Source organism: Aegilops tauschii, chromosome 5 (genome assembly GCF_002575655.3).
Source record: "Aegilops tauschii subsp. strangulata cultivar AL8/78 chromosome 5, Aet v6.0, whole genome shotgun sequence".
NCBI lineage: Eukaryota > Viridiplantae > Streptophyta > Magnoliopsida > Poales > Poaceae > Aegilops > Aegilops tauschii.
The window spans coordinates 49,296,013-49,367,549 of NC_053039.3; the positions used below are offsets into that span (position 1 = coordinate 49,296,013).

The window sequence follows — 71,537 nt, forward strand, 5'->3', positions numbered from 1 at the left end:
TGCTTGTAGTCAGTGTAGTTCTTTTTCCGCGGTTTGCTAGTGGCTGCAATAACCTATTTTTTAAAACTAGGCCACAATAACCATGGGCTAATATTTACTGTAGTGACACTGGGCCTCCTACGGGCCGTAGAAACAGTGGGCCTTCTACGGGCCATAGAAACAGTAGGCCTTCTACGGGCCGTAGAAACAATGGGCCTTCTACGGGCCGTAGAAACAATGGGCCTTCTACGGGTCGTATCATCAATGGGCCTTATACGGGCCGTATGATCGATTGGCCAAACATGGGCCAATAACAGGCCGCATTATGGCCGTAAACGGGCTAGAGTTGGAATCGTCCATTCATGGGCTGACCATAACGGGCCATCGTTAATAGGCCGTATTTCATGACGCTATGAAAACGGCCCAACGTATTAACGGACCACAAACGGGCCGACTATAACCACGGGCTGAATTTGGCCCACAAGAAGAAAATGACAGTAACGGGCCGTAAGTAAACGAATGCTGGAAATGAGCCCAAGAATAAATGGGCTCTGAGAAGGCCGAAAGATAACATGGGCTGGAAACGGCCCAACGGAATAACGGGCCGTTAATGGGTATAAAGTGATACACTGTTCATTACGGGCCAGTTTCACCACGGGCCGTTAATGGGTGTAAAGTGATACACTGTTCATTACGGGCCAGTTTCACCACGGGCCGTTAATGGGTGTAAAGTGATACACTGTTCATTACGGGCCAGTTTCACCACGGGCCGTTAATAGGCCAAGAGTTACATAGGGCCTCATATGGGCCGAAAGACGTCATGGGCCATACATGGGCCAGAAGTGAAAACGGGCTGGAATCATATTGGATGGCCCAGGTGACGCTACTGGGCCTAATTCGGATAGGGCGTAACGGGCCTGGGGTTAGCGGGCTGTAAATGGGCTATATGCGAACAGGTCGTTAACAGGCTTTTCATGGGCTGGCCCGCCACCTTTTGACCAAGTCAAACGGGCTGGCCTTTTCACAGGAATGGGCCTCTATTGGGCCGTGCCACGTGTCGACGTATCATAGGCGCCTTCTGTCCAATGAGTGGATGCCATCTGTCCCAACGATGAGCCGACACGTGTTTCCTCCAGCCAATGATGATTTTACACGTGGAAAATCCCCATTGGTCGGGGCTGTTAACGGGTTATCGGATCCAAAACCCTGACCCGATAGCTTAACGGCGTTCCGTTACGGTGGATGCCACGTGTCGGTCACCCTTGACGAAAGCACTTCTGTGACGCGCGATTTATCGTCATGGAAGTGGACACTTCTGTGATGATAATTTTGGTAATGTCATGGAACACTTCTACGACAGCACAGGTATGACTATCTTGATTCTGTCATAAATTTGTCATGGATGTACATGCATCACAAAAAAACGCGACCTACTGTGACAAACACGTATCATCACGGAAGTGTATTTTTTTGTAGTGTTAAAACTCCGTAACCACAAGTATTGTGTGAGTGTTAGCAATTGTGAAAGACTAAATGATAGTTGAGTATGTGGACTTGCTGAAAAGCTCTTACATAGACTCTTTCTGTTGTTATGATAAATTGCAATTGCCTCAATGACTGAGATTATAGTTTGTTAGTTCTCAATGAAGTTTCTGATTCATACTTGACATTGTGAATAGATTATTACTTGAGCATAAGAAATCATATGACAATATCCATATATGTTGCTGTTATAAGAATGATCATGATGCCCTCATGTCCGTATTTTATTTTATCGACACCTCTATCTCTAAACATGTGGACATATTTATCGTTATCGGCTTCCGCTTGAGGACAAGCGAGGTCTAAGCTTGGGGGAGTTGATACGTCCATTTTGCATCATGCTTTTATATTGATATTTATTGCATTATGGGCTGTTATTACACATTAGGTCACAATACTTATGCATATTCTCTCTTATTTTACAAGGTTTACATGAAGAGGGAGAATGCCGGCAGCTGGAATTCTGGGCTGGAAAAGGAGCAAATATTAGAGACCTATTCTGCACAACTCCAAAAGTCCTGAAACTCCACGGAAGTTACTTTTGGAAATAATAAAAAAATACTGAGCGAAGAAAATACCAGAGGGTCATCCTATGCAAAACCGAACCGAAAACCAAAAACCGAACCAAAAAATCGGTTTTTTCAGGTTTCAGTTTCCAAACCTGGAAACCATTTAACAATCGGTTTTTTCGGTTAAACCGAAATAAACCGAAACTAGCTTCGTTTCTTCTGTGTTGAACAACCGACAACTTGAGCTCAACCCTCCCGTCACCCCCTCCTTTTATAGTGATCCAGCCATCTCCTTGCTGCTGGCTCCGGGAGGTGGTACTAAATTTTGCGACACAGCTGGTGCACGCTGGCGCCTGGCGCTTGGGCCTGGGCCTTGGGCTGCCTAGCGCAAGAGCCAGAGGCTGGCGCTGCGCTTGGGCCAGGACCTAGGAGCATGGACGCTAATCCTCAAAAGAAAAAAAGGAGCCTGGAGGCTACAAACTAGCGTTCTGGTGTTTCATGCCATATTTTTTCCATGTAAAAAACCTGGAGGCTAGTGCATGCGGTGCTCTTTCCTTGTCTTGTCCTTAGATTTTGCTAATACGTAGATACATCTTTGTGAATGCTTCAGCGGTCATATATTGCCTCGATCTGGTGCACGTCGTATGTACATAATACACCAAATCATGCCTGCCATCTAATGATTTAATCTACGTACACAGTTCTCAAAAGAAAAAACTAACCTGCATACACAGATTGAATCATGTGATAAAAAAAGTATGCATTATTCAAAAATTCGCGTTAACTTTGGTTATTTTGGTTATTACCGAAACCAAACCGAAATTAAATGGTTATTACCGAAACCGAACCGTATCTATGTATAAAACCGTATAAACCGAACCGAATCAAACCAAAAAAACCGAATGCACACCCTGACCAGAGGGGGCCCACACCCTGGCCACGAGGGTGGGGGCGTGCCCTACCCCCCTGGGCGCGCACCCCTGCCTCATGGGCCCCCTGGTGGCCCTCCGGTGCCCATCTTCTGCTATATGAAGTCTTTCGTCCAAGAAAAAATCATAAGCAAGCTTTCGGGACGAAACACTGCCGCCACGAGGCGGAACCTTGGCATCTAGGGCTTCGGCGGAGCTGTTCTGCCGGGGAAACATCCCTCCGGGAGGGGGAAATCATCGCCATCGTCATCACCAACGATCCTCTCATCGGGAGGGGGTCAATCTCCATCAACATCTTCACCAACACCATCTCATCTCAAACCCTAGTTCATCTCTTGTATCCAATCTTTGTCCCAAAACCTCAGATTGGTACCTGTGGGTTGCTAGTAGTGTTGATTACTCATTGTAGTTGATGCTAGTTGGTTTATTTGGTGGAAGATCATATTTTAGATCCTTTATGCATATTAATACTCCTCTGATTATGAACATGAATATGATTTGTGAGTAGTTACGTTTGTTCCTGAGGACATGGGGTAAGTCTTGCTATAAGTAGTCATGTGAATTTGGTATTCGTTCGATATTTTGATGAGATGTATGTTGTCTCTCCTCTAGTGGTGTTATGTGAACGTCGACTACATGACACTTCACCTGAAGGAATTTCAAAGTAAACATTTTCAGTAGGTTGAGGAGAGACAACATACATCTCATCAAAATATCGAACGAATACCAAATTCACATGACTACTTATAGCAAGACTTACCCCATGTCCTCAGGAACAAACGTAACTACTCACAAATCATATTCATGTTCATAATCAGAGGAGTATTAATATGCATAAAGGATCTAAAATATGATCTTCCACCAAATAAACCAACTAGCATCAACTACAATGAGTAATCAACACTACTAGCAACCCACAGGTACCAATCTGAGGTTTTGGGACAAAGATTGGATACAAGAGATGAACTAGGGTTTGAGATGAGATGGTGTTGGTGAAGATGTTGATGGAGATTGACCCCCTCCCGATGAGAGGATCGTTGGTGATGACGATGGCGATGATTTCCCCCTCCCGGAGGGATGTTTCCCCGGCAGAACAGCTCCGCCGAAGCCCTAGATTGGTTCCGCCAAGGTTCCGCCTCGTGGCGGCAGTGTTTCGTCCCGAAAGCTTGCTTGTGATTTTTTTCTCAGGGTAAAAGACTTCATATAGCAGAAGATGGGCACCGGAGGGCCACCAGGGCGCCCATGAGGCAGGGGCGCGCGCCCAGTGGGTAGGGCGCGCCCCCCACCCTCGTGGCCAGGGTGTGGGCCCCCTTTGATATTTTCTTCGCTCAGTATTTTTTATTATTTCTAAAAGTAACTTCCGTGGAGTTTCAGGACTTTTGGAGTTGTGCAAAATAGGTCTCTAATATTTGCTCCTTTTCCAGCACAGAATTCCAGCTGTCAGCATTCTCCCTCTTCATGTAAACCTTATAAGATAAGAGAGAAAAGGCATAAGTATTGTGACATAACGTGTAAAATAGGTCTCTAATATTTGCTCCTTTTCCAGCACAGAATTCCAGCTGTCAGCATTCTCCCTCTTCATGTAAACCTTATAAGATAAGAGAGAAAAGGCATAAGTATTGTGACATAACGTGTAATAACAGCTCATAATGCAATAAATATTGATATAAAAGCATAATGCAAAATGGACGTATCAGCCACATACATTTCAAACTCTTTTTCAACAAACCGGATGAAGTTCGTGCAAATAAGGCCGGATTTCATATAAACATGACGGATTTCATACAAACACGGCGGATTTTCATTACATTTTAAACAAGAAAAACAACTCGGCCCTAAACCTATCCTACGGCGGCGGCGCCCGATGTCCAAGCCCATGTCGTCCTCTATCCGCCATCTCCATGAGCACCGGCGATAAGACCGATGAAGTAAAAGTGCGGTCTCCGACGAGAAAAAATAGAACATGGGACATAAGGCACCGCCACCTCCAGAAGTGCATTGGGATTCATGGTGGAACAACTCGCTATGTAGAAGTCGTACCTCCAGAAGAAGCACTCTTTGCCCCTGGAGTCGGACCGATGCCAGTGAGGATAACCCTCGCCTCCTACCTCATCATCAGGTCGTGGAGGCAGGCTGGCAGTGCCCTAAGTTCAACATACCGACGGTCCCTGACTCCGCGCACATGAATCATCCATGCTTACCAATGATTAATGTTGTTGTTTGCACAGTGAGATTTGTTACAACAGATAGAATAGACAGCAAAACATAATTGGCAGTGACATACTAGTAGACTTTGGTTACTTGAACAATAATGCATGAAGAAATGAAGAAACATGGATTAGTAAGTAGAGTAGAAACCAAAACCTCATGACCAATACGCTCTCCGATCATGGTACCAAGTTCAGACTTCACCCTTCTGATCCACCAGCTATCAAATACAGATGCTTCAGCGTATCCTAGAAAAAAAAAATACAGATGCTTCATGTACAAGATGTGTTATCCTCCATTAATGTCAATATATAGGTGTTGTAAATATAAAGGAGGACTTTCAATTCTAACATAACTTGAAAGAATAAAAACAAATCAGTGATAAGAAAAAACTCTGAATCATCTTCAGTACCATATAGTTGTGTTATTTACCAAGCCACAAAAAAGAATCTCAAGTCCATTTGATCCATTTTGTATTATTGACTTCACTACTAAATATTCTCAGAAATGAAGACAAAGAAGCAGTGGGGCCTGGAGACACGGCTACAGAGGTGGTTCTGCACATTAGCCCATAAATAGATAATCAAATTCTTATTTTTCACATATGTTCTCTTAATGCAGACATGTGTTGCTACTACCATCATTAAGGCATCATTATTATAATAACTAAGCTATCAATCTTTAGCAACTATTCTTTACAAGATATTTGTTGTTGTCTGTAGAAAAAAAGAAGCTATATTTATATTTGGAGTCTATTGCTACAATCTTCCTGTGCCGATTGCTACAGAACATTATTTGAAGTGTCTGAAGCTAGAAAAAAAAATTATGTACAACTTGTCAAGCATCCAGTGCAGCTAGCAAGAACATTATTCATCACAGTTTGTCAAACATCCAGTTCAACCATCGAGCTCAGGACAGTTTACAACTCAAAAACTACTGTAGATATTAAATATCTCCGATGCACTGGTGCTATCTCAGAACAACCGGGTGCCAATTAGGAATTTCAAGAAACCGACCCACACGCGGCACGCCATGCAGAACCGATATGGCACCATGGATTTGCCTGCACCTCCATGGTCGTCCAAAGGTTCATCGAGTATAGCATGCCTGCAACGGAAACGTCAATCGAACAAAGGACACCGCACACACACATCACCAGGCAGGGCGAGTCCTCTGGTATTATCATGGACAACGATCCCAGACCGAGCCTCAACACCATCAGTGAGGACCTCCGACATCGCCTTAACTGCCGCTCGTTGCGACAGTCATCGACGCTCTGCCGGCCGTTGCCCAGGAGCGTCTGCTCTAGCCGTACGGAGGGAAGGAGGCTGAGTCAGGTGGTCCCATCCTAGCCCTGAGGCAGACACTCAAGGGGAGGATTGGACAGTGATGCTCAGGGTGAGGGCTGTGGGAAACGAGCACGGAGACGGCAATCGACGGAGGTGCGCAGAGGCAACGTGGGTTTGGGAGGAAACTGAGCACGAAGGGCAGGCAGACGAAACACAGGTGGAGCGAAACAGGGAACACTATGTCTTCAACAGCTATGAGTATCACAAGAAATAGTAACTGTGCAGCAACTTCTTGGTCAAAGGTGGAGGTCTGGCTCAGCTCAGCGAGTATCTTACTGAGCTTCCTTTGTTGTATCTTAGTGTCAACGTCTCTTTCCCATCTGCTTCTCGGCGTGATTGAAAATGTAACGACATATGTATGGTGTGTATCACTGTTTGCTTAACCGGTAGCTTTTGGTGCGGCAGTCTTAACGCTTCTGGCGCTTCTGAGGGCATTTCTTGGCTTTGTGGCCTTCTTCATTGCATAAGGAGCATATAAACACACGTGTTGGACAGCTCCTGGCCCTGTGCCCTTCCTGACCACAGCTAGCACATCGAAGAACCCACTTCATATCTGATGAATGTTTAGCAGTACCAGGGTCATGTTCTTCCAATACTTTGGACATGTTGGAGGATGTAGCTATAGTGCTGCTCTCTTCTAATTCTTTTGACGTGTTGCCAGATATAGCTCCGAACTTCTGCGGACACATACGGGCATAGTGACCTTCTTCACGGCATGTAGAGCACATCCTTTTCTCCCCTTCTGTTTTTGTTTTACATGTTCTAACCATTGGACTAGACTTGTTGGAGGTCAGTACTTTTGCTTTTGAGGGGCAACACTGATCGTACAATATCGGCTTCGTTTCTGATGATTGTTTGGCAGTACCAGGGTCCTGGCCTTCTAATTCTTTGGACAGGTTGGTGGCTGTAGCTATAGTGCTGCTCTCTTCAAATTCTTCGGACATGCTGGGGCTGTTCTGAGGACACTGAAAGGCAAAGTGACCTTCTTCACGGCACGTAAAGCAAATTGGACTAGACCCATCGGCTCTAAGTACTTTTCCTTCTGATTTTGCGGAACACTTGGCAGGTGCAGATGATGTGCTGCCTCGTTTTGATAGTGCAAGCCGCAGAGCACCTTGGAAATTCAAGGGGCACTGAGCAAGATAATGATCCTGACATTCACAAACAAAGCATTTAACTTCGCTCAGTCGGCACTCTCCATCCAGATGATATTCGTCACAGCTTGAGCAACCGAGACCATGTGTACTAGCAGTATGCCCTATCTCTCCACAGCGGGTGCAAGCGCGACTCTCCGACTTGTTCTGCTGGCAACACCACATGCTACAGTGGCCATTTTTGCTACAGAATGTGCAAATGACTTTGTGCTCCTGATCCTTGAAAGGGCAGTCACAACTGTAATGTCCTTCCTTGCCACAAACCAAACAAGTGATTATCCCATTCATTTTGTCCTGATACTCTGTTTTGCCGCCTTCCCATGGACTTTCACGTTGACTACTGCAAAAGTGGAAATCTTTTTGCCTCCCTAGTGAGGTAGTGAGCGAACCATAATTCCGTGGAGGCCACTCTTGCGAATAGTGGCCTTGGTACCCAGAGGAATGGCATGCGATGTGCTCTGTTTGGCCGCCTTCCGAAGGACTTTCATGTTGGTTACTGAAAAAGCGGAAATCATTTTGCCACCCTAGCAAGGTAGTGAGCAAACCATAATTCCATAGAAGCCACTCTTGCGAATATTGGCCTTGGTACCCAGAGGAATGGCATGCGATGTGCTCTGTTGTGCTGCCTTCCCATGGACTCTTATGTTGGTTACTGCTTTGCCTCCCTAGCGGGGTAGTGAGTGAACCATCATGCCGTGGAGGCAACTCTTCTACTACTTTTGACAGGTTGGCAGACATAGCTCTTAACTTTTGAGGACACTGACGGTCATAGTGACCTTCTTCACGGCATGTAAAGCATATCCTTCTCTTCCCTGAGTTTTTTGTTTTACATGCTCTGAATATTGGACTAGACTTGTCGGGGTCCAGTACTTCTCCTAGCGTGGTAGCGAGCGAACCATCATTCCATGGAGGCCACTCTCGCTAAGAGTGGCCTTGGTACCCAGAGGAATGGCATGCGATGTGCTTCGCTGTACCGCCTTCCCATGGACTTTCATGTTGGTTACTGCAAAAGCGGCGGCTGAGGTCTGCGGCTGTCTCCCACTTTCTTTTTGACTCGATTTCCTGAGTCTTGAGAGATAACCCATTGGTTTCCATTTGAACTGTTTCTGACCAGGGATAACAGATAAAGAGGGGAAAATATGAGACAAGGAAGAATCTAGTTTGAGGAGTAGGATAAAAATGATATTGTAGAAGTCACTGTGTAGATGCAACATAATATAGCCCAGAACAGCTAAACAATATCCACTGATGTACATGCATACAGGGGCTCAACTATACAGGTGCAAGCAATGCCTCAACTATATACGCAGTTCTGTTTGAGCACAGGTGTCGATATCCTCCTACCGCCGATCTGAAAATCTAACATGTGAAGAGAGGGGCTAAACATTCATGAATGGCTAACGATTCCTTAAAAGTTAATCATACAAGAGTCAGACAAATCTCACACCTCACATCATTGTTATAAGAGCATGCAGAAAGGTTCAAGGAGTCTGAAACCTATACAATGCATAACCCACGCATATGCCTTCAGGACAGAGAACAATTATTTTTAATACACGACATGCGCTCGGATATTGGAATTTTACCTTCGCTGTCACTGATGCATATCGGATCGCCTTCCCTCGACCCTTTCATGATGCGGTTGCTGCCAGTGCTCTAGGAAGAGCTATATTAATAATAGTTCTGAAAAACACTTGGTGTTTGAAAAAAGCAAAGTTTACATCACATAAAAGACCCGGTTAACTAATATGGTGTCAGAATCGAAAATTGTGTATACTGCTATATATATAAGCATCTTCGTAAGACCGAGGTAAAGCAAAAATCTGATTTTCATTATTTATTTATTCATGAATACCATACTATAATGTTTGCTGGGGAATCGTCAACCATTCATGCAACAAATACATTAGTTGCGAAATCTAATATGTGTGTGTTGGACATACTACTGTATATTGATATGATATGCATAAAAAGAAGGAAGGAAAAAGTGGCTGATGAAACACATGGTATGGTTAGGATTGAAGGCCGGCCTAATCACGAGGCAGAAGAAAGATGGTTCAGTGGGGCTGCTCTGCTATGTAGGCTCGGAATTCACTCTCTGTTTCCGCCTAACGCACGCACCAAATCAGGTACCTATACCTAAGAAGATCTAAACGGAAGGGGAACTGGATCAACAGAAGACGAGTGAGTGAGATCCGCGGTGAGATACCTGATGGGGCGTCAGCAGCTGTGAGCAGGAGAAGGGAGACCCGGCGGCGGCGACGGCGGCGGCGGGGGCGGGGTCAACAACCGGAGTGCCGCCTTGCGTTTCGGTTCGGAACTTTTGTTGGGAAATAGAAGCAGCAACGAGTGGGGATGAGGAGATAATTACACCATAGTACCACACTTTTGGAAATTTTTACGTGGTCTAACCATTGCAAATCGAGCTAATCTTCGTATTTCTACGTATTAACGCTGGAACTGACCGCCCAGGCCCGCGCGTCAGCTGCCACGCTGGCGAATCGGCACCCGCCCGCTCGCTCGATACGTGCGGTCCGGCTCGAACCGGACCGGCCCGTGCTCTGTCTCTCCCTCTCCTTTCTTCTCTTCCTCTGTTCGTCGACGAACCCTAGCTCCCTCGCACGTGTCTCTACAGCGATGGCGGCAGCGACCCCGGGCGGTGGTGGCGGCAGCGGCGATGGCGGCAACGGCGATGGTGGCGGCGCAAACATTCCCCTCTTCGGCAGCGGCGCGGCAGGAGGAATCGAGGGGAGATCTCCAATCGAGGGCGGCGACTGCTACTCGAGCTCTGAGTATTCCAGCGACGACGACGAGTTCATGGAGCCCGCACTGTCCATGGAGCAGCGGGTACGGCTGGCACAACAATGGATGGCGAACCCTAGCAATAGCCACGAGCTGACCCACGGGCTCGGCGGCGTCCTGTAAGTTTCTGTTTCTGTCTTTTTTTTCTTCTCATTTATTTGCTAATTAGGGTTATAGTGTACTGATTAGGCAAATTGCATGTGAATTGTAGTTTATATGGAGACATATGGAATTTTAGGATCCATTTTGACAATAATGATCTATTAGAGAGGAAGTTAAGTTGTTCAGATGTGACATATCTGAATATGGTTGCATTGATGGAAACATAAGGCTTTAGTATTGATAATTCACTGCTGTTTTACATGGAGACCCCCAGGAGAGCAGGGTTTGGAATTGGTTGATAGTAATGTTAAACTACAGTTGATCAAGAGGCAGGATGAGGAGAGTTTGGTGCTTAATTTTCTATTTAGGGCTTGTCCACCAGCTGTCAGTTTAGCACAAAAGGGTTTTGTAGAGAAGCAAAAATTAGATGCAATTGTTTATTCTGAGCTTGTGGTTTATGATCTGGCTGATCCTTCTGTGTATGCTGTTGATCAGCAAGGTGTAGCTTATGAAGGTCAGAGTAGCTGCTCTATTGCAGCTGTAGGCCCTGTTGTTTTAACACAAGAGAGCAGGAGTGTTCTAAATCCAAAGTTAAAAGAAGTTGTGAAAGAAGAACAAGATGGCTATGATGGCAGTTATGCATCTTCATCTGAAGGGCAATATGACAGTGACACTAACCCTTATTATATTGGGGATTTAAGGCCTAACTATAATGAGGAAATGAATGATGCTGAAGACATGGAGATGGAACAGGGAAACAGACAGATAGAGGAAGAAGTAGAAGAACAACATGAAGAAGAAACAAAGGATGAAGAATCAGAAGAAGAAACAGAGGAGGAAGAACAAGTGCATTATGAGGGTGACACAGAGGTAGAGGAATTATTTGATTTGGAGGATGATGACCCTATTGTTCCAGAAGAGGAAGAAAAAATATATGTGCCAGCAAAGAAGAAGCAGAACCTGCAAGTAAGGAGGGGACCAACAACAAGGTCACATTCCAGTGTTTTAGAAGAAGTGCAACCTGATTGGAAACCATCATCAAATGAAGAAGATAATAGTTTACTGAAGGACAGTGAAGATGATGGGTTTCAGCCACTAGCATTTGTGCTACCTAAAGGAAGGAAGAGCAGGGCAAAGAAGAGGCCACCTAGAGTATGGTACAATGAGGATTTGGAGCAACCACACCAACAACTACAACTGCAAATGTGTTTCATAGATCAACATCAATTCAGAGATGCTTTGTTGAGCTTGCACATCACTCAGTGCAGAGACTTCAAGTATCACAGGAACTCAGATAAGAGGATCATTGTGCATTGCAAGAATTCACAATGCAAGTTCTGCATTGTGGCAGCTGTTATAAAAGGGGAAAACACTTTTGCAATTAAGAAGATGAGATTACAACACACTTGCCCTAGTTCAACTGAAACAACCAGGGTAAGTGCCAAGTGGCTTGCAAAGCAATATGAGCCACTATTCAGATCTGATGTCACTACTAGCATACATACACTTATTGATGCATGCATGGAAAAGTATGGTGTGGATGTGCCCAAGGCTATGGCATATAGGGCAAAAAACCTAGTTGTTGAGGCTGTGTTGGGAGATCATAAGAAGCAATACCCAAGGCTGAGAGACTATGCTCAGACTGTCATGGATACAAACCCTGGGAGTAGAGTTGTAGTCAGCACTGTAACTCCAAGAGCCACTGAAAAAATCCCACATCCAGGACCCAGATTCCATGCCATGTTTTACTGCATCAATGGAGCAAGGGAGGGATTTCTACAGGGGTGTAGACCATTCATTGGTTAGTTTATTTTAGCTTGTACACTACTTTGATGTTGTTAGTTTCAATAGCTTGCACATATAAATGCATTTAACATGTTATGTTTACTTCCTGTTTTAGGTATTGATGGATGTTTTATCAAGCTAACCACTGGTGCACAAATCCTTGCTGCCACTGGTAGAGATGGCAATAACAACATATACCCACTGGCATTTGGCATTGTTGGACAAGAGGACAAAGCAAACTGGTGCTGGTTTCTACACCAACTGAAAATTTGTCTTGGAGGAGAAGTTGGACAGTATGGTCCATATACTATAATGTCTGACAGACAGAAGGTATGTCTATCCACCTTGCATTGCCTGCTAAATATGTGTTTACATGTGTATTAGACAGTAGCTTAGCTGTTTAAATTGTGTGCACCAGGGGCTACTGTTTGCAGTTGATAGAGTTTTTCCTAACAATAATCAAAGATTCTGCTTAAGACACATATATGCAAACTTCCAAAATGCTGGCTTTAGGGGGGGAGACCTTAAGAAGTGCATGGATAATGCCAGTTATGCATATAATGAACACAAATTTAATATAGCAATGGATGATCTCAAAGCTGAGAGTGAGGAAGCTTGGCAGTGGCTTAGTGCAATACCCAAGAAAACCTGGGCTAGGCATGCATTTGACACAAATTGCAAGACTGACTTGGTTGTCAACAATTTGTCTGAGGTGTTTAACAAGTACATCCTAGATCATAGGAAAAAAAACCAATAAGAACTATGTGTGATGGCATAAAGGATAAGCAGATGGTTAGGTGGCATAGGAATAGAGAGAGTGGAAAGGAAGCTAGATGGGAGATCACACCACATTACAGTGAGAAGTTGGAGATTGAGAAGGAAAGGGCCAGGTACTGCAAACCCATTCAAGCAGGTGTTAACTTGTGGCAAGTAACTAGTGGGGAGCAAACACATGCTGTCAATTTGGAACTTGAAACCTGTGGTTGCAGAAAGTGGGACCTCAGTGGAGTCCCATGTAACCATGCCATCTCAGCAATTAACAAGGCAAAAAGGTTTCCAGAGGACTATGTAAGCAAATTTTTCAAGAAACCATATTACTTGGCAGCATATGAACCAATGATATATCATGTCCCTGGTGAGCATGACTGGACAAAGACCCCAGGTCCAGACATAGAACCTCCAGCATTTAAAGTCAAGAAAGGAAGAAAGAAAGAGAAGAGGATAAAGGGAAAATTTGAAGTTCCAAAGCCAAAGTCCACCTCAAGAATGGGGACAATAACTTGTAGCAATTGTGGATTACAAGGGCATAAATACACAAGCTGCCTTAAACAGTTGAAACCTGAGTTGGCCTTAAGAAAGAACAAACATGTGGTAAGCCCTTTGAACTAGTTTTTCACTTTGATGTTTCTGTAAATTACCTTTGTCCCTTGTACATTTCTTACTTGTAGTATTATTAAGTGTGTTTCCTTTGAATTGTTTTCCAAGCCTGCTGCAAGGAATTCACAAGGAAGAGGTGTTGCTCCTACAGCTCCTGCAGCAACACCTAGAGCTGCTTCAGCAACACCTAGAACTGCTTCAGCAACACCTAGAGCTTCTGCTAGTGCTGGCAGAGGTGGTGGAAGTGGTGCTAGCAGAGGTGCTGGAAGAAGGGCTGGTGGTGGAAGAGCATCTTCTAGTGCTCAATCTACCGCTCGGAGAGGTGCTCATTCTTCAAGGCCTTTCTCTGCCCCAAGGCAGTATGGTGCCTCAACTTCTAGTGCTCCTCCTCCACCAACTGATGGCACACACACACTAGATGGATGACCTGGTTCAATGCTGTAGAGGTGGCAGAAGGTGATGCAAACTTCTGCTGATGCTACAATGTGCACCTACTACAATGTGGAATGTTATCTTTTGGTTTGATGTCACTCCAGTAACTACTGCTGATGCTTTATTTTGGTTTGATGCCACTACAACAACTTGTGCTGATGATACATTGTGCTTTATTTTGCTTTGATGATACATCAGCAACTTGTATTCATGGTACAATGTGTATTATTTAGAGTTTGATGCCACTACAATGTGTTTTCTTTTGTGTTTGATGCCACTAAAGCAACTTGTGCTGATGCCAATGGATATCTTGATGGTTCTGTTGGGGATAACTTGATGGTTCATGGATTGATGCCACTTGGGTGGATAACTTGATGGTTTATGTTCATACTTTAACGGCATTGTTTTGCTATTTGGTCATATGGATGAACCAACCTAAACCTAAGCATTAGTGTTTATGGTGGCTATGGTCATATGGATGAACCAACCTAAACCTAACCTTTAGGGTTTACAGTGTCTCGGGGTCGACGGAGCCACCCAAACCTAACCTTTAGGGTTTACGGTGCCTAGGGGTCGACGGAGCCACCTAAACCTAACCATTAGGGTTTACGGTGCCTAGGGGTCGACGGAGCCACCTAAACCTAACCTTTAGGGTTTACGGTGCCTAGGGGTCGACGGAGCCACCTAAACCTAACCATTAGGGTTTACGGTGCCGAGGGGTCGACGGAGCCACCTAAACCGAACCTTTAGGGTTTACGGTGCCTCGGAGTCGACGGAGCCACCTAAACCTAACCATTAGGGTTTATGGTGCCTAGGGGTCGACGGAGCCACCTAAACCTAACCTTTAGGGTTACAGTGTCTCGGGGTCGACGGCGCCACCCAAACCTAACCTTTAGGGTTTACGGTGCCTGGGTCGACGGAGCCACCTAAACCTAACCATTAGGGTTTACGGTGCCTAGGGGTCGACGGAGCCACCTAAACCTAACCTTTAGGGTTTACGGTGCCTCGGAGTCGACGGAGCCACCTAAACCTAACCATTAGGATTTACGGTGCTAACATAACCATCAAATAGTCTTCCAATGCTAACATAATCATCTAATATAAAACCTAGTGCATGAGAAATCATAATCTGAAGTCTAGCAAGCATAACACAGAATATCTGATCCATCTTCCAATGCATGATATAACATCATTTCAAGTCTAGCAAACATAACACACAATAGTTACTGGAGTTCAACATATTATAGGGTACACAACCATTGTTCACAATACATAGTGGAGTTTAGATGCATAGTTCATCCTTTTCTCACAAAAAGATGAAAAGCATATTTACTACATACATACACAGCCATAGTTCATCTTAGAGAAGTTCACATTTAGTAGAGCCATACACTACACAACCATCATGCCCAAAAGGTCAGCATTGCCCACTAGCTCATATTCATTTTCTTCACTTCTCTAAGATGGCCTGGATCCCCTTGATCTTCTCCTTCAGCTTCTCCTCTGCCTTCATCAGCTCAGCAAACTGAAGCTCTAGCTGCACCATCTCTTCACCATGCTTTTCCTTTCCCTTAAGCAAATCTGAAACCTAAAACTTCAACTCTAGCTTATCTTGGGTGAGCTTCTCCTCAGACTTTGTGAGCTCTGCATTCTTCAACTCCAAGTTCATCTTAGCTTCACTAAGCAATTGCTTGTCTGTAATATGCTTCAACTTCAGGTTCTGGATGACTGTAGCTTGAGCTCTTGTCAGGTTCAGTAGCACTTCATAATTCTACTTAAGCTTCTCAGACTCTGCATCTCTCTTTGCCATATGTGCCTTCATATCAGCCACTAGTTCACTTCTGCATTCATGCTGATATGTAATGGCAGATTGCAGATGTCTGAAATCCACCACCCTCTCCTCCTGGAAGCTCATAAGCTCATGCACATCTTGGACTAGTTTGTCATAGTTGACCTCCAACTTGTTCTTCTCTTCTGTCAGATGGTGGATAGTGAAAGAACTTTCAAGATTATCATTCACCCTAGCACTCTTGCTATCTTCAACCATTGCCCACAGCTTCAACAATGCATTTTGCATTGTTGGGGGCCATTGATGATCAACCCATTCAACAAACCCACAATTCTGCCCTTCCTGCAAAAAGAGCAAAAAGATAAATAATAAACAAGTTAGTTCATACCACAGGTAAATAACTAGTGCACTAAGCTACATTAGTTCCTACCACTATTTTTCCTTTCTAAATTGGTAAAAATAGCAGCACTAAGCTACACTGGTAATTGAGATGTACCTACCCACTAAATAACAGCATGACAAATTACAACACCACTCAGCTACAGATTTGAACAGATTTGCACTCAATATTTAGTTCCAAACAGGAGTAAAGTGTAACAGCAACATAATTAACAGTGCACTGTATAAAAATGCCACAACAGCAACATAAAACTTGTAGAAGTCCTAAACTGAATATTTCACATGATACCAAGAACAATGCCACTGCTAAATAACAGTACCATTGTCATGAAACTACTGCCACTGCTGTTGCAAAAGTGAATATGCCCTAATAATCAGGCCTTGTAGTCATGTTCAATATGCCACTGTCAAACCAACAATAAAATGACACTATCAACCAAAATATAATATCCAACTATCACCCTACAATTCATACCGGCTCTGCACATGCTAAGAACCTTCTCCCTGTGTCTGTTCCTTCAAATGCGACAAGCCTCTCAGATGCCTTCCCGTGCTTCTCACATGGCGACATCGTTTCCAGCTCAAGCCCCTGGTAATCTGGATCTTCAACGCTGAAAGGGACCTGCCGAACCTCATACAAACAAAATGCCCAAATCAAAACCCAGCAAAATCAACCAAATCAAAAAGCCCCAAATCTGAAACCCTAACCCTAAACCTAGCTCAAGGGAAATCACCTGGTTAAGCCCGTCCGTGGATGAGGTCGAGTGCATGTACGGCAGGCTGGACGTCTCCTCACTGCTTTCGTCTTCGAAAACCATGGCGGGCAGCGGCGGTCCGGTCCGGCAACGCTGCGGGCGGCGACGAGGGCGGCGAGAGAGGAGCGAGGAGGAAGGCACGAGCGAGGAGGGAGAGACAGAGCACGGGCCGGTCCGGTTCGAGCCGGACCGCACGTATCGAGCGGGCGGGCGGGTGCCGATTCGCCAGCGTGGCAGCTGACGCGCGGGCCCGGGCGGTCAGTTCCAGCGTCAATACGTAGAAATACAAAGATTAGCTCGATTTGCAACGGTTAGACCCAAACGTGGTACTGACACGTAAAATTTTTCAAAAATGGTACCAATTCGCCACCACCGCCCCAAATGTGGTACTATCGTGTAATTATCTCGAGATGAGGGAACGAGGAGCAGTAAGGTAAACTGTTTTTTTTTTGAGAAATACTAGTAAGGTAAACTGGGTTGGTTCGGATTATGAGCCTGAATATAGATATAGAGTAGACTGGGTCACTGGGCTTTTTTTAGCGGGGAAGAGTAAATTGGGCTTCAATACGGATATTCAATTCGGTGCCCAGGCTTATCTGCACCAGGCGAACAGTAAATAAACTCAAAAAAAATACTAAACAAATTTATAAAATTCTGAAATTTCTTAGATGGAAGATGTTTCAATACGTGATGTTCATGTCAAATTTCAATTTGTTTGGACATATGAGGAGCTCAGGCAAAAAAAAATCAATCAAAACAGTACGTGAATGGTACACTTTCTTACAGCTCCAAAATTTATTTTTTTTGCTGAGAGCTACTGAAATTTCCAAACTCCATGAAATTCGGCATGGACTTCACGCACGTGAGCATCTAGCATCACAAAAGAATAAAAAATAAAAACTTTTTTACTATTTTAAATGAATTTACTGTAAAGACAATTATAATGCAAAGACAATTGGATGTAGAATGACTACTAAAAAATTAAAATAAAATCATACTAGTCTTCTACTTTCTTTAATTGTATGCAGCCTGTCGGAGTAAAAATTGCATTTGAATTTGTACCAACGGTAAATAAAAGGGTCACCTTTAAACACTTTGTCGTACCAGGCTTTAAAAATCACACTAGTCACTCACCTCTTGAAGCAAGATCTATAAAATCACTGAATAAATATTGGCTGAAACATCATCCCACATAGCACAAGCTTGCAATCAAAGATATTTGATGGGCTAAGATTCGACATGAGAACCGTCTTCCTTCCCCTTCTCTTTGTTTGCTCTCACGACAGGCGAAAGGGAGGCGACTCATGTGCCATCGCTCTCTGTCAGCCACTCCGGCAGCGGGATGATGGGGGAACCTTCTCATCTTATTCATGGTGTGTGGATAGGTTAGGGCTAGGTTTTTTGTGGTCTGTTGTTTTGGTTTCGACGGTTATGGCGGCGGCGCTGAATAAAGGTGCTCCGGATCTCTTCCCTGTGGCTTGGGTGCGGAAGTCGTCGGTGGATCTGGAAACAGGTTTTCCAATCGAGGCAGGCATGGCAGCGACTGCTGCCTTCTGGTTCGTTTTCTACTCTAGCTTCGCTGCCGCGGTGAGGCGTGCTCCGGCGTCCTTGTGGAGCCTTGGAGCTTTTACAGGAGCATTGCGCCGGCGGTGCTGCGACTGCAGATATTCGTCGATGGTCAGGTCCACGCCAGATTTTCCTCTCTCTCTCTCTCTCTCTCTCTCTCTCTCTCTCTCTCTCTCTCTCGATCGCCGGCAAGAGAGGTGATGTTTCCAAACCGGTGGTGCCCTGATACAATGCTTCTTCGGCGTGTTGGTTCGTGTGGACTGAAGCTGTCAACTTCCCGCTCGCGAAGATTGTCTTTTGCTTTGGATTCCTTTGGTGAATCTGCCGGCATTCCTTCATACGAACTCAATTTTTGACGTTCTTGGGCTTATTAGATTTGTATGAACGATGCCGATGCACCGGTAGTGTTGGATATTCAAATTGAGCACTTTGCAAAATGTCATACTTGACACTCCAAAATGTGCAAGCCTGGTAACTGAAGGTCCTCCTTTTTTTTATCTCAATCTTGACCATTTCATCGTGCTTCGTCCATGATTTCTCACCTATAGACACAATAAACAAAGAAAACTATAAAACCACAAATTATGTAATGCTCACAATGAAAAGTGTATAAACGGAGAAGCATGCATAATGGACATGTAATTGGCTCAGTAGGACATGATATACGGAGACAATATGCAACAAATGAGCTCCCAAAATGCGTACAAAATAGAGCCATCAACATGGAAATATAATAATGACTATATTATTGCCTCTAGGTCATATTTCCAACAATAATACCATCATAATATTGCAGAGGTAGCGCCTTAAAATCATACTGGAATTCATGATCATTTGAGCGCAGTCCATTTACAGCGAGGAATAACTTGAGTGGAAGTAGATGCCCACCACCAGCTATACGGACCTTTTGCATCTTAGGTAGTGGCTCTTGTCCTACTAGTTGTGTTGCCAAGCGAGCACTGACCAAGGAATGAGAACTGCCAGAGTCCACTGTATGCTCAGCTATCTGACAATCTACGCGAATGGCACCATTTGTTGTTTGCGCCTCTGCTGACAAAACCTAAGTTCAATATTGCTGCCCTCACAATCAGCATTGTCAACTGAATAGAATTCAAGTATTTCTTGGACAATATGCAACTCAACAGTAGTATTGCACTTCGCCACAGATGAAGCAAATCCCTTTGCTCTTCGGTAAGCCTTCAATGTTGCCAGCTTGTCATCTCCAACAGGGCTGCTCTTGAAATTGTCATTTCTCTTTGGCTATCCAGGAATTCGAGTGCTGGCTTGCTTGCTCTGACAGTAAGACTTAGAAGTAACACTGGACCGACGATTGGGCGAATAAAAGTCAGCATCAAACTCCCCCATCTCTTCGTGCACAACAGCAATAGGATATGCAGCATCTGAATCGGCGGGCCTTTGAACAACAACAATCGTACGAACATTGTATCCTAAACAAATCTAGTCATATAATGAGGCATATCAGGATCAGGCTCATAGGCTGTCAACTGGTCCATAAGTTCAGAAAATTGTCCGATATAATCTTCGACAGAAAATTGTTCAAAGATATAGCCAAGGCACGCCAAGGATCCTCATAGCAGTCCCCATCGATCTGCCGACGCCTAACCTGCATGTACTACGTGCTTCCTCCATCTCGAAATAAGTGTCGCTAATTTAGTACTGTCAGTCTATCACCTTATTTTGGGACGGATGGAGTACAAAGCAGACAAAAATTTGGATCTGGCAAAAGCCTCGCAAAGTAGTAAGGAAATTGGAGAGGAGCCATTGAATCATCCATGGTGGGCATCCCAACGGCCAGGTCCAGTCATACCTCAAACCCAATGACGCCATGCCTTGAACTGGATGATAAAAACAACAAGGACAAAACATCATTAGAGATAACTGCACTTGGCACAAGTATACAGCAACATGGAACCAATCGCGATAGTTCATCATTGCTGCAATGCATGTAAGATCCGTATAAATATTTATGGCATGGTTTGCTGTTGCTGTTCCTAAAGGGGTCCTGTAGATTCCTTGCATATTTTTTTCCTGGGAAGGTTTGCGTTGGATTGCATCCTGTCAAGAGAACACGGATGAGAATGTACTAGTATGAAACCAAGTTGTTCCAAATGAACATTGCAAATGGAGGTGCAAAACCAAGTTGTTCCAAATGAACATTGTAAATAGAGGTGCGACTGACCAGCGAACCGGAGAACTAGACTCGAAATGTCCTTGCAATGCTGCAAACTAGGCAGAGAACAGCAGTTGAAAGTAACATGGACCAGTTGGTGAGCTACTGAACAACAGGTGCATGCACAACTATAATTTCTTCATATCAAACTGCAGTGCGGTCTCGTTATGTTCTTCAGAAAAGGATGGTGCTCTGGTTGAGCCTTTGTGAAGCTGTGGTTTACCATTCAGCAATGCATCTTTTTTTTTTTGGTAGCGTAGCTGCACTGAGTTAGCATATCTATTGTTTTTTCTTGAAAAATAATGTCAGTTTGTTCACTTGGTAGACGATTAGTGGTTCAGGGGTGAATTTGCCCTGTGCCTAAATTGAGTTACAAGGTAACAGTATTGAGCAAGAAAGAGTAACTTTTTCTCTTCAGCAACTAATTATTACGAATGCGCTATGCATTGAGAAGGTAAGCCATACCAAGCAAAGCAGTCAATCCCCCAGGCAATGTGTTCAAATGTTGGTTCAGCTTGTTCAAACACACTCCATCCTCCGGAAACATTCTATACCTAAATTACATTACAAGGTAACAGCCACAATTTACAAGCTGTCAAAATCTGGCGGTTTATAATCAAAAGCTGCTAACTAACAGGCTGTACTCTACTTCTACATTTCTCAGACCAATATTCAAACTTCTTTGACTAAAACAGGCAATGAAACTATGGATAACTCATATATACAAGCACAATGTAGGATTTCCATGTTTTCAGTTAGATTGGAGTTCTATGATTATATCATTATGTAGTCACTTCAGATCAAGGGCTGTAAAGTGCAGCTCGACAAATTAACCGCAATATAACTAGGGGTCAACATTATATATGTTTCAGCAATCGAGCATCCATGTACTGAGCAACAATGAGTAACTTTTTCTCTTAGCCAAGTCTCTATTCGAAATGCACGGTTATGTAAAGGTTAAATGGAGAGCTTCTTTTGGATCTTTCAGAAGACAACAGCAGTATGTATTTTAATATCAATAACACTTATGCAGAGTATTCGTTTGAAAGAATGTAATTCCAGAAAATGAAGGTCATTAGTTAATGCAGAACTAGTAAACATTTAGTCTGCCAGCACTGGTGTTAAGACTTCATCTGCCTAAGTTTGTTATGTGTGCTCCTGCCAAAAAACGTAACTAGGTCCTCTACCGGAAGAGCCCCAGGGTTACAACTATTTCGAAATCATCAACACGTCTTTAAAAAAAAAACAGGTAAATCTTGGCATTCCCAAGTATCAATGCAACTCCTTCTGCAGACATATCTTGTACTACGAAGTAAGAAGGCAACTTGCCATCATTCAGACTTCACACATGATGAACTCATCATTTAAATGGTTCCAAAACTTCTCCAGTACCAACTCATGGTGTTTACGGAACTTTCCAGTACTAACTAAGATGTCCTATGCATTCTTCAGATATTACAGAATATTGCCGCAACTTACCCAGATGTATTCCTTACACTTCTTCATCAAGTTCATTTAGTATGGATAAGCATTTATTAAACCAAGGAACATGCCAGTAACTTGCACAGTCCGGCAGTTGTGAACGCAGTCTTGGGAATGTCTCTTCATCAGATCTTCAATTGGCACCACCAACTTCATAGAAAAGGACATTCTAAAACACATATCATAAATAGACCGATCCTTGAAAACTTTCAACAGCTAGAATATCACAAGAAAAAGCTCTTCACCAGCTGCTTCTCGGCGTGAGTAACTCTGCAACAACTTCTTGGTCAAAGGTGGAGGTCTGGCTCAGCTCAGTGAGTAACTTTGCGAGCTTCCTTGGTTGTATCTCAGTGTCAAAATCTCTTCACCAGCTGCTTCTCGGCGTGATTGAATATGTAACGACATGTATAGTGTGTGGCACTGTTTGCTTTACCGACAGCTCTCGGTGTGGCAGTCTTAACGCTTCTGAGGGCAATTCTTGGCTATGTGGCCTTCTTCATTGCATTTGAAGCATGTAAACACTCGTGTTGGACAGCTCTTGGCCATGTGCCCTTCCTGACCACAACTAACACAGTGGACATTCGATTTAGGCTTCATTGCTGATGATTGGTTCTGAGGGCAATTCTGGGATGTGTGGCCTTCTTCATTGCATTTATAGCATGTAAACACCCATGTTGGACAGCTCTTGACCCTGTGCCCTTCCTCACCACACCTTACACAGTGGACATTCGATTTAGGCTTCATTTCTGATGATTGGTTCTGAGGGCACTTCCTGGATATGTGGCCTTCTTCATTGCATTTGTAGCATATAAACACCCGTGTTGGACAGCTCTTGGCCCTGTGCCCATCCTCACCACACCTTACACAGTGGACATTCGATTTAGGCTTCATTTCTGATGATTGGTTCTGAGGGCAATTCCTGGATGTGTGGCCTTCTTCATTGCATTTGTAGCATGTAAACACCCGTGTTGGACAGCTCTTGGCCGAGTGCCCTTCCTGACCACACCTTACACAATGGACAACCGATGCCAGCTTCATTTCTGATGACTGTTTAGCAATACCAGGGTCCTGTTCTTCTAATACTTTGGACATGTTGGAGGATGTAACTATAGTGCTGCTCTCTTCTACTTCTTTTGACGTGTTGCCAGATATAGCTCCGAACTTCTGCGGACACATATGGGCATTGTGACCTTCTTCACGGCTTGTAAAGCAAATTGTACTAGAGTTGTTGGCGGTCAGTACTTTTCCTTCTGATTTTGCGGAACACTTGGCAGGTGTAGATGATGGGTTGCGTTGTTTTGATAGTGCAAGCCGCAGAGCAGCTTGGAAGTTCTCTCTCTGACCCTGAAATGCCTCAGTCAATACTGAATTCAAGGGGCACTGAGCAAGATAATGATCCTGACATTCACAGATAAAGCATTTAACTTCGCCCAATCGGCACTCTCCATCGTCATGATGCTCGTCGCAGCTTGAGCAACTGAGACCATGTGTACTGGTACTATGCCCTATCTCTCCACAGCGGGTGCAAGCGCAATTCTCCGACTTGTTCTGCTGGCAACACCACATGCTACAGTGGCCATTTTTGCCACAGACTGTGCAAATGATTCTGTGCTCTTGATCCTTGAAACGGCACTTACTACTGTAATGTCCTTCCTTGCCACAGACCAAACAAGTGATTACCCCGTTCTTTTTGTCCTGAAGGTACCTACTTTCTACATCTTGTTCGTATGGGTTGAATGTCAGAAAGAATTGACCTCCTGAAACATGGAAATCATTCCTCTCTGGTGAGGGGGTGAGTGAACCACCATTCCGTGTAGGCCACTCTTGTGAAGAGTGGCCTTGGTACCAAGAGGGATGGCATGCGATGTGCTCTGTTGTGCCGCCTTCCCATGGACTTGTATGTTGGTTACTGCAAAAGCGGAAATCATTTTGCCTCCCTAGCGAGGGGGTGAGTGAACCACCATTCCGTGTAGGCCACTCTTGTGAAGAGTGGCCTTGGTACCAAGAGGAATGCCATGCGATGTGCTCTGTTGTGCCGCCTTCCCATGGACTTTTATGTTGGTTACTGCAAAAGCGGAAATCTTTTTGCCTCCCTGGCGAGGTAGTGAGCGAACCATAATTCCATGGAGGACACTCTTGCGAAGACTGGCCTTGGTACTCAGAGGAATGGCATGTGATGTGCTTCGCTGTACCGCCTTCCCATGGACTTTCATGTTGGCTAGTGCAAAAGCGGCGGCTGAGGTCTGCGTTAGTCTCCCACTTTCTTTTTGACCCGATTTCCTGACTCTTGATAGATAACCCATTGGTTTCCATTTGAATTGTCTCTGACCAGGGATAACAGATAAGAGGGGAAAACATGAGACAAGGAAAAATCTAGTTTGAGTAGTAGGATAAAAATGACATTGTAGAAGTCACTGTGTAGATGCAACAGAATATAGCCCAAACAGCTAAACAGCATCCACTGATGTACATGCATACAAGGCCTCAACAATACAGGTGCAAACAATGCCTCAACTGTCGATGTGAAAATCTAACATATGAAGAGAGGGGCTAATCATCAGGTTGCGTGTGTTGGATATTACTGCTAAGAGAGAGATTGTAAGAAGATAACTTTGTGATGTACAAAGCTCCCTCCTTCCAAAAGAAAGAAAAGCTAAACAGGGCAATGCTTGAGCTGCAGCCAATTGCTTAATGAGCAGTGCGATATATGCTCCCTCCGTTCCTAAATATAAGACCTTTTAGAGATTCCAAATATGGACTACGTATGGAGCAACATGAGTCAATCTACACTCTAAAATATGTCTATATACATCCGTATGTAGTCCGTATTGAAATCTCTAAAAGGGCTTATATTTAGAAATGGAGGCAGTATTTGATAAGATATGGATAAGAAGAAGAAAAAAAAAGTGGCTGATGAAACACATGGTAGGATTGAAGGCCTGCCTAATCACGAGGCAGAAGAAAGAGGGTTCAGTGGGACTGCTCTGCTATGAACTCTTGGAATTCACTCTCTGTTTCCACCCAACGCGCGCACCAAATCAGCTGCCTATTCTGAGGATCTAAACGGAAGGGGATTGGATCAACGGAAGATAAGTGAGATCCACGGTGAGATACCTGAGGGGCGTGAGCAGCGGTGAGCAGGACAAGGGAGACCCGGCGGCGGCGGCGGCGGCGGCGGCGATGGTTGCGCAGCAGCAAGCTCGGGCGGCGGGGTCAACAACCGGAGTGCCGTCTTGCGTTTCGATTCTGAACCTTTGTTGGGGATGGGAAATAGAAGCAGCAACGAGTAGGGATGAGGGATTGAGGAAAGGGTAAACAAGAACACTGTTGGAGCATCGACTTTGCAAATCCGGCCAAACGTCCTCTTTCGAGTTTCTCATATTTTAACCCTTAAGATCCATCAGAGATAGCCCCGCGGTGATCCGGACTTGCGCGTAGCCTCCGGCAGTAGAAATGGCTCGCTCTTCACCCGGCAGCATAGGGGCATGGCTACTAGGCGGAAGGGGGTGGAAAGTGGCAGCGGCGGTGGACAGGCGGAGAAAAATATGGATGGTAGGGTTTCAGCGTCGCCGGTCGACTTAAATAGCCGGACTAGGCACTACTCGGCCGCCGAAGCGGTGACATCGGTCCGACGGAGGAGACAAGCTTTGGACCACTGGGTTTCCGGGCGTTTCCGCATGGGACTCTGCTGTCAGTCCGATGTGGTGGGCGCCCCCGGGTGCTCCCATATCTGCCTCATATTTGGGCTAAATATGAGGGGTGCCGGAGCTAGTGTAAGAGGTTCGGATTCGACCTCTCGATGATAAAGTATATTTGATTCGTCTCGAAGCGTATCTATAATTTTTTTATTGTTTTATGCTATTATAATATCAATTTTAAATACTTTTTATAGCATTTTTTTCTGGGCTAACCTATTCATTCAGTGCTCAGAGCGAGTTGTTGTTTTCTACATGTTTTTGACTTCGGAGGTCAAAATATACCAAGGATTTAATATGATTTTTCCAAGTTACGAAGATTCTAGAAAATGCCGAGAGAGGCCAGGGTGCCATACTAGGCCCCCACGCGGCCAAGCCACGCGACCAGGGGCCCACCCACATGGAGAGGCCGTGTGGGGTCAATGGGCCCCTCGGTCCGTACATTTGCTGGCGTTTTGAGGGTCCGCATTGGAGATGCCCTTAGCAGGGTCTCGAAAAATTGAACATTAAAAAAAGGGAGAGGCCAAAGATATTTACACATGAATTTGGTTTTTGTTGTTGTTGTGGAGCTCAACTCTTCAAGTATTCATCATGAAACTTTAAACACATGTAGAATACATCCTTGTGTACTTCTGTATACTTTCAGATATTTTGTAAACTTTAAAAATATGATTTGCAATTAAAAAAAATAACAGAAAGGGGCTCCAAAACACCTCACTCCCAAAGATGAGCCCTCAAGAGCGCACAGTTTCAGCCCTTATACAGACAAGCCATGAAACCTAGTGAGCAAAATACGAACGCCGGATAATTCGAATTACACATGGCAAGTTTCCACTTTCCATCCTCTGTCCTGTCTACTGATGCCCTGTTACAGACACATAGATAATAATCATAAGTAGAACTCCGAAATATTCAAGCAAATGAAGCTAGCCCCTTCTTTCTGAAGATAACAGAAGTGACACGATAACTATACGTTCATCTTCAATGATAACTTGAAAGTAAGCCTTAGTAAGCAAAGCAGTGAATCGCCCAGGCGATGGACTAGTGCTCAAATGTTGGTTCTATACCTAATTTTACGCTACTGTACAAGGTAATCTGCTAAGTGCTAATCTGGCGCTTTATAAGCAAAAGCTGGTAAATGCAAACTAACAGACAGTACCCTACATTAGCATTTTTCAGTTCAAAGCAACGAAACTTGGGGCATACTCATGTACAAGCACAATGTAGGGTTTCCACATTATATCAACATTATATATGTTCCAGCAATCGACCCCCCCCCCCCTGTATTGAGCAAGGATGAGTAACCTTTTTCTCTTCGGCAAATTGTTATTCTGAATGCATGTTATGGAATGGTTAAGTGGAGAGCTTATTTTGGATCTTGAGAAGACAGCAGTAGTACGTATTTCGATACAAATAAAACTTATACAGAGGATTCGTTTGAAAGAAAGTAATTGCAGTACTTTGAAGGTTATTAGTTAGTGCAGGACTAGTAAACATTCGGTCTGCCAACACTGGTCTTTTTAAGCCTTCATCTGCCTAAGTTTGTTATGTGTGCTCCTGCCAAAAAACTTCACTAGGCCCTCTACCAGAAACAAAACAAAAAGGTCCTTACCCAGATGTATCCCGTACACTTGTTCATCAAGTGCATGAAGTATGGAGAAGCATTTACTACCAAGGAATATGCCAGTAAACTTGCACAATGCAAGTGGTTGTGAATCCCATCTTGGGAATGTCTTCTCATCAGATCATCAATTGGCACCAATATCATCTCAGAGAAAGACATTCCAAAAACACATGATATAAAATGCCCTTCCTTGAAAACTTTTCAACCGCTAGAGTATCTAAAGAAAAAGACGGTAACTGTGCAGTAACTTTTTAGTCAAGGGAGGAGGTCTGGCTCAGCTCAGTGAGTATCTTTTCCCTTGGTTGTATCTTTAGTGCCAAGATCTCTTCCCAAGCTGCTTCTCGGCGTGATTGAAAATGTAATGCCATGGATAGTCATTATGAGTACTACTGTTTGCTTTACCGATAGCTCTTGGTGGAACAGTCTTAACGCTTCTGGTGCTTCTGAGGGCATCGATTGGCGCAGTGGCCTTCTTCCTTGCAACGGAAGCATGTAACCACTCGTGTTGATGTGTTGTCTACTGTAACCAAAGGACTAGACTTGTGGACGGTCTATGATTGATGTTTCAACGGACACTTCTTGCGCCTGTGCCCTTCCTCACCACACCTTACACATCGGACATTCGATTTACGCTTCATTTCTGATGATTTCTGGCCCTTCTGAGGGCATTTCTTGGCTTTGTGGCCTTCTTCATTGCATAAGGAGCATATAAACACTCGTGTTGGACAGCCCTTGGCCCTGTGCCCTTCCTGACCACAGCTAACACATCGAAGAACCCACTTCATTTCTGATGAATGTTTAGCAGTACCAGGGTCCTGTTCTTCCAATACTTTGGACATGTTGGAGGATGTAGCTATAGTGCTTCTCTCTTCTAATTTTTTTGACGCGTTGCCAGATATAGCTCCGAACTTCTGCGGACACATACGGGCATCGTGACCTTCTTCACGGTATGTAAAGCACATCCTTTTCTTCCCTTCTGTTTTTGTTTTACATGTTCTAACCATTGGACTAGACTTGTTGGGGGTCAGTACTTTTGTTTTTGAGGGGCAACACTGATCGTACAATATCGGCTTCCTTTCTGATGATTGTTTAGCAGTACCTGTATCAGGGTCCCGTTCTTCTAATTCTTTGGACAGGTTGGCCGATGTAGCTATAGTGTTGCTCTCTTCAAATTCTTCGGACTGGCAGGGGCTGTTCTGAGGACACTGAAAGGCAAAGTGACCTTCTTCACGGCATGTAAAGCAAATTGGACTAGACTTGTTGGCGGTCAGTACTCTTCCTTCTGATTTTGCGTAACACTTGGCAGGTGTAGATGATGGGTTGCGTTGTTTTGATAGTGCAAGCCGCAGAGCCGCTTGGAAGTTGTCTCTCTGGCCCTGAAATGCCTCAGTCAATACTAAATTCAAGGTGCACTGAGCAAGATAATGATCCTGACATTCACAGATAAAGCATTTAACTTGGCTTAAACGGCACTCTCCATCGTCATGATACTCGTCACAGCTTGAGCAACCGAGACCATGTGTATTGGTAGTATGCCCTATCTCTCCACAGCGGGTGCAAGCTCGATTCTCCGACTTGTTCTGCTGGCAACACCACATGCTACAGTGGCCATTTTTGCTACAGACCGCGCAAATGATTTTGTGCTCTTGGTCCTTGAAATGGCACTCAGAACTGTAATGTCCTTCATTGCCACAGACCAAACAAGTGATTACACCGTTCTTTTTGTCCTGAATGTACCTACTTTCCAGATCTTGTTGGTATGGGCTGGACGTCAGAAAGAATCGATCTCCTGAAACATGGAAATTATTTTGCCTCCCTGGCGAGGGGGTGAGTGAAGCACCATTCCATGGAGGCCTCTGTTGCGGATAGTGGCCTTGGTACCCAAAGGAATGCCATGCGATGTGCTTCGCTGTATGTTGGTGTTGGTTCTCCCACTTTCTTTTTGACCCGATTTCCTGACTCTTGGCAGATGATCCCATCTGGTTAATTGTTTCTGACCAGGGATAACAGACAAGAGGAGAAAACATGAGACAAGGAAGAATGTAGTTTGAGGTGTACGATGAAACAATTGATATTCTAGACGCTGCTGTGTAGATGCAACAGAATATAGCCCATACAGCTAAAGAGCATCCGCTGATGTGCATGCAAACAAACAAATTGTCTTTTTTGAATCTCCAAATGTACATCGAGTTTTTAGCTGAATTTTTTCGGAGTTGTAGACATACCCCACATGAATGTTACTATCAAACAATTTCAGATTTTTTTGAAATGACTAGATGGTGTTGATCTCCCTCACGATCTCACCTAAATGTGAGATCTCATACAAGTCTCCCCCACTATATAGTATAGGTGCAAAACAAATGCCTTAACCATATATTTGTGTTTGAGCAAAGGTGTTGATATCCTCCTACTGCCGATGCGAAAAATCTAACATGTGAAGAGAGAGGCTGTAACAGCATAATTCTGTGATGTACAAAGCTCTGTCCTTTGTAAAGAAAGAAACGACTAACAGGGCAATTGCTTCAGTAGCAGTCAATTTTGCTTGTTTTGTGCTGCCAGAAGCAACAGCAAATTGCTTAATGAGCAGCGTGATATACTAAGATATGAAAGAGGGGGGATGAACAAATCGGATTCAGGACCTAATCATGGGGAAGAATTCATTCACCGTTTCAACCTACCGCATGCACCGAATCACCTGTCGAATTAGTGGATGCAGGCGGGATAATAATCGATCTAAAATCTAAAATCTAAATGGAAGGGGAATGGATCAAGAAAAGACGGGGGAGACACACGAGGAGATGGGAAGCGTAAGGCCTACTACCTGAGGGCAGGGGAGCAGGAGAAGGGAGCCCCGGCGGCGGCGGCGACGACGACGGTGGTGAACTGGTGGCGGCGGGGTCGACAGCCGGCGGCGGCTGCTCTGCTGTTTTGGTTGGGAATTGAAGCAAGCAGGCCGTGGTGGGGATGACGAACAGGGTAAACAAGGCTTTCTTCTTCTTTTTCTTTTTTTTTTGTGGAGACAAAGTTCCTTCTTTTTGTGGTGCTCGCTACGTTTTTTTTCGTTTTTGGTTCCTTCTATTCTTTCTTCGATTTGTTTTGTTTTTCACTGGTTTTCTTCGGGTTTTTTTTTATTTTTTTCTTCGCTTTACTTTGGTTTCTTTGTTTTCTCATTGATTTTATTTTGGTTTATTCTTTCTTTCGCTATGCTTTGGTTTCTTTGTTTTCTCAATACAATAGGTTTTCTTTTTCTTTTTAGTCGGGTTTTATCTGGGTTTTTTTTTCAACGCATGTCTACTTTTTCCCAGTACACAGTGTACATTTTATAGCACACATGATACAATTTTATGATACACGCTACACATTTTCCAAATGGGTGACAAATAACTTTTTAAACTCATGTTTTGAACAGTTTTTAAATCCATGGATTTTTTTTCAAATACACAAAAATATTTCTTTTAAACTAATCCCTCCGATCCATATTAATTGTCGCTGATTTAGTATAAATTTGCACTAGATCGGCGATGATTAATATGAATTGGACGGCATAAACATTGCTTTTACATTGTATAATTTTTTTAAAAAATCATAGAATTTTTTTGGAAACATGCGGATATTTATTGAAAGTCATGATACGATTTTTCGTGGAAATGTTTTAACCAACATGAATTTTTCTTACATATTTTATATATCATTTTTTAAATGCGTGAACATTTTCATGATATGCGGGAATGTTTCCATCAAATTTGATATACATTTTGAGTGGCATGAAACAATTTTTTTTGCATTATCAAAAATAAAATAAAATTTTGTACGCACTTTTTAATAATTTCGCATGCATTTGTTTTTTAAACACGGGAAGTTTTTTATTGCCACAAATATTTTTTTGAATGTTGTCAACTTTTACATTTTTTAGGGATATCAACATTTGAATACACTATCCCTCTCGCCAGGGTTTGTTCCTTCTCTCGCTGACTTCGCTGGTGTAGAGCTTTCTCTCCTCCTATTCATCCATCCTCACTGATGAGGACATCCCAACCATGGACACCACACCACCAATCATCAACGGGTCAATTACAAGAAGTCGCGCAATGCAAATATATGATCAAGTGAACACTAACTTAAGTTTACCATTTGACCTTGAAAACATGGTTGTGCCTTCACCTCCTTTGTTGTTGGTTGAACTCAGGTGCAATGTCGAAGAAGGCCAAACACATTTCAATTCGTGCAAAACAATGTTTTATGGTGAAGAAACAAAGTTAGGAGTTCATGAAGAAATGAGTTGTCTGCTGAAGAAACATTGTTCCGACTCTGGCGAAACAATGTTTTGCACGAGTTTGGATATCCCAACTTGTGAAAGGTTTTCAGAACTCGAGTTTGTTGCTGAAGGAAACATTGTTCGACCCCAGTGAACAATGTTTGGTCGGGAACTGCCAACCACCTCCGATGAGAGATTTCCAGAAGATACCTCATCAAGTCTCGAAACCATTTAGTCCTACCAAAGTTGGTTCTCTTTCACATCTAAGCTGGTTCCCAAAGCTAGTTTTGTTTTCACACCTATCAAGGGGGGTTGTCCCGATTATAAATAGGCTAGCTCTTCCCTTGTTGGGGACTTTTGCCATTTCTATCAAAGACCCAAGACATAGACTCCTCCTGAGATTGGAGAGCTCTTGTTATCCTTATTCTCGTGATTCCTTGAGAAATTGCTCCTAATTCGTGCTCCACGACTAGATCGTATTGTGTGGGTTAGAGTTCGTGATTTCCCTTGCGGATTGCACCTATCCCGTGCTCCATGACTTGAGCGTGGTTGTGTGAGGTAGTATTGCGGGTTGTGGATCAGCGAATGTTCGGATTGCAGGATTCGGTGAGCATCCTCCTCGTCGCGTCATAATCTCTTATTTTCTGTTTTTCGGCTGCTTGCAACTTGTTATCCGCATCCATTTATCGATCCTACGCCGTGAAGATCGGACCTCCCCTTGTACACCCTCTTGTCCGAACACGGTGTCGCATCACTCACCATGACTTTCGCTCGGGTTGATCCAGGCGGTCTCTGCAATGATGCCCGACCTTGGTGATACGTGGCAACGACGGGGTTCAAGGAGTTTCTCCGAGTAGATTGATTAGTGTTTTGTGATTAGCAATCCGTCAGATTTTTCATCACAGAAGAGGGGAATGGATGATCTTGAGGGTATAATGGAAAGATTGGGTCTCTTGAGGAAGACATCAAAAATGTTGTGTTCGAGAGGGAGGACCACCATCGAAAAATACTTCACGGCGGGTTGATTTAGCCAAGATCCAAAAAATAAGGAATACTTCCAGTTTTGCTTTTTCAAAAATACGCCTTCAGTCAGGGAGCTAGTGTAGGAGGTTCGGATTCGACATCTCGAACATAATATATACTAGTAGAGTGCCCGTGCGTTGCCACGGGCTCTTGAAAAAGTTTGCAGGAGTTACATGTTAAATTCCACACGTACAAACAATATAACAGAAACATAATTATTTAATAACTGAAGTCCGTTTTTGCAATGTAAATTGATAATATAAGAAAAATTAACGACATGTCCATGTAACAAACTGAGCGATGTTCCAACTAAACATCTATTACAAAACTATTAATATCTAGATGATGCGCTTAAGAAATTCTTTCACAATATCCGGTAAGTTTCCTTTAGCTTCATTCCCACGATGTTTTAGCAAGTATAACAAAAACTGATTCCTCAATTCATACCCATCCTGCATAAACGCATACATGTAGTTAGTATGAAAATTTCACGCTGAAGGTCTTAAAACATGTAACGGATAATACTCACCGCGCAAATCGGCTTGACCAAATCTTCACCGTTCCACCAAAGCATAAAATGAAAAACAAAATAGCCAGACAAATTCCTGTAAAACTTTAAATTAACAATGTAAAGAATATAGTAATAACAAAAGTAAATATTTTTGTTATGAATTCATTACCCATCTATACTCGTTGGAACACCGGACGGAAATAAACGTTGCCATTTAGATAGATCATAATTCCAACCAGGCAGCTTTATTTCGAGTGCTTCTTTGAAATCCCTTGCAAAAGTGCATGCCTCAATTTTTTCTCCTCTAACGATTGTGATGTTTGAATATGATCCATAATATATAGACGACGTGCCTCTTTGTCGATGACGTACAAGATGTATCGACCGATGGATGCATAGGGAAGATAAATCTACAAGTGGAGGTATTAGAAACAACAATAAACCATGATAACAATGGACAAAATACTTTACTTAACTTGTTGCACGATGAGATGTCGTTGTCCATCTCAGGCCAGCTATCAAATAATGTTGCCAACCTCTGGATAGTTTCCTTCTCGCAAAACTTCTGACCTCGTGTTGACTCTAGCATCATGAACTAAATAAAAAAACAAATATTTTTTCAACATGTTGATAGTAATGACACATAGAATTAAGAGTTAAGATGATTTACACAAAATCGTAGATCCATGTAGTGCACAGGAGGGTCTGTGAATAATACTCCCTCGTCACATGCCAGCATACGCACGGCTGTGTTGAAGCAGTCATTGTCCATGGTCTGCTCCATGTTAAGTATGCACTGAAGTTTCTTAAGACTTAAGCCCATTGGATCGGGTGTCGAGGTCCGGACCCATACCTTCCTATAAATTGGATGATAAGAAGAATACTATTATAAATCCGCACATTAAATATTGATACATGATACTTACTCCAAACACCCGGCATCATCGATAGACATGATGTAGTTGCAGAGGCCGGCAAGTAATTCATGTTGGTCCGTGGGTATTGTAGTGATTGGGGCAGGACGTTTGTCTTTGACTACGTCAGATGGATTCTCCAGGATCTCGATATCAGAATTAGCTAAAGTTTCTTCATCGTCAGGTTGATGGTATATGGGATCTCCTTTTAGCTTATTCAGCTCTGAATCGAGCAAAATGACAGCTAATTTTTTTCGAAAATGTTTCATATCCTCCTACAAAATATATTCATCGATTAGCTGCTAGATAATAGCATGTGACATTTTTAGTCGAAGTGAGTGGCATCGTGCCTTCTATTAGAGCGGGTCACATCCAATTTCGATATGGCTCACCTTTGAATCACTTGTTGGTAATTATTCCATAGAAATGACTTATTAGGATACGTGATATTATTCACTATATAAAAAATGTGTGACATTTCTTTCAAAGCAAACAGTGGCTTTTCCCATAAAAAAGCAATCAACAACTCATTTTCTTCTTATCTAAAAAAGGCGATTCACTCTCTCAGCCCACAACACATTGCTCACACTCATATCTCATTCCCCCAACCTACTCACCCCGCGCCGTCGCCATCTCTCCCCACCATGGAAAATCATATCCAAATAAATGCCAGCTCTATCAAAAAAATGAAAAAAAAATCTAAAGATACTTTAACATTGTTATCTACCTTGGTACTGCTGCTCATCTGACTTGAAAAGAATATTTACAAATGATAATACTTTTGCTCATATCTCTTCTAAGCAACCTGATGAACATTGTAGTCAATGATACATCCTTGGTGCTCAAATGGTGAAGCTTCTACTTCACTCCTTGCTTTCTTTAAGAATTGGCACATATTACAATCAAGGACTCCTAATCTCTTGGGCATATATCACATCAAACGATAGGGCATTCTACACAATTGTTTCCCTCCCACTGAACCTGAAGTTATTAGCCCTACACAAAGGAGTTATTCATGTTGATTTTAACCATGATGGTATACCTGGTGGATCTACCATTGAATATATCAGACTGCATATGAGGATATATGTGCCTGAATGTGATAGGGACCTGCATCCTTGATCCCAGGCTTATTAATCTCGGTGGACTCGATGAGGTCAATGTTGGCAATACTGCCATCACGAATCCACATTTTATAATGGAAGCAACATGGTGAGACTCAAATATTGTATTAGGATTTGCGAGCAGCATGTTGAACCCCAAACTGGAGTCATTCTTGTCCTTGAGGCTGAGGTACAGCTTGGTAGCAATCTCTTCAAAGCAGAAGTGGCGGAACTTGATCTTGTCTTCGCCGGTCTTTTATTGGATCAGCTGTTGGAAATATGCCCTAGAGGCAATAATAAATGGTTATTATTATATCTCTTTGTTCATGGTAATTGTCTATTATTCATGCTATAATTGTATTGTCCGGAAATCGTAATACATGTGTGAATACATAGACCACAAAGTGTCCCTAGTAAGCCTCTAGTTGACTAGCTCGTTGATCAACAGATAGTCATGGTTTCCTGGCTATGGACATTGGATGTCATTGATAACGGGATCACATCATTAGGAGAATGATGTGATGGACAAGACCCAATCCTAAGCATAGCATAAAAGATCGTGTAGTTTCGTTTGCTAGAGCTTTTCCAATGTCAAGTATCTTTTCCTTAGACCATGAGATCGTGCAACTCCCGGATACCGTAGGAGTGCTTTGGGTGTGCCAAACGTCACAACGTAACTGGGTGACTATAAAGGTGCACTACGAGTATCTCTGAAAGTGTCTGTTGGGTTGGCACGGATCGAGACTGGGATTTGTCACTCCGTGTGACGGAGAGGTATCTCTGGGCCCACTCGGTAATGCATCATCATAATGAGCTCAATGTGACTAAGGCGTTAGTCACGGGATCATGCATTGCGGTACGAGTAAAGAGACTTGCCGGTAACGAGATTGAACAAGGTATTGGGATACCGACGATCGAATCTCGGGCAAGTAACATACCGATTGACAAAGGGGATTGCATACGGATTGATTGAATCCTCGACACCGTGGTTCATCCGATGAGATCATCGTGGAACATGTGGGAGCCCACATGGGTATCCAGATCCCGCTGTTGGTTATTGACCGGAGAGGCGTCTCGGTCATGTCTGCATGTCTCCCGAACCCGTAGGGTCTACACACTTAAGGTCCGGTGACGCTAGGGTTGTAGAGATATATGTATGCGGAAACCCGAAAGTTGTTCGGAGTCCCGGATGAGATCCCGGACGTCACGAGAGGTTCCAGAATGGTCTGGTGAAGAATTATATATAGGAAGTCAAGTTTCGGCCACCGGGAAAGTTTCGGGGGTTACCGGTATTGTACCGGGACCACCGGAAGGGTCCCGGGGGTCCACCGGGTGGGGCCACCTATCCCGGAGGGCCCCATGGGCTGAAAGTGGAAGGGAACCAGCCCCTAGTGGGCTGGGCGCCCCCCCATGGGCCTCCCCCCATGCGCCTAGGGTTGGGAACCCTAGGGTGGGGGGACTTTCCCCTTGGCTTGGGGGGCAAGGCAACCCCTTCCACCCCTTGGCCGCCGCCCCCCCAACCCTAGATGGGTTTTGGCCGCCCCCCCTCCCAAGGAGGCCTATATAAAGGGGGGAGGGAGGGCAGCAACCTACAGCCTTGGGCGCCTCCCTCCTCCCATGTTGCACCTCTCCGTCTCTCGCAGAAGCTCGGCGAAGCCCTGCCGGAGACCCGCTACATCCACCACCACGCCGTCGTGCTGCTGGATCTCCATCAACCTCTCCTTCCCCCTTGCTGGATCAAGAAGGAGGAGACGTCGCTGCACCGTACGTGTGTTGAACGCGGAGGTGCCGTCCGTTCGGCACTCGGTCATCGGTGATTTGGATCACGGCGAGTACGACTCCGTCATCCACGTTCATTGGAACGCTTCCGCTCGCGATCTACAAGGGTATGTAGATGCACTCCTTTCCCCTCGTTGCTAGTAGACTCCATAGATGCATCTTGGTGAGCGTAGGAAAATTTTAAATTATGCTACGATTCCCAACATCAGCATGCTACCACACTTGTCAGAACGACCCTCTATGAAAAAATATATTTTAAGAGACATTGGAACAATGCTTTGATAGTACAGGGTTTGTTAGCATGCACTAATCCACTAATCTTTAAAATGAATAAATGTTAGTAATTATATCAAAACCAGAAGATGAACAACACTACTGCTCTCTCCACGACATAAACCGACGAATTCTAGACTCTAACACTACTGCCAGCAAAAAGTTCATTATACTCGGTCACTCGTCTGTTGCGTGCCATGATTTTTCCGTCTTTATTGACCATCATTACTTTGATCCGTCTAACTTGTTTAGCATGTAGCATGTATTCCCATATTGTATGGCTCAATCATTCAAACCTCTATATCGATCATTTACTTGCTTGTGTGGTCTGGGATGCCTTGTGTCCTGTCTATTTGTAATATGATTTTGCTGGCAGGATTTGCTTGTCTTTCTGGAAGGACTGGTTTATCGAGCGATTCTGATCAAGGTGGCCCTTGTCAGCTATTCACGTCCATAGCGATGAATGACTCAATCACTTGGCGCTCCTGTCTAGAAAAAAAATCATTATAAAGTTGGCCCTAGGCGTTTCTAGTGATTTTACAAGAAGAATCAATATAAAGTCTTATAGTCTTCCTGTAGTTGTCATTCTCACGTTTGAAATTTTCAATCTTCTTCCGGACTTAGTCTGGTCCACTTAACCATGTACGCGAGGTTGTACTTCAGGGATGGACATTCCTTATGTGAAATCCAATATGGGATACATAGTAACATCAACATGTCAGGCAAAGAGTCACATCGAAGAAAAAACACAAGAAAACTATGAACAGGTTTGTTTCTGTTGAAGACAATCAACAATAGATCATCATTTTTCTGTTTATCTGTTTTTATTTCATTTTAACAACAGGTCATCATTTTTCCATAGGCTATTCACTTAATTGGTCTCAATGAAATCATTTTGACAACACCCTAAAGGTAAAACAGAACTTGCCATGGTTTTCCATTGAGCTGAAGAATAAAATAAACCACATGCCTAGGAAGTAGATTGATACTGTTGAGTCCAAGAAGATCCATTAGAAACAGCTGATTTAGTGGCCCAAGCTTCTATAGTATATGGTGCAGTATTGCCGATGAATGTAGCAGAAATGCTTTCCTCCAATTTAGCCATTTTTAAATCAAAATCAACAATATTTTCACTGCATTTCACCACATTCAGTTATATTAAAATTTCAGGAATACAAAGTAATAATTTGACAATGGTGCTAAATAAATAAATTATTTCACTCGTAGAGTGCTAGTTCTGGTATCCTAGCAAAGTAAGCTAAATCAAAGTGTCATAGCTAAGAAAGCATACTCAAAACCTCTCTCGATTTTTTTACACCATTACCATACGTGTTTCCAGACTTGATTTTGCTGTTAGGAGCCAGCAACAGCAGCCAGAAGCATTGGCATTATTGATGATATAACTGAACCTTTATGTAGCAAGTGTTTCAGAGATTTATATTCGACACAACAACTTGCTGAATACTACTTTGAACTTAAAAGGTGAGGGAGAAATCAAAACTTGAGTCACACAGTCACATCAATGATACGATGAGAATGAAAAAATCAATGGAAAAGTACCGCTTAATATTTCACAGTTTCATCATGGTCATCAACACCGTTAAGTTGGAATTCGAGAGTTTTAGGAAATGTGACTGTGATTCAGTAGATTTCCCTTCTGCCATAAATAATGATGTATGGATAGCTGCAACTTTTCTTCATACTATCCCAACGCATGGACACATGTAGGACAAAAAAATGACAGCAATCATGGGAAAACATACCATTACCAAAATCAAAGGTATAACATAATATATTGTCAACATGATAAAAATGAGATCATGTTAATTTCCCTATAAAACTGAGATCAAAGGTATATATTTCACAGGAATTTGACAACCACGATCATAAGTTCTGAATGGCTCTTCAAGGATTAAAAAAACATATTGCCCTACAAAAATAAATAAATATTCAAGGAAGACAACTGATGGTTGAATCCTGAAAGTCTAAAATCACTAGATCACATATCTAGCATCTGATACTTACATCCCTAGTAAAATATAATTTTAAAATTTCCTAGAATACGAAAAGAGCCCTATATAGCTACAAGAGATATGTATGAGGTGACAAGCTCTTACACATGTATATATGTATGAGGTGGTCAGGAGTGAATCCCTTTTCTGATCTCTTTCTTTCATCCATTGTTCTCTGTCTCGCTTGATCCAGTCATGTTCCAGCACTCCTCACAAAAGTATCACTTCCAGACTCCTAGTATGGGCCGAAAGGAGGAGTTTTATTTTTTCTGATTATACATGCAACAGGGAATAGTTAAAAAACAATAACAAATTAAATGATCATGTGGTGAACCGGCTTCTTCTCCACTGCATTTGCTGATGACATAGGAAGTCACTGCAATATGGTATTATGAAATTATTTTTCATGAAAAAATGATGATACACTTTCATCTAACCAACTTGAATACTCACTTTCCTCAAGAAAACAATCTGAATAGTCTTGTGCATGGCATGATCCAAATTCAGACGACACACTTCCTTATATGCCTTATATGCTAGGCACTGGGGGGACGGCATGAACAGCAGCATCGGCGGGAACAGCCTGACGAAGCATTTTAAAAGCATTCATACAGAATATAATCTTCTAGATGATAACAATAAAAAATACAAGTGCAATAATCCACCAAATGTAGGAAAGCATTGTTACAGAATATATATTCTAATCCGTGATAAATAGAGATCTGAAACCATTGATCACATGCAAGAAAACAGGAGGAGGAGGTGCACAACTACATGTAGGGCGTGCAGACGCCGCTGAATTCATGAGTCGTTGGCTCCTGTTGCTTCCGTCGATCTCGTCATCCCCAAAGTCAAGTATAGTGCATAACATCAATCATATATGTGTTGGCATTTTACTGTACCTGTTATGACAGGGATGGCCTTGCTTTAAATAGAGCATGTTCAAAGTGTGAGAGTTCAATCAAACTCGACGAACTCATTGATGGTGTCCAATTTACCAGGAATTGGGTTCTCTCATCCAAAGCGGCCACAACTACTTAGTTTTACCTAAACAAGGAAGGCATGGTCAAACAATTTAATTCCACGCGTTGCACATTCATAAATCACATGACAGATGTACCACGCATTCATAATTGTACAAAGTAACTACCAAGTGTTCCCGAAAGAATAAATCCACACACGCAATCAGCTAAACATAAAAATTTACCTCAAAAAAATAGGATGTATGGTGAGTTAGTGCTTGCACGGGTTCATATTTTCCTTACTTCTGATTCGCTCTCCCCAATATACTTGTTCAATTGATCAGGCCCCTAAAGTTCCAGAAAAGGAAACATTGTACAGTTTATACAGAACACAAATTAGGTAGAAAGAATATGGCAATCTCAAAATAAATTGTCATTAGTGTTTTCCCACAACCTGGAGATCCAAGCAGAAAAAGACCAGCTCGCATGACTGGCACCAAAAAGGGAAGATGAAACCATAATTAGGTATTTAAAGCAGTAACATGAAACACTAAAACTTATAAAATGCAAATAAAAACCGCAGATCTTGGTGAACTACCTTCGATATGAATTCAGAGGTGGCTAACGGTTTTAATCTACCAATCACTATGATGACCAGATGACACATAGTTAACTGCAATACCACACGCCCTGCCCTGTTCATCGCTTAGGGTAGCAATGTGGTCACTGGATAAAGATTAAAAAAATTCAGGCGCCTGGTTTGAACAATAACACACGCCCTCCCCTGTTCCCAAAAAATACCATCAACATGGCCACTGGCTAAAGTTTCAGGAGTACCCATTCTTGGAGTCGCCCACTCGAGTCCTAAATGTTTTAGCAAAGTATAAAGTACAAAGATTAATCATGTGTCGCTGCATGTTTCAGCAATTATATGGTAAGGAATCAAGCTATGAACTCAGGCATACCTTGGTATCTTGGCCTTCTAGTTCATCAAAGATCAGGTTCAGCCTTTCAGGTACCTAATAAGAAATAAGAACAGATTTGTCAGGTGGCAACTTAGATACCAACGATGACCGTGTATGCCTGAGACCAACAAGCAGCTCAGCAGAACAAGATGTGGTGTGGTGAGACTGCAATAACAGGCTCATTGCCCATAACCGTGTGGCGGACATACGAAATTCAGTTTGTTCCTAGCTACTCCCTCCGTTCCTAAATATAAGACCTTTTAGATATTCTAATGTGGACTACATACAAAGCAAAATGAGTGAAACTACACTCTAAAATACGTCTATATACATCCGAATGTAGTCCGTATTGAAATCTCTAAAAAAAGGTTTATATTTTGAAACAAAGGGAGTAGATTTTATGTCTTGTATATAAATGGACCCGAGAGATGAAATTTAGTCCTCTCCCCAACCAGACATACCAGCCCCGGCTTCTTCCCAGCGGTTGTCGGATCATGCTCCAGGACAAGTTTTTTTACGAGGATTGAAATGCAAACCCTTGTGTTGCTATGCTGCCACCCAAGATAGTATTCTTGGATGAAAGTTATCAAATACCAGAATGTAACAGAACTAAACATTACATTTGTGAGATTTGAAATCACTCACCACAGAACAAGCCTATCGTCGCAAGAAAGTGCTAATGAAACACAAGTTTTATAGCAACCACGGTTTAATCATCATTTGGGACACGGTAAAGACCAACCACAAACCTAGTCACGGAAGCAGCTTCCCGGCCATGAAGCACGCGAACTTATTGCTCCGGGAGTACTCATATGGCACCCCAGCCATGGTGAGCAGCCGCTCCAGGACCTCCTTGGCCTGGTCGGGCTCCGCGGTCTCGCACTCCAGCTCGTAGTTTGTGCCGAAATCGAAGTGTGTCTCGTCGAGCTCTAGCACGAGCCCCTGCCCCTCGCCCTCCTCGAGCTCATACACACCGCGGGTGTTCCGGAAGCCGCCGAGGCAGACGAACGGCGCTTTGTCCCCGCCGACGCCGTACTCGTCGGAGACGAGCCGGACGATGGGGGAGTCGACCGCGTCAAGACGGGCGGGGTTGTCGACGCAGGTGAGGGCGAGGGCGGGGTCGAGGGGCTCCACGACCTCCTCAACGCGGCTAACGCCGGCGTCGATGCGCGGGCGGCGCTTGAGCGTGAGGACGGCGCGGGAGGGGTCGCGGTCGTCGGTGCCGTAGAGGCGGACGTCCCGCTGGGCGGCGAGGGGCCGCGCTGGGGCGTCGGTGCGGAGCAGGCGGGGCGCGAGGAAGGAGGAGAGGCGCCGGTGTGCAGCCGCGTCGGGGAGACGGAGCTTGATCTCGACCTCCATGGGGTTGGGGTTGCGGCTAGGGCTGGGGGGGGGGGGGGGGGGCGGCGGCGGCGTCTACTCTGGGAGTTCTAGGGATCGAGAGGAGCGGACAAAAAAACCTACGAAAAAAACCAGTGGAAGGGTGCTGGTTTTTGGACTGTGCGTGGGTGGGGTTCGGTGGGTGGGCGTGGGGATGGAAAAAAACCGGTTGAAAAAAACCAGTCAAAAAAAACCAGACGAAAGTGGGGGACTATTCAACCAACTCGTCCATTAGGAGTAGAGATTTGATGTGTCTCAAACGTATCCATAAAATTTTATTGTTTCATGCTATTATAATATCACTTTGAATACTATACATAGCAAAAAGAAAATCCCAAACTAACCTATTAATTCAGTGGCTAAAGCGAGTTGTTGTTTTCTACATGTTTTCGACTTTTCAGAAAATCCATATCTAGGAAGGTCAAATTATACCGGGGATTTAATATGATTTTTTCCAAGTTATGAAGATTTCAGAAAATTCCGAGAGGGGCCAGGTGTGGTCCCCACACGCCAAGCCAAAAAGCGAGGGGCCCACATGCATGGGGCAGCCATGTGGGGTCCCTCGGTCCGGATATTTGCTGGCGTTTTGAGGGTCCACATTGGAGACGCCCTTAGCGGGGTTTCCCCTGGAAAATTAAACATTTAAAAAAGGAGAGGCCAAAGATATTTACACATGAACTTGTTTTTTGTTGTTCCTGTGGAGCTCAACTCTTCAAGTATCTCATCATGAAACTTTACACACATGTAGAATACATCCTTAAGTACTTGTGTATACTTTCATATATTTTGTAAACTTTTAAAAAAATGATTTGTAATTAAGAAAAAAAAACAGAAAAGGGGCTCCAAAACACCCCACTCTCAAAGATGAGCCCTCAAGAGCGCACAGTTTCAGCCCTTATACAGACAAGCCATGAAACCTGGTGAGCAAAATACGAACGCCGGATAATTCGAATACACACGGCGAGTTTCCACTTTCCATCCTCTGTGCTGTCTGCTGATGCCCTGTTACACACACATAGATAATAATCATAAGTAGAACTCCGAAATATTCAAGCAAATGAAGCTAGCTCCTTCTTTCTGAAGATAATAGAAGTGACACGAAAATAACTTTAAAGTAAGCAGCAAGCAAATCAGGGAATCGCCCAGGCGATGGACTAGCGCTCAAATGTTGGTTCTATACCTAATTTTACATTACTGTACAAGGTAATCTGCTAAGTGCTAATCTGGCGCATTATAAGCAAAAGCTGCTAAGTGCAAACTAACAGACTGCATCCTACATTAGCATTTTTCAGTTCAAAGTTCAAACTTCTTTGACTATACAAGCAACAAAACTTGGGGCATACTCATGTAGAAGTTCAATGTAGGGTTTCCACGTTTTCAGGCTAGAATGAAGTTGTATGATTATATCATTATGTAGTCACTGAAAATCAATGATCCTAAAGTGCGGTTCTACAAATTAACCACAGTATAACTTATGGATCAACATTATCTATGTTCCAGCAATCGACCCCCCATGTATTGAGCAAGGATGAGTAACCATTTTCTCTTCGGCAAATCGTTATTCTGAATGCATGTTATGGAATGGTTAAGTGGGGAGCTTATTTTGGATCTTTGAGAAGACAACAGCAGTATGTATTTCGATACAAATAACACTTATACAGAGGATTGGTTTGAAAGAAAGCAATTGCAGTACTTTGAAGGTTATTCGTTAGTGAACATTCAGTCTGCCAACACTAGTCTTTTTAAGCCTTCGTTAGGGCCGGGTCCAAGGCCAGGTCCGGATCGGCCCGTTCCCATCCTGATGCCTAAGTTAGTAAGTTTGTTATGTGTGCTCCTGCCAAAAAACTTCACTAGGCCCTCTACCAGAAACAAAACAAAAGGTTCTTACCCAGATGTATCCCGTACACTTGTTCACCAAGTACATGAAGTATGGAGAAGCATTTACTACCAATGAATATGCCAGCAAACATGCACAATGCAAGCGGCTGCGAATCCCGTCTTGGGAATGTCTTCTCATCAGATCGTCAATTGGCATCAACATCATCTCAGAAAAAGACATTCCGAAAACACATGATATAAATGCCCTTCCTTGACAACTTTCAACCGCTAGAGTATCACAAGAAAAAGACAGTAACTGTGCAGTAACTTTTTGGTCAAGGGAGGAGGTCTGGCTCAGCTCAGTAAGTATCTTTCCCCCTTGGTTGTATCTTCAGTGCCAAGATCTCTTCCCAAGCTGCTTCTCGGCGTGATTGAAAATGTAATGCCATGTATAGTCATTATGAGTACCACTGTTTGCTATACCGATAGCTCCTGGTGGAGCAGTCTTAATGCTTCCGGTGCTTCTGAGGGCATCGTTTGGCGCAGTGGCCTTCTTCCTTGCAACGGAAGCATGTAACCACTCATGTTGATGTGTTGTCTACTGTAACCAAAGGACTAGACTTGTGCACGGTCTACGATTGATGTTTCAACGGACACTTCTTGCGCCTGTGCCCTTCCTCACCACACCTTACACATCGGACAATCGATTTAGGCTTGTTGGCGGCCAGTACTTTTCCTTCTGATTTTGCGGAACACTTGGGAGGTGTAGATGATGGGTCGCGTTGTTTTGATAGTGCAAGCCGCAGAGCAGCTTGGAAGTTCTCTCTCTGACTCTGAAATGCCTCAGTCAATACTGAATTCAAGGGGCACTTAGCAAGATAATGATCCTGACACTCACAAAGAAAGCATTTAACACCGCCCAATCGGCACTCTCCATCCTCATGATACTCGTCACAGCTTGAGCAACTGAGACCATGTGTACTGGTACTGTGCCCTATCTCTCCACAGGCATTTACGACTGTAATGTCCTTCCTTGCCACAGACCAAACAAGTGATTACCCCGTTCTTTTTGTCCCGTGCAGGCCTCTGTTGCGGATAGTGGCCTTGGTACCCAAAGGAATGCCATGCGATGTGCTTCTCTGTATGTTCATGTTGGTTCTTCCACTTTCTTTTTGACCCGATTTCCTGACTCTTGGCAGATGATCCATTGGTTTTCATCTGAATTAACTGTTTCTGGACAGGGGTAACAGATAAGAGGGGAAAACATGAGACAAGAAAGAAAATGTAGTTTGAGGAGTATGATAAAATGAATGATATTCAAGACGCTGCTGTGTAGATGCAACAGAATATAGCCCATCAGTGGCGGAGCCAAGGAGGGACGAGCAGGGGCCAGCCCATCCCCCCCCCCCCCCCCCCCCCCCCCCCCGATACTCTTGGAGCTGGTGTACGCAACCAGCAAAATCACACGTACAAGCATAGACGGCTACGGCGCCGTGTGCCCTTTCCGCCGCCGCCGCCCATCAGCTTCTGATCTCCCCGCTTTGCCGCTCACGATCTGATTTGTACGACGACTCAGCGACACAACCTACTTCATAGCTTCAGCCAACGAACTAGCAGGTTCACACATCACACTATACTAATCTCTCTCACTTCTCATCTCAGTGTTGAAACTATATATATCAGATTTTATTTGTTTTGTTTTCTCATTTGAGATTCTATCAAGAATTCATACCTTGTACGTGTTCTAAAATTACCGTGATGCAAATTATCTTGTATGAGTTTATATTTATTGATGCAAAAAAATTCTATGGGGACCTTAGACAGTAGCTAATTCTGAAATTGAAATTCTTCAACTATGAGGAGAAAAATGCAGCCAAACACCATTAATATTAATTCATTTTTTAAGCTAGTTACTTCTAAAATTGAAATTCCTCAACCATGAAGAGAGATAACGCTGCCAAACCGCATTAAGATTAATTTGTTTTCGAAGCCAGTTGCTTCAAATTCTTGACATACTGAAATTGTTAATGAGGCTGACGTGCTATAATTATCTTTTACACTGGATTTTTTTTATCTACTTAGCTTGGCCCCCCCTATACTCAAATCCTGGCTGCGCCCCTGTAGCCCATATAGCTAAACAGCATCCACTGATGTGCGTCCATACAAGCATGCCTCAACTAGTATAATATAGGTGCAAAACAATGCATCAACCATATACTTGTGTTTGAGCACAAGTGTTGATATCCTCCTACTGCCGATGCAAAAAAATCTAACATGTGATGAGAGAGATTGTAACAGCATAACTCTGTGATGTACAAAGCTCTGTCCTTTGTAAAGAAAGAAGCGACTAAACAGGGCAATTGCTTCAGGAGCGGAGATATGAAAGAGGGAGGGGGGGAATCATGGGGGAGAAGAAGAGGGTTCAGTGGGAGGGACTGCTCTGGCCGGTAGGCATGGAATTCAATCACCGTTTCAACATACCGCATGCACCAAATCACCTACCGAATTAGTAGATGAAGGCGGGATAATAATCGATCTAAATGGAAGGGGAATGGATCAAGAAAAGACGAGGGAGATACGCGGGGAGATGGGGAGCGTAAGGCCTACTACCTGAGGGGACTGGAGTGGGTAGCGGGGAGCAGGAGAAGGGAGCCCGGCGGCGGCGGCGGCGGCGGTGGCTAATTGGTGGCGCCGGGGTCAACAGCCGGCGGCGGCTGCTCTGCTGTTTTGGTTGGGAGTTGAAGCAAGCAGGCAGGCAGTGGGGAATTACCTTACGGACGACTAGCGGGCCTGCCCATTTTAGCGCGGGTGCTTCGCTCGCTCCCGGTTATTTATTTTTCTTTTTGGGTTCCTTTTATTTTTTTTCTTTGATTTGTTTTTTTCACTAGATTTCTTTGGTTTTTTTGTCTTCACTTCACTTTGGTTTGTTTGTTTTCTCATTGGTTTTCCTTTTTTTTATTCTATCTTCCGCTATACTTTGGTTTCTTTGTTTTCTCATAGGTTTTCTTCGTTTCCTTTAGGGGTTTCTTCGTATTTCCTTTTTGTTTCTTACTCGGTTTTTACTGGATTTCTCTTTTCAACACATGTCTAATTTTTCTCATTACACAATGTACATTTTAGAGCACACGGGATACAATTCTATGATACAAGCTAGACATTTTTCAAATGCATGATATACCTTTTTAATTGCATGCTTTCAACACTTTTTGAATATGTGGGAACATTTTTTTTCAAATACACGTAAACATTTTTAAACATACTTGTAAATCAACAATAATTAATATGAATCAGATGTCATGAACATTGCTTTTACATTGTATAATTTTTTTAAAGATCATGGATGTTTTTCGGAAACACACGAATATATTTTGAAAATGTCACGATACGATTTTTTTAGTGGATTTTTTTAATCAACATGATTTTTTCTTACATATTTTATATATCTTTTTTTTAAATGCATGCACATTTTTTGGATATGTGGGAATGTTTCTATCAAATGTGATGTACATTTTTTAATGGCACAAAACAATTTTTTACATTATGGAAAAAAAATAAAAATTGTACACATTTCTTAATAATTTCGCATACATTTGTCTTTTAAAGACGGGATTTTTTTATATTGGCACAAACTTATTTTTTGAATGTTATCATCTTTTACTTAAAACCATGCCAACAAAAAATTAAATTATACCAGGTTAAACAAAATTGAATGCATGTACGATGAACACTTTAAAAACTAAAAGGAAAATTGGAATGGAAATTAAAAAATAAGAGAAAAATAGAAAAAAATTATAAGAAGAAAAGGCGGGTGTGACATCGGCGCTACTGTGCTAGCCCATAATCGGTTGCCTTTTGGCGAAGCAAGCTACCCACGTCAACAACTCTACCACGACCGAGTCGTCCGGCTCCCATCAGCTCGCTACCGACGAGGACTCGACAACGGATGACGATGTCGGAGGGGCCTTTGAAGGACAGGATCCGCTCGCTACCGAGTCGGCCGACGTGGTGGCCTCGGACGGCTCGGGGTCTACGTCGAGCAACACTTCCAAGAGGAAAAATCCGAGCGTGGTCCGGGGAAGGTCCCGGAACCAATGGTTGCCGGCGACCGTCCTATCATAACAGGAGAGTGGTAAGTATTTGATTTGCAAAGTATTTTGGATACCCCAACTTTTCCACTCACATATGCTTGTCTTTTTCATTATGCAGTTAGTGGGAATTTCTCCCTGCCAAGCCTAAGGGGGCGCGACTGCCGAACCACATCATCGACTCCCTCGTGAGGAAGTACTTCCCCGGGTTGGCCAAGCCGGGTGATGACGACCCGCCGTCGCCAGGTTTCACCTGGGAGCACTACCAGCACACCAAGGATGAGCACGATGTCACCATGGCCGCCTGGGTCATCAACAGTTTTCATGTAGTATCTTTGCCACTGCATTGTTCCGTATTCAAATTCTTGTAATTAACTGCCATATGCTTTCTTGTAGGAAGCATTTCCTTGCGTGGATGGTGAGAAAGAGAAGGCGACAAAAGCCCTCATGAAATCAGCTCGGATGATACTCTTTAAGGTACAAGGGCGTGATGCAGTGTTGGCAACTTGATGACAAGTGGTTGAAGATGACGAGGAAATTTGCTTGCCAGACGTACTTGGAGAGAGAAGAATACTTGTCAGTGGTAAGTCACACTATTGGTTGTTAGTACTTTGAGTCATCCGCCGCTTGTTAGATGCATTAGTCAATGATTCGATTTTGTCTGACTAGGTGAGGTAACCGAGGTAACCCTGGATGAAGGAAGATTGTTGGGAGGCCCTGGTTGACATGTGGTGTGACCTGGCATGGCAGGCGCAATCAGTGGTGAATCTAGCACAAAATTGAAGGGTAGGCCCAAAACATCACGTTTCTAAGTCTAATTAGCAAATACATTGCAATTTACATGTTAAACATCTGAGTAAAATTGTCAAGTAGTATGCTTAGCTGAAATAGGATATTTGGAGGGTAGACTTAAGCCTATTGAAGCCCCCTAGTGGAATCGCCACTGGGCACAACATGTGAAGAAGGGTAACGATCGCGCCAACATGTGGACAGAGTTAATCAAAACTAGCCGACCTCCAACCAAGAGCATCTTGCTCAACCGTTTCTCTAAACGCCCCTCTACATGTTTTCACTCCGCAATGATGAGACGCTGATAATGAATCGGCATTTTCAGATATTTAATCGGAAATTGGCCATGTGCGCAACCAAACAGGTCGGCATAATCAGCAGCCGCCTCACCAGCAGCATCTCCAAAGCAGAAATGCCAAATACTACCACTACAACAGTAGTAGTACAAAAGAAGGCCTAATGCGTTCAAAAGAAATGCGACAAATCAACGGTGGCAATTGATCTGGTGAACAAATCAACCGCGGGAATGCGAAATACTACCACTACAACAGTGAGAGCTGGAGCAACGCCACCAGCAGGGCGGCCGCCACCGGCGCCACGCCGAGCCGCGTGACCGCCGCCCCCGAGGTGGCTATCTGAATGGTGAAGTTGCACGTCGCCGTGGAGGGATCCGTCTGGGTGGGCAGCGCGAGGCCCTGGAAGTCACAGGCCTCGTCCTCCTGGCTCTGCGTCTGGTAGTAGGCGTTGAAGGCGTAGGAGGCGTTGCCCTTGGCGTCCATGCCGTTGCACGACGACCCGTATCCCAGCGTCGTGCAGTCGGCGTTGCTGCACGCGTAGTCGATCTTGGCGCCCAGGAGCTTGCCGAGGTCGTCCCTGCTGGCCTTGGGGTTGAGCGCGCACCACGTTCTCGACAGGTACTGCACCCCCTTGGCCGGCACCAGCGTCGCGTCCCGGCGGCCCTGCCCGCTGAGGTCCATGCCGAACTTGGGCTGCCCGTCGTACCGGAAGATGCCCCAGTGCCGCTCGAAGCTGCCCGGCTGCACGCTCTTCCGGTCCTCGTCCACCACCCCGAACAGGTACGTCTCGACGTGCCGGTTCGGCCTCGCCGGCGTGCCACGGTTGGCCGCCAGCCGCTTCAGCAGCCCGTCGTAGAAGCGGTGCGCATAGGACGCCTTGGCGTGCCTGTCGCCGTCGGTGGGCCAGCCCACCTCGCCCACGATGATCGGCATGTCGCCGTGCCCCACCGCCGCCAGCGCCGCCACCAGCGTGTCGAAGTTGGCGTCGTACACGTTGGTGTACATGACGCCGTTGTCGTTCACCGGCGCCGCGCCGCCGTCGAAGAAGGCGAAGTCCAGGGGGAAGTTGTCGTCGAGGTAGAGGCTGAGGAAGGGGTAGATGTTGACGGTGAAGGGCGCCTTGTTCTTGGCCAGGAACTTGACCATGTCCGTCATGACGCCGGAGATTTCGGCGCGGAAGCGGCCCGCCGACGGCACGGGGTTCCTGGCCGGGGAGCTGTACACGTCGGCGTTGAGAGGGACCGTCGCCTTGATCCGGTCGCCGACGCCAGCGTCATTGAGCGCGTTCTGGATGTTCTCCAGCGCCGGCAAGGTGACCTTCATGAACGAACCGTTGTACGCCTCCAAGAATGGCTCGTTGCCCACGGCCACGTACCTGCATTGCAGCACACCATGACAATTCATTCAGTCACAATTGATGGCATAACTCCAGCCAAAAATAAAATATAAAAAAACCATGTCGTGGCGGGGCACTCGCATTATGACGACTTTGCTAGAGTGATTTTCGGTCGAAATCGCCATATCGACGGTTATTATGTCAATCGGCCCAATATAGCGAGACATGCTATGGTTTTCTTTCTCTGTTTTTCAAACATCACACACACACATGACACATCTCCGTTATCCTGCATCCCAATATGTCCTAAAGGCCTAAAGCTACCACTGTCAGTGAAGAAGCATATATAAATCGCACTACCAATCTGTCAAAAAAATTGATAGAACTCTATTGAGTTTCAACAAACTAATTGTCAAACCATGACAAATTGACAGCCAGCCCACATTATCCATGCTGTAAGATGGCCCGCCAAAAGAATATGATCCCTTGGGTTGCACACCACGACCAACCAAAACGTCCCACCAACCTCCTCCACAGACCAGTGTCCCCCTCCAACCCTCATTCTATAAGCACATTGATGTTCTGAAGATCTTCACCGGATTAAGTAGTAAGTACAATTTTGTGCAGGAAGAAGAGGAATCTGAAGCTATCGCTACTCTGTGTGGTGTGCTGTGCTACACCCAAATTGTTGGTGACAGTATCACGGCGAATGTTTGCATACTAAGATAAGGTGGTAGTGGCGACGGGTGAGAGAAAGGGAAGGGAAGGGGGAGCTGAGCTTACTTGATGACGACGCCGCCGTCGAAGTCGAAGCGCTTGACGTTGCGCTTCACCCAGTCCTTGGCGGCGCCCGAGTCGCCGGCGATGCGGTGGAGCAGGTTGTTGGGGATGGCGAGCATGACCTCGACCCCGCTGCCGGCGAGCGCCTTCATGGCGTCGATGTTGGTCTCGAAGAGCTTCACCTTCTTGATGCCGTTGTCCTTGAGCAGCTGCACCACCACCTTGGGCGGCAGGGGGTGCGACGCCTGCGTGCCCCAGTTCACCCCCAGCCCCTCCGCCGCCCCCGCCAGCACCAGCACAGCCGCCGCCGCGGCCAGCAGCAGCGCCGCCGCCTCGAGCCTCCTCATGAGCTCGATTCGAACTAGATGCAATGCGCACTAGTGCGGTGGCGAGATGGAACGAAGAGAACCAGCAAGCAAGGGCGGGGGGGATGGAAACACGGGAGCCGTAGTGGCGACTGGCGAGGGATTCAAGATGGGGAATTTGAGGCAGGTCCACACCACCAGAACCCAGCTCACCAATGCTGGGAGTCTGTCTGGGCAACTGGCCACCAAAACGAAAGTAAGAATTTGAGTATTTGAATCGAGCAAAGAGGAGGAGGACGGCCACGGCCCACGGGGGAAGCTCAATCAAACGGGCGGGCGCCGGCGGCCAGAGTCCAACCAGTGCAGATGGATCTGATGGTGTTTGCATTGATTTTGCTTGGGTAGGACGGGAGGGGCGTTTCGGTCTATTCGCTCATGTTTAGAATCGGGCGCACGCGGTCACGTGGGGACTGGGGACTTATCAACTCTCACAAACAAAGGCCTTTTCGCCTGATTTTCCAGAGACTTCGTGCACAGTCATATTCGGCCGTTGGGCTGGGTGAACACCTCCCAACATAAGGTGATACCAATTCTTAAATGCTCCCATGATACAAACTCAAAAAATGTCAAATTTAATCGTTTCAAAAAATTCTGAAAAAAATCATGGATGTTCACGACATATATGTTGACATCCCCTAAAAAATTCATATCCAAATCCGAAATATATACCGAGAAATAAAAAATGTCAAACTTAATGGTTTTGGGTCGGGGCATGCACCCGACGCAGGCCCGGCGTAATTTTTTTTGCGCGTGGACTAAAAAAAGAACCTAGCATTTGAATTCCAAACAACCATAATTAAACATTAAAACTCTGGTCAAACGCTGACCAAAGTCCACTTAAACCTAAATAAACATAAAAAAACGCGCCTCACCGCGCGCTGCCCTAGGCACATAACTCAAGCACATTATTTCTACGAGTCACAAAAAGTTTGAGGCCAAAAGGAGTTGTCTAACCATTTTTAAAAATTGAAAAGGCCAATTTTAAATGTTGGCAGACCACTAAATAAATTTCCAGGGGCACTTGGGAATCCAAAAGAGGTTGGTTCCAACATGACAAATAACTAGAGAATATTTGCCACACTTTGAACATTTTAGCTTTCATGTTTGAAAACTTTGAGTTTTGGACTTTAATTTGAATTTGAAATTTGAACCGGTTTCGAACCAATGCGAGTTTACCAAGAGTAATCATGGTGACGTGGCATCATTAGCAGAGGATTACTGTAGCTTAATTATTCGGGCGTCACAATTCTCCTCCACTACAAGAAATCTCGTCTCGAGATTTAAGGGGTGAAGTAAGGGGGAAAGACTCGAGAAGGACGGAGCTCAACACAAGATAGGTACCTGGGGGCTATCTCAGTGAACATGGCAAAGAGGCATCTCTCGAGTTGAAATTTAAGAAAGACGTCGAGAGTAAGGTAAGAAGGTGCAATAAGAAGCTTCAAGCGGATGGACAACCGTTCGATGTCTGAAACAGAGTGTGAAAGGGGTTCAGAGCATCGCGAATAAGTATTGCATCTGATACCAGAACAGATCACAGGAAGGTGGCTCGTGAATTACATACGAAGCCAAGCGTGAGGAACAATTTTGGAAGACAGGGATGTACAGGAGAGTCAGGTTTCGATCCTGTGGAACTATGGGTTATGGGCCCACCATGTGGGTTAAAAGCAGGAAGGCGCTAATCATTTTGCATGGTCATGATAGCAAGGCATGTCAGAGGGTAGCATGTCAATTATGTTGGCAACAACGTTGGTACCAAGGGCGAGGGACGAAGAGAACCATTTTCCTGCTTGTTAAGACGAGGCGGACCAATAGGCAAAGTTCTGGTCCATCGGTGGCTACCGGAATGTCATCAATAATAGTAACAAGGTCTTACTGACAGAGTTTGTACACCGAGGTGTTTACATAAGCAGGGAATTATCTCTGCTCAGATATGATAGGCTACAAGAAAGTTTAAACAAAACAATGAAAGGGAAAGTGTAGACTCGAATCAGTTATCGGTGTTCCCGAGTGTCTAACAACTCAGAACACGTCGAAAATTTGAATCAGCGAGAAATAATAATTGATGAAGAACTCATAAGAAGTTACGTAGTTCCGTGATATTCTCGAGATACCAGAGGGTGATACTCGAGGGTAGAGCAGAATAGAGGTTGGACAAGTGAAAAAGATCTGCAGAAGACAAGTACTTTAACTTGTCCGAGAAATGGGATCAAAGAAGAACAATATGGTCGGAACCACGGTGGCAAAGGACCAAATATAGATACCAGTATCACAAGGGGATTATTATTATAACAAGAAGCTTCCATGATAAGTTCCACATCGGGTCCATGGGCATGAACACAAAGGTCCAAGGTCGACTCCCACTTCTCTAATGCACAACCTTCCATTCACTTCTCGCATTCGAAGAAGTTGTAGCGTTGAAATTTTACCTGACGAAAAGCCAGCAAAGTATAACCCGCATAACTTTTGAGTTCACACGGATTTAGGGAAGACATAGATTCAACCCATCGGGGCATCTTAGGAACAAATAACGCAAACTTCATGAGTACATAAAGCCCGGAAGCAGAGTATGGTTGACAAGAGCGGGGGATACAATTTACCAAAGGCATTATGTATCCGAGCAAAGGCTCACAAGGTTATTGAAAACGAAGGACGTTGTCAGATAAAACCCAACAAAGGATCTGGTGGTCCACGAGGGATCTGATGTGAGTATCGGTACTCAACCAGAAGAAGAAAGCATGCAAAGAAATCAGATTATAGAAACAACTGACTAATTCAAAGCGCAAATGCAAAGGAATTATGATTTCCAAAACGGGGGATCAGACGCAGAGGCTTGATGACCCACAAGTATAGGGGATCTATCGTAGTCCTTTCGATAAGTAAGAGTGTCGAACCCAACGAGGAGCAGAAGGAAATGATAAGCGGTTTTCAGCAAGGTATTCTCTGCAAGCACTGAAATTATAGGTAACAGATAGTTTTGTGATAGGATAATTTATAATGAGCAACAAGTAACAAAAGTAAATAAAGTGCAGCAAGGTAGCCCAATCCTTTTTGTAGCAAAGGACAAGCCTGGACAAACTCTTATATAGAGAAAAGCGCTCCCGAGGACACATGGGAATTATCGTCAAGCTAGTTTTCATCACATTCATATGATTCGCGTTCGGTACTTTGATAATTTGATATGTGGGTGGACCGGTGCTTGGGTGCTATCCTTACTTGCACAAGCATCCCACTTATGATTAACCTCTATTGCAAGCATCCGCAACTACAACAAAAGTATTAAGGTAAACCTAACCATAGCATGAAACATATGGATCCAAATCAACCCCTTACGAAGCAACGCATAAACTAGGGTTTAAGCTTCTATCACTCTAGCAACCCATCATCTACTTATTACTTCCCAATGCCTTCCTCTAGGCCCAAATAATGGTGAAGTGTCATGTAGTCGACGTTCACATAACACCACTAGAGGAGAGACAACATACATCTCATCAAAATATCGAACGAATACCAAATTCACATGACTACTAATAGCAAGACTTCTCCCATGTCCTCAGGAACAAACGTAACTACTCACAAAGCATATTCATGTTCATAATCAGAGGAGTATTAATATGCATAAAGGATCTGAACATATGATCTTCCACCAAATAAACCAACTAGCATCAACTACAAGGAGTAATCAACACTACTAGCAACCCACAGGTACCAATCTCAGACTTAGAGACAAGAATTGGATACAAGAGATGAACTAGGGTTTGAGAGGAGATGGTGCTGGTGAAGATGTTGATGGAGATTGCCCTCTCCCGATGAGAGGAGCGTTGGTGATGACGATGGCGATGATTTTCCCCTCCCGGAGGGAAGTGTCCCCGGCAGAACAGCTCTGCCGGAGCCCTAGATTGGTTCCGCCTCGAGGCGGCGGAGTCTCGTCCCGAAAGCTTGCTTATGATTTTTCTTCGGACGAAAGACTTCATATAGCAGAAGATGGGCACCGGAGGGCCAACAGGGGGCCCACGAGGCAGGGGGCGCGCCCCCACCCTCGTGGACAGGTGGAGGCCCCCCTGACGTATTTCTTCCGCTCAATATTTTTTATTATTTCCAAAAACAACTTTCGTGGAGTTTCAGGACTTTTGGAGTTGTGCAGAATAGGTCTCTAATATTTGATCCTTTTCCAGCCCAGAATTCTAGCTGTCGGCATTCTCCCTCCTTATGTAAACCTTGTAAAATAAGAGAGAATAGGCATAGGTATTGTGACATAATGTGTAATAACAGCCCGTAATGCAATAAATATCGATATAAAAGCATGATGCAAAATGGACGTATCAACTCCCCCAAGCTTAGACCTCGCTTGTCCTCAAGCGGAAGCCGATAACGATAAATATGTCCACATGTTTAGAGGTAGAGGTGTCGATAAAATAAAATACGGACATGAGGGCATCATGATTATTCTCATAACAGCAACATATATGGATATTGTCATATGATTCCTAATGCTCAAGTAATAATCTATTCACAATGCAAAGTATGAATCAGAAACTTTATTGAGAACTAACAAACTATAATCTCAGTCATTGAAGCAATTGCAATTTATCATAACATCAGAAAGGGTCTATGTCAGAGCTTTCTAGCAAGTCCACATACTCAACTATCATTTAATCTTTCATAATTGCTAACACTCACGCAATACTTGTGGTTACGGAGTTTTAATCGGACACAGAGAAAGATAGGGGCTTATAGTTTCGCCTCCCAACCTTTTACCTCAAGGGTAATGTCAACAATAATAACTCATGCTAACCCACATCCAATTAGATATATATATCAGGATCTTTCCAACATCCTGTGCTTGCCAAAGGATAAAATGTGAAAAGGAAAGGTGAAGATCACCATGACTCTTGCATAAGGTAGAAGGTAATAGTAAAAGATAGGCCCTTCGCAGAGGGAAGCAGAGGTTGCCATGCGCTTTCAGGGTTGGATGCACAAAATCTTAATGCGAAAGAACGTCACTTTATATTGCCACTTGTGATATGAACCTTTATTATGCAGTCCGCCGCTTTTATTTCTTCCACATCACAAGATCGTATAAAGCTTATTTACTCCACACCAATCAATCATACATATTTAGAGAGCAATTTTTATTGCTTGCACCGATGACAACTTACTTGAAGGATCTTACGCAATCCATAGGTAGGTATGGTGGACTCTCATGGCAAAACTGGTTTAAGGGTTTTTGGAAGCACAAGTAGTATCTCTACTTGGTGCAAAGAATTTGTCTAGCATGAGGGGGAAAGGCAAGCTCAACATGTTGGATGATCCATGACAATATACTTTATCTTAGATATAAGAAAACACAACCCATTACGTTGTCTTCCTTGTCCAACATCAACTCTTTAGCATGTCATATTTTAATGAGTGCTCCCAATCATAAAAGATGTCCAAGATAGTATATTTATATGTGAAACCTCTCTTTCTTTATTACTTCCTATTAATTGCAACGATGACTAAAGCTATGTTTGTCAACTCTCAACAACTTTTAATCATCATACTCTTTCTATGTGAAGTCATTACTCTCCATAAGATCAATATGATCTCCCTTTCTTTTTCTTTTTATTCTTTTCTCTTTTCTTTTGTTCACTCAAGATCATAGCAAGATAATCAAGCCCTTGACTCAACACTAATCTTTATTAAATATAGCTCACGGACTTGATTACATAGAGGGATCATAAAGCAAAACTCAAAACTAAATCATATCAAAACTTTATTTTACTAGATCAAGATACTACTAATAGGATCGAACTAAGAAAAACGGTAAAGATAGGAGATGTGATGGTGATACGATACCGGGGCACCTCCCCCAAGCTTGGCAGTTGCCAAGGGGAGTGCCCATACCCATGTGATTATGTCTCCTTCTTCGGGGATGGTGATGTGATATTCTTGGCGATAATGCCCCTCAGGATACGATTCTCTTCCTCGAGCTTATTGAGTTGCTGCTTGAGATCCATTATCTCCTTACGAAGCTTCCCTGTAACGGCTAAAGCTCCTTGCACCCAAGGGTGTTGCATAGCTGCGGGAGAACAAGTGACACTCTTCTTCATATTTTCATAAGAAAGAAATCTAACATTGGAAGGGATAACCGAGTTTGGAATAGCTGAGCTATGTAGTTCCCCCATCGTGAATCCAGCCCGGAAGCGAGAAGTGACTTCTTGATCCTCCTCCGTGGTATCTATCCTCATCAAATCAGCCTCCATCTCTTCCTCCGTTGCTGGCCCAAAGTGGTCAGCATCGCTATTTGTCCTTGGTCTCGATGCCGGATGAGACACCCGGCTCTCTCCGACTGACTCTTGAGAAGACATCTTTCTCTAATCTGCAGCAGCAACAGCTCGAAACAAGAACAGAGGAAAATTGCGTGATACATGAGTCAAAACCTTCGGGAGATTATATAATGAATTTTTACCGACCAAAATATGTATCGTGCAAGAAAACGGAGTCCGGAGAGCGCACGAGGTGCCCACGAGGCAGGGGGCGCGCCCAGGGGGGTAGGGCGCGCCCTCCACCCTCGTGGAGGCCTCGTGTCCTTCCCGGACTGCTTCTTATTTTTCTATTTTTCTAAATATTCCAAAACGGAGAAAAATTGCCATTAGAACTGTTTTGGAGTCGGTTTACTTACCGTACCACATACCTATTCCTTTTCGGGGTCTGAAACGTTCCGGAAAGTGTCCCTTATGTATTCCTCCGGGGTTACGGTTTCAATAACATTGGTTTCAACATTTATAGGATTACCTGAGATATAATGTTTAATTCTTTGACCGTTCACCACCTTCGGATTTGTGCCTTCGAAGTTGTTGATTTTTATGGCACCGGAACGATAGACCTCCTCGATAACGTAAGGGCCTTCCCATTTAGAGAGAAGTTTTCCTGAAAAAAATCTTAAACGAGAGTTGTATAGCAATACATAATCACCTACATTAAACTCACGCTTTTGTATTCTTTTGTCATGCCATCTTTTAACCTTTTCTTTAAACAACTTGGCATTCTCATAGGCTTGGGTTCTCCATTCATCAAGTGAGCTAATGTCAAATAACCTCTTCTCACCGGCAAGTTTGAAATCATAATTGAGTTCCTTAATAGCCCAATAAGCCTTATGCTCTAGTTCGAGAGGTAAGTGACATGCTTTTCCATAAACCATTTTATATGGAGACATACCCATAGGATTTTTATATGCAGTTCTATAGGCCCATAATGCATCATCAAGTTTCTTGGACCAATTCTTTCTAGATCTATTAACAGTCTTTTGCAAAATTAATTTGAGCTCTCTGTTGCTCAATTCTACTTGACCACTAGACTGTGGGTGATAGGGAGATGCAATTCTATGATTAACATCATATTTAGCAAGCATTTTTCAGAAAGCACCATGAATAAAATGTGAACCACCATCAGTCATTAAATATCTCGGGACTCCAAACCTCGGAAAAATAACTTCTTTAAGCATCTTAATAGAAGTGTTATGATCAACACTACTAGTTGGAATAGCTTCTACCCACTTAGTAACATAATCAACAACAACTAAAATATGTGTGTAACCATTAGAGGCAGGAAAAGGTCCCATATAAACAAAGCCCCAAACATCAAACGGTTCGATAACAAATGAATAGTTCATAGGCATTTCTTGACGTCTACTAATATTACCTATTCTTTGACATTCATGACAAGATAAGATAAACTTACGGCATCCTTGAAGAGAGTAGGCCAATAAAAACCGGATTGCAATACCTTATGTGCAGTTCTATCTCCAGCGTGGTGTCCTCCATAAGCCTCGGAGTGACACTTGCGTAGGATCTGTTCCTGTTCATGCTCAGGTACACAACGTCTAATAACACCATCTACTCCTTCTTTATAAAGATGTGGGTCATCCCAGAAGTAATGTCTTAAATCATAGAAAAACTTTTTCTTTTGCTGGTATGTGAAACTAGGTGGTATAAATTTAGCAACAATGTAATTAGCATAATCAGCATACCATGGAGCAATACGAGAAGCATTTATGACATTTAATTGTTCATCAGGAAAGCTATCATCAATATGTAGCGGGTCATCAAGAACATTTTCTAACCTAGACAAGTTGTCTGCAACGGGGTTCTCAGCTCCCTTTCTATCAACAATATGCAAATCAAATTCTTGTAACAAGAGAACCCATCTAATAAGTCTAGGTTTAGCATCTTTCTTTTCCATAAGATATTTAATAGCAGCATGATCAGTGTGAATAGTTACTTTAGAATCAACAATATAAGGCCTGAACTTATCACATGCAAATACAACTGCTAAAAATTCTTTTTCAGTGGTAGTGTAATTTCTTTGGGCACTGTCTAGAGTTTTACTAGCATATTGGATAACATTTAATTTCTTATCAACTCTTTTCCCTAGAACAACACCTACAACATAATCACTAGCATCACACATAATTTCAAAGGGTAAATTCCAATCAGGTAGCTGAACAATAGGTGCAGAGATCAATGCTTTCTTAAGTATTTCAAATGCTTCTACACAATCATCGTCAAAAACAAATGGTATATCTTTCTGTAATAAATTAGTCAGAGGCCGAGAAATTTTTGAGAAGTCCTTAATGAACCTCCTATAAAAACCGGCATGACCAAGGAAACTTCTTATACCTTTGATGTCCTTGGGACATGGCATCTTTTCAATAGCATCAACCTTGGCTTTATCAACTTCAATACCTCTTTCAGAAACTTTATGCCCCAAGACAATACCTTCATTAACCATAAAGTGGCACTTTTCCCAATTCAAGACAAGGTTAGTTTCTTCACATCTCTGCAAAACTCGATCAAGATTGTTCAAGCAATCATCAAAAGAGGACCCATAGACGGAGAAATCATCCATGAAAACCTCACAAATCTTTTCACAAAAGTCAGAGAATATAGCCATCATGCATCTTTGAAAGGTAGCAGGTGCATTACATAAACCAAAAGGCATACGTCTATAAGCAGAAGTACCGAAAGGGCAAGTAAAAGTGGTCTTAGATTGATCATCAGCTGACACAGGTATTTGAGAGAAACCAGAATAACCATCTAGAAAGCAAAAATGTGTATGTTTGAATAATCTTTCTAGCATTTGATCGATAAAAGGTAAGGGGTAATGATCCTTTTTAGTAGCTTTATTTAATTTGCGGAAATCAATTACCATCCTATAGCCTGTAATAATTCTTTGCGGGATCAATTCCTCTTTATCATTAGGAACGACAGTAATACCTCCCTTCTTAGGGACACAATGGACAGGACTTACCCACTGACTATCAGCAACGGGATAAATAATACCTGCCTCAAAAGCTTTAGTATTTCCTTCCTTACCACTTCTTTCATTTTAGGATTCAGCCGTCGTTGGTGATCACGAACTGGTTTGGCATCTTTCTCCAAGTTTATTTTGTGTTGACATAGAGTGGGACTAATGCCCTTAAGATCATCAAGAGTATATCCAATAGCAGCACGGTGCTTCTTCAGAGTTTTCAATAATCTTTCTTCTTCATGCTCTGAAAGGTTAGCACTAATAATAACAGGATATATCTTTTTCTCATCAAGATAAGCATATTTAAGAGTATCAGGCAACGGTTTAAGCTCAAACACGGGATCACCCTTGGGTGGAGGAGGATCCCCTAGGATTTCAAGAGGCAAATTGTGTTTCAGGATGGGTTCCTGTTTGAAGAATACTTCATCTATTTCCCTTCTTTCATTCATAAACATATCATTTTCATGGTCTAGCAAATATTGTTCTAAAGGATCACTAGGAGGTACGGCAATAGAAGCAAGACCAATTATTTCATCATTACTAGGCAATTCCTCCTCACGGTGTTGTCTACTAAATTTAGAAAAATTAAACTCATGAGACATATCACCCAAACCAATAGTAACAACATCCTTTTCGCAGTCTATCCTAGCATTAACGGTGTTCAAGAAGGGTCTACCAAATATAATGGGACAAAAGCTATCTTGTGGGGAACCAAGAACAAGAAAATCAGCAGGATATTTAGTTTTCCCACACAAGACTTCAACATCTCTAACAATTCCCATTGGTGAAATAGTATCTCTATTGGCAAGTTTAATTGTGACATCAATATCTTCTAACTCAGTAGGTGCAATATCATGCTTAATTTCTTTGTATAAATCAATAGGTATTGCACTAGCACTAGCACCCATATCACATAAGCCATGATAACAATGATCTCCTATTTTAACAGAAATAACAGGCATGCCTACCACAGGTCTATGTTTATCTTTAGCATAAGGTTTAGCAATTCTAGCAGTTTCTTCACAGAAATAAATAACATGCCCATCAATATTATCGACCAAGAGATCTTTAACAATAGCAATATTAGGTTCAACTTTAACTTGCTCAGGAGGTGTATAGGTTCTAATATTGCTTTTACGAATCACAGTTGAAGCTTTAGCATGATCCTTTATTCTAACAGGGAAAGGTGGTTTCTCAACATAAGTAGTAGGAACAATAGGATCATTATAAGTGATAGTCTTTTCTTCAACTTTAATAGGTGCAGTTACTTTTACTTCTATGGGAGGATGATATTTAAACCACTTCTCCTTAGGGAGATCAACGTGAGCAGCAAAAGATTCACAGAAAGAAGCTACTATCTCAGAGTCAAGTCCATATTTAGTGCTAAATTTACGGAAAACATCGGTATCCATAAAAGATTTAACACAATCAAACTTAGGTGTCATACCTGACTCCTTACCTTCGTCGAGATCCCAATCTTCAGAGTTGCGTTTAATTCTTTCCAATAAATCCCATTTGAATTCAATAGTCTTCATCATAAAAGAGCCAGCACAAGAAGTATCGAGCATGGTGCGATTGTTATCAGAAAGCCGAGCATAATTTTTTTGAATAATCATTTCTCTTGAGAGCTCATGATTGGGGCATGAATATAACATTGATTTAAGCCTCCCCCAAGCTTGAGCGATGCTTTCTCCGCAAGGCCAAAAATTATATATATAATTGCGATCACGATGAACAAGATGCATAGGATAAAACTTCTGATGAAATTCCAATTTCAATCGTTTGTAGTTCCATGACCCCGTATCATCACATAGCATATACCATGTCAATGCATCTCCCTTCAAAGATAAAGGGAAGACCTTCTTCTTGACAACATCATCGGGTATACATGCAAGCTTAAATAATCCACAAACTTCATCCACATATATAAGGTGCTCATCAGGATGCATTGTTCCGTCTCCTGCAAAAGGATTAGCTAGCAGTTTTTCTAACATACCCGAAGGAATCTCAAAGTAGAAATTTTCATTTTCAGTAGGTTCAGTAGGTTGAGGAGCAACTCTTTGCTCTACTGGTCGGGTTGAAGATACCCCGAACAAGCCCCTCAGAGGATTACTTTCCATAGTAACAAGTGACAGTAAATTTCAGCACACTATATAAATTTTTCCTTACCAAATTCCACCTACCAAAGGCGCTTCACTCCCCGGCAACGGCGCCAGAAAAGAGTCTTGATGGCCCACAAGTATAGGGGATCTATCGTAGTCCTTTAGATAAGTAAGAGTGTCGAACCCAACGAGGAGCAGAAGGAAATCATAAGCGGTTTTCAGCAAGGTATTCTCTGCAAGCACTGAAATTATAGGTAACAGATAGTTTTGTGATAGGATAATTTGTAACGAGCAACAAGTAACAAAAGTAAATAAAGTACAGCAAGGTAGCCCAATCCTTTTTGTAGCAAAGGACAAGCCTGGACAAACTCTTATATAGAGAAAAGCGCTCCCGAGGACACATGGGAATTATCGTCAAGCTAGTTTTCATCACGTTCATATGATTCACGTTCGGTACTTTGATAATTTGATATGTGAGTAGACCGGTGCTTGGGTGCTGTCCTTATTTGGACAAGAATCCCACTTATGATTAACCTCTATTGCAAGCATCCGCAACTACAAAAAAAACATTAAGGTAAACCTAACCATAGCATGAAACATATGGAGCCAAATCAGCCCCTTACGAAGAAACGCATAAACTAGGGTTTAAGCTTCTATCACTCTAGCAACCCATCATCTACTTATTACTTCCCTATGCCTTCCTCTAGGCCCAAATAATGGTGAAGTGTCATGTAGTTGACGTTCACATAACACCACTAGAGGAGAGACAACATACATCTCATCAAAATATCGAACGAATACCAAATTCACATGACTACTAATAGCAAGACCTCTCCCATGTCCTCAGGAACAAACGTAACTACTCACAAAGCATATTCATGTTCATAATCAGAGGAGTATTAATATGCATAAAGGATCTGAACATATGATCTTCCACCAAATAAACCAACTAGCATCAACTACAAGGAGTAATCAACACTACTAGCAACCCACAGGTACCAATCCCAGACTTAGAGACAAGAATTGGATACAAGAGATGAACTAGGGTTTGAGAGGAGATGGTGCTGGTGAAGATGTTGATGGAGATTGCCCTCTCCCGATGAGAGGAGCGTTGGTGATGACGATGGCGATGATTTCCCCCTCCCGGAGGGAAGTGTCCCCGGCAGAACAGCTCTGCTGGAGCCCTAGATTGGTTCCGCCAAGGTTCCACCTCGTGGCGGCGGAGTCTCGTCCCGAAAGCTTGCTTATGATTTTTCTTCGGACGAAAGACTTCATATAGCAGAAGATGGGCACCGGAGGGCCAACAGGGGGCCCACGAGGTGTATCACCCAAAAAAAAATTATTTGGTTTTATTAATTTCCCTTTTAGGGGAAGGAGGTTATTTTTTTTTAAAACCTCTCCTTCTCAAAAACCTTTAAGGCAAGTATTTTATGTGTTCTTCCCAACATTTACTTTGGTCTTGAGGGCTTTTCATTTAGTGTTGACTCAACACAAATATTTTTTTTGGGAAAGTCTTTGAAATCCTTTCTTTTAAAAATAACCATATGACTTATGAATTGATTCTTCCTCATTCAGAAATTTTTTCTTGCCAGGACCTAGGTTGAAAATTTTCTTCCAAAACCCCTCCCTCCACTTTGAGTCAAGTCATATATCCAATCCCAGCAAGTTCAACCCATTTTGATTTTGACTCTATTTATTTTATCCTCAAAACTATTTCTGTCATTTATTTTGAACCTTAGTGATTTACAAAGGAACCACCAGATCCCTTTTGAGTTTTGGTTCCAAACAAACTCCTCTGACTAGTCCTTAGTACCCCCAACCTAGATCCCTCAAGATCCACTTGTCCACAATTCAAATTTTTCAAATTTTGCTTGCTGCAAGTTTGGACCAGATTTGCCATTTTGGGTGAAATTCATTATTTTTCTTCTCCAAAAATTCCGAGATAAATCAGGCAACCCCCAGATGCATTGAGAGACCACCTCACCAAAGATCAGCTCCAGAAATTTTTTCCACATGCCAGAATCATTTCATCGAACAGTTGGCATGCACTGTTTCTGTTCAAATTCAGAAAATTCAGAGTTTCAGTGTTGGGTTCAGTCGACAGCGTCATTTTCTTCAGAGCCTCGGCGTCAATCTCACCAGTGCTCGCTCTGGCCTCTTGCTCACTGCTCCTTCTTCTTATCCATCGCGCCGCACGGTCGTCTGGACGGTTGCGAGCGTCGGCGGTGAGCTGGCAGAGGTACACCGCCCCCGTGAGCGGCGACAACAACGCTCGCTGCGGCCGCCAGAGAAGCTCAGCGAGGTACGGCGCCGTCCAGCACCGCCCACACCACCAGGAGTCTCCGCGTGGCCGTCCTCTTCTTTGGACGCGCTGCAGCACTGTCGCCGTGGCCTGAGATGCGCAGAGCGCGCTCTCTGCCGCCGAGGAGCCCGTGAGGCCGTTCCGTCGAAGGCCTGGAGTATCGCCCAAGTTGTACCAAGATCGGCCTCTGGATGGGACCAGTAGACCAATCCGTAGCTGCCCAGTCGCCTAAAACCCCCGTTCGACCGCTGCCTCGCCGTAATCATCGCCAGAGTTATCCCGTTCTTGGCAACCGCCTCGGACCGGCTATGAAAGGGAGCCTCGAGCTCGCCTTCGACCCAGCACCACTCCTACACCTCACTAGAGCCACGCCTAGCTACTAGGGAGACCTCGGGGAGGCCTTCTTCCCCGACTCCGGCCGCCCCGATCCGCTTTGGGCTCCGGCACGATTCCCTCTGGTGAGACCACCCCCGCCTCCCAAACCTTGCCAGCAGCCTCATCATGCACCCACTCTTCTAACCCGAGCCCCAATTTGATGGTTGCAGCCCTCCTCGGCGAGATCCATCACCACCCGAACCACCGTCCGCCGGAGTAGAGGCCGCCGTCGACGTGGTGCTCACCGACGACCAACTCCACCACCCACAGGTGCGGAAGAGCACCGAGAGTCCGTAGGTACCAACCACTTCCCCTACCTCGCCGGAGATCGACGCCGGCGGCCACCGCGGTCCTCGGGCGCCGGTGTGCTCTGTTTGAACTTCAAACCTGACGGGTGGGACCCCCTCGTTAGCTTTTTCTCTTTTTCGAAACATTTTCTGAAAACGCCTTCGGGCAAAATACGTTTTCTGTCCTTTTTATGAACTAGCCCTGGAAAGTTTCTGTTTCATTACAGATGGGTCCCTGGACTAAAACCTTAATAACTTTTAAACAAAAGATGATTTTGAGTTGATTCTTTTTCTGCCAGCTTTATTTTTCTGTCTAGTTTTTTATCATATTTATTTGAAAAATATTTGGAACAACTTTTATGCACACTCGGTATTTACGTTAGTACGCATTCTCTTTATACCGTAGATACCGGAGGAGGTGACGGAGCCGCAAACTTCACCGAGCTAGACACCGACTGCTCCGAACCAGGCAAGCATGTTTGAACCTTTTATATGATGAGTGTTTTGCATGTTTTCTTGAATAGTTAGTTCATGGCATGTTTATATGAGCATCAGTGAGTGTTATATTGCATGCAAGGCAACTACCAGTATGCTTCGAAACTTGATGTGATCATTTGATGGGAGATAACATGATCATGTGGTGACATGAAAGGTGGTAAGATGGTATTGTTGAAGCATGCCAGTCTTATGTCAACCGTTAAACTCCAGTGTTAACGTGGATCAAGCCACGTTACCGTCCGTCCCCTTTTCGTGCTGCCACATGTTTTCTGCAAAGAATACGGTTCAGTAAGTTGCAAACCTCTTTCCTCGTACACACCAAATAGAGGGGCCGTGATGAGGGTTCCATGGCCCTGGATTAAAGTCCGTCATCCGGTCAGGGGGCATGGGTGTTTCCGATTGGGACCGAGAGGGGGGCACCCCTTAGAGCGCGCGATATAAATTTGATCCCATGCTACTCGAGGTTGTGGCCTCCCCGTCTTAAAGTTTTTCTTGAACGTTGCCTAGGGTGATCCCTGGCAGTGGAATGTGGAATGGGTGTGTACTGGTTAGATGTGTTTCTCCTAAAATACCGTAAACGGAACTAGTCCTTTGTGACTACTGAAATCCGTTGGCTGTGGTTAAAGTGTACAAACTCTGCAGAGTCAAAACCCATCCGAGTAACCGTGTCCATGGTCAAGGATCGTGGTCAACATATCCATATTAGTATCAGTATCAGTCTCAACGTCCGTCTCAGCGTCAGTCTCTGTGTCAATCTCAGTGAAAATCCCCGGTGAATAAACATGAATGGTAAACCCGGCTGAATGTTATTCCTGTGGATGGACTAACCAGTTTATTATTACATACATGAGTATTCCCTTGAGATGATTTAAATTCATGAGCTACTTGAATTCGAATAATGAAATATAAGCCCTTTACGTGATGTCGCTCAGACGTCCGACTGTGGCACTCTTGTTATTTACTTTTGATATAAGCCCTTTATGTGATGTCGCTCAGACGTCCGACTGTGGCACTCTTGTTATTTACTTTTGATATAAGCCCTTTATGTGATGTCACTCAGACGTCCGACTGTGGCACTCTTGTTATTTACTTTGATATAAGCCCTTTATGTGATGTCGCTCAGACGTCCGACTGTGGCACTCTTCTTATTTACTTTTGATATAAGCCCTTTATGTGATGTCGCTCAGACGTCCAACTGTGGCACTCTTGTTATTTACTTTTGATATAAGCCCTTTATGTGATGCCGCTCAGACGTCCGACTGTGGCACTCTTGTTATTTACTTTTGATATAAGCCCTTTATGTGATGTCGCTCAGACGTCCGACCGTGGCACTCTTGTTATTTACTTTTGATATAAGCCCTTTATGTGATGTCGCTCAGACGTCCGACTGTGGCACTCTTGTTATTTACTTTGATATAAGCCCTTTATGTGATGTCGCTCAGACGTCCGACTGTGGCATTCTTGCTATTTACTTTTGATATAAGCCCTTTTCGAGATGTCGCTTAGACGTCCGACTGTGGCACGCACTGTCGTTTACATTTCAATATGAGCCCTTTATGTGGTGTCGCTCTGACGCCTGACTGCGGCATTGTTAATTTATTTTACCTTTCGAGGCGTCGCTTCAGACACCCGATCGGTCTTCAGCTATTTTATTGGGATTTCGGGAGGACTACCGCCTGACTTCCTTTTTATTTATCATGCAGTGCAATTTATTATCTGAGTGCGCATTACTAATCTGCTCATGTGCATCATGTTTGCATTTGTTATATCTTATGTCCATACTGTCTTGCGAGTACATTCAAAGTACTCACCTGGCTTGTTGGTTTGGCCAGATGTTGACGAAGGCGATCTTATGGATGAAGAGTTCGATAGCGAGTCCGACGCCTAGAGGAGTCCCAGTCAGTTCCGTGCGATCCTGGAATTGGTCACTTGTGTTATATACGCTTCCGCTACACCAATAAAATCATCGAGCCTCACTCCGGCGCTCGATGAGCTGTAAAATTTAGGAGTCTTGTCACCCATTTCGCTGACATATCCACCACCACTTTTATTACGAGTCAGTAGTTATGCCACCATACTCCTTGTGTCATATCCGCCCTTATGTATTATATCGGCGTGCTTGTAATAAATTGTTGAGCAACCTCAGCTCAACCTTGTGTAATATTTAGTACTTCTGGATTTCTGTATCAAGGATTTGTCCACCAGTAAGAAGGATTCTTCTATACTGGTTTGATATAAGGGTCGGTTTCTCAATAAATGTTTTATTGGAAAACTGGTCCTGACATGAGGCAGGGGGCGCGCCCCCACCCTCGTGGACAGGTGGAGGCCCCCCTGACGTATTTCTTCCGCTCAATATTTTTTATTATTTCCAAAAATAACTTTTGTGGAGTTTCAGGACTTTTGGAGTTGTGCAGAATAGGTCTCTAATATTTGCTCCTTTTCCAGCCCAGAATTCCAGCTGCCGGCATTCTCCCTCCTTATGTAAACCTTGTAAAATAAGAGAGAATAGGCATAAGTATTGTGACATAATGTGTAATAACAGCCCATAATGCAATAAATATCGATATAAAAGCATGATGCAAAATGGACGTATCAAGGCTCTGATCAAAGACATGTAAGTTGAATAGACATAGATTTACAATCAATCAAGGTTTGATTTGTCGAACACGAGCTCATGTCCGGGGTGACGTCTGAGCCGAAAGGAAGAATTCTAATTAGGACTGATGATCGCGAACATTCACAAACAATTTGAATCAAATGCTCAAAATTACGATGACAAAGGATGCTAATGAGTATTGCTAGACATATGGAAGTAACCATAATGCAAGCAGATAAGGAGGAACAAGAGCAATAGGCTACTAAGTATTTTCGGAAGATCAAATAGTATTTCAGGGCATCTTGTAATAACAAGAGCAACTGGGGACGAAGGTATGAACGACAAATGTAGGTAGTTACTCATAAGGATTTATCGGTGGTAGGGATTGCAATGACGAAGGGCACAAGGGTCTCGGGAAACATCGGAGAGTATCTTCAGAATGTTCTGGTGCACCAAGCAATCATCTGGAGTGAGTGGCTCTCCAGGAGAAAGTATTTACGAGGACCTAGAGTTAGAGTTAGCAAAATCATTTAACCTGAATAGAAGAGAGATCAGATTCCCAGAGTATAGACGAGGAATAAAAGATCCTAATAGCACCCAATGGCGACGTGGGCCCGTAAGCCACACAGCCATGTTAGTAAATTAGTTTTTCAAAGACTAGACTCAACATCGGCCAAAGAGTTGGAAAGGGGGGGGTTCCTACAGGCAGTCGGCTCTGATACCAACTTGTGACGCCCCTGACTTGACCGTACACTAATCATACACGCAAATGTGTACGATCAAGATCAGGGACTCACGGAAAGATATCACAACACAACTCTAGACACAAATTGAAATAATACAAGATTCATATTACAAGCCAGGGGCCTCGAGGGCTCGAATACATAGCTCGATACACAAGCGTCAGCGGAAGCAACAATATCTGAGTACAGACATAAGTTAAACAAGGATGCCTTAAGAAGGCTAGCACGAACATCAACGAACGAAGAGGCAAGGCCTCCTGCCTGGGACCTCCTAACTACTCATGATCTTCGGCGGCCTCCATGTAGGGATCCACCATCTGGTTGCATCAACCGGAAAGAGGAAAGAAGGGGGGAAAGGGGTAGCAAAGCAACTGTGAGTACTCATCCAAAGTACTCGCAAGCATCAGATCTATACTAAGTATGCATTGGTATTAAATGGAAGGTTTGTATCTGTGGACTGAACTGTAGAAAGTGAGAATAGAGGGGAAAGCCTAGCCTATCAAAGACTAGCATCTTCAAGTATCTCCAAGCATCTTGCAGCATGTAGAAGAGTAAAGACTAGCATCTTCAAGTATCTCCGACTGTGGCACTCTTGTTATTTACTTTGATATAAGCCCTTTATGTGATGTCGCTCAGACGTCCGACTGTGGCATTCTTGCTATTTACTTTTGATATAAGCCCTTTTCGAGATGTCGCTTAGACGTCCGACTGTGGCACGCACTGTCGTTTATATTTCAATATGAGCCCTTTATGTGGTGTCGCTCTGACGCCCGACTGCGGCATTGTTAATTTATTTTACCTTTCGAGGCGTCGCTTCAGACACCCGATCGGTCTTCAGCTATTTTATTGGGATTTCGGGAGGACTACCGCCTGACTTCCTTTTTATTTATCGTGTAGTGCAATTTATTATCTGAGTGCGCATTACTAATCTGCTCATGTGCATCATGTTTGCATTTGTTATATCTTATGTCCAAACTGTCTTGCGAGTACATTCAAAGTACTCACCTGGCTTGTTGGTTTGGCCAGATGTTGAC

General features: G+C 43.7%; 5 protein-coding genes and 1 long non-coding RNA gene across 8 annotated transcripts; all 6 read right to left on the reverse strand.

The window, feature by feature from the left end:
* Positions 1-3,715: 3,715 nt before the first annotated feature.
* Positions 3,716-10,025, reverse strand: LOC109743358 (uncharacterized). The gene is made up of 4 exons (XM_073499769.1): positions 9,880-10,025; positions 9,257-9,326; positions 5,324-5,415; positions 3,716-4,425 (listed from the first exon to the last, which is right to left on the reverse strand). Exons 2-4 carry the CDS (start codon positions 9,303-9,305, stop codon positions 4,330-4,332), a joined length of 237 nt encoding a protein of 78 aa, XP_073355870.1. The 5' UTR covers positions 9,306-9,326; positions 9,880-10,025; the 3' UTR covers positions 3,716-4,329.
* Positions 10,026-22,156: 12,131 nt separating this feature from the next.
* On the reverse strand, positions 22,157-25,901 carry LOC109743352 (uncharacterized). The gene is made up of 2 exons (XM_020302445.4): positions 25,465-25,901; positions 22,157-24,674 (listed from the first exon to the last, which is right to left on the reverse strand). Exon 2 carries the CDS (start codon positions 24,661-24,663, stop codon positions 22,807-22,809), a length of 1,857 nt encoding a protein of 618 aa, XP_020158034.3. The 5' UTR covers positions 24,664-24,674; positions 25,465-25,901; the 3' UTR covers positions 22,157-22,806.
* A 676-nt stretch (positions 25,902-26,577) lies between these two features.
* Positions 26,578-30,644, reverse strand: LOC109743353 (uncharacterized). Its single transcript, XM_020302446.4, has 3 exons — positions 30,491-30,644; positions 27,658-29,662; positions 26,578-26,910 (listed from the first exon to the last, which is right to left on the reverse strand). The coding sequence occupies exon 2, from the start codon at positions 29,646-29,648 to the stop codon at positions 28,221-28,223; it is 1,428 nt and encodes a 475-aa protein (XP_020158035.1). The 5' UTR covers positions 29,649-29,662; positions 30,491-30,644; the 3' UTR covers positions 26,578-26,910; positions 27,658-28,220.
* Positions 30,645-37,688: 7,044 nt separating this feature from the next.
* Positions 37,689-42,854, reverse strand: LOC109743355 (triphosphate tunnel metalloenzyme 3-like). Its single transcript, XM_073499770.1, has 11 exons — positions 42,216-42,854; positions 41,467-41,520; positions 41,339-41,365; positions 41,100-41,206; positions 40,956-40,991; positions 40,747-40,849; positions 40,442-40,586; positions 39,645-40,122; positions 39,088-39,229; positions 38,120-38,660; positions 37,689-38,012 (listed from the first exon to the last, which is right to left on the reverse strand). The coding sequence occupies exon 1, from the start codon at positions 42,823-42,825 to the stop codon at positions 42,220-42,222; it is 606 nt and encodes a 201-aa protein (XP_073355871.1). The 5' UTR covers positions 42,826-42,854; the 3' UTR covers positions 37,689-38,012; positions 38,120-38,660; positions 39,088-39,229; positions 39,645-40,122; positions 40,442-40,586; positions 40,747-40,849; positions 40,956-40,991; positions 41,100-41,206; positions 41,339-41,365; positions 41,467-41,520; positions 42,216-42,219.
* Positions 42,855-43,509: 655 nt separating this feature from the next.
* Positions 43,510-47,467, reverse strand: LOC109743356 (uncharacterized). Of its 3 annotated transcripts, none has more exons than XR_012184034.1 (3): positions 46,133-47,467; positions 44,732-45,894; positions 43,510-43,845 (listed from the first exon to the last, which is right to left on the reverse strand). It is a non-coding gene; the product is annotated as an uncharacterized lncRNA (long non-coding RNA). The 3 variants fall into 3 exon arrangements; XR_005756138.3 differs by having other exon boundaries at positions 47,272-47,434; XR_012184035.1 differs by having other exon boundaries at positions 44,732-45,986; positions 46,093-47,394.
* Positions 47,468-49,840: 2,373 nt separating this feature from the next.
* Positions 49,841-52,705, reverse strand: LOC109743359 (glucan endo-1,3-beta-glucosidase 8). Its single transcript, XM_020302452.4, has 2 exons — positions 51,951-52,705; positions 49,841-51,206 (listed from the first exon to the last, which is right to left on the reverse strand). The coding sequence occupies exons 1-2, from the start codon at positions 52,292-52,294 to the stop codon at positions 50,078-50,080; spliced, it is 1,473 nt and encodes a 490-aa protein (XP_020158041.1). The 5' UTR covers positions 52,295-52,705; the 3' UTR covers positions 49,841-50,077.
* Positions 52,706-71,537: the final 18,832 nt, after the last annotated feature.

Bases quoted from the DNA above. Each gene is read 5' to 3' on its own strand.
- LOC109743352 (XM_020302445.4), bottom strand. From the start codon at position 24,663: ATGGAAACCAATGGGTTATCTATCAAGAGTCAGGAAATCGGGTCAAAA.
- LOC109743358 (XM_073499769.1), bottom strand. From the start codon at position 9,305: ATGAAAGGGTCGAGGGAAGGCGATCCGATATGCATCAGTGACAGCGAA. The intron at 5,416-9,256 runs GTAAAATTCCAA...TTTTTTTTCTAG, and splicing joins ATGCATCAGTGACAGCGAAG to GATACGCTGAAGCATCTGTA. The intron at 4,426-5,323 runs GTTTTGGTTTCT...TTATCTTATAAG, and splicing joins GAGAGCGTATTGGTCATGAG to GTTTACATGAAGAGGGAGAA.
- LOC109743359 (XM_020302452.4), bottom strand. From the start codon at position 52,294: ATGAGGAGGCTCGAGGCGGCGGCGCTGCTGCTGGCCGCGGCGGCGGCT. The intron at 51,207-51,950 runs GTAAGCTCAGCT...GCTGCAATGCAG, and splicing joins GACGGCGGCGTCGTCATCAA to GTACGTGGCCGTGGGCAACG.
- LOC109743353 (XM_020302446.4), bottom strand. From the start codon at position 29,648: ATGGGATCATCTGCCAAGAGTCAGGAAATCGGGTCAAAAAGAAAGTGG.
- LOC109743355 (XM_073499770.1), bottom strand. From the start codon at position 42,825: ATGGAGGTCGAGATCAAGCTCCGTCTCCCCGACGCGGCTGCACACCGG.